At 37.3% G+C, this 72,089-nt stretch overlaps 2 protein-coding genes and 1 long non-coding RNA gene across 6 annotated transcripts; 1 reads left to right on the forward strand and 2 right to left on the reverse strand.

The window, feature by feature from the left end:
- Positions 1-6,471: 6,471 nt before the first annotated feature.
- Positions 6,472-9,937, reverse strand: POLR1F (RNA polymerase I subunit F). Its single transcript, XM_010712798.4, has 4 exons — positions 9,714-9,937; positions 9,496-9,637; positions 8,314-8,522; positions 6,472-6,950 (listed from the first exon to the last, which is right to left on the reverse strand). Exons 1-4 carry the CDS (start codon positions 9,935-9,937, stop codon positions 6,548-6,550), a joined length of 978 nt encoding a protein of 325 aa, XP_010711100.2. The 3' UTR covers positions 6,472-6,547.
- A 4-nt stretch (positions 9,938-9,941) lies between these two features.
- Positions 9,942-35,896, forward strand: LOC104911478 (uncharacterized). Of its 2 annotated transcripts, XR_002116031.3 has the most exons (5): positions 9,942-10,075; positions 18,195-18,283; positions 19,549-19,812; positions 22,486-22,579; positions 27,173-35,896. It is a non-coding gene; the product is annotated as an uncharacterized LOC104911478 (long non-coding RNA). The 2 variants fall into 2 exon arrangements; XR_004160129.2 differs by lacking the exon at positions 27,173-35,896 and having other exon boundaries at positions 22,486-26,784.
- Positions 29,357-46,127, reverse strand: TMEM196 (transmembrane protein 196). Of its 3 annotated transcripts, XM_085226162.1 has the most exons (5): positions 45,225-46,127; positions 35,728-35,784; positions 33,666-33,920; positions 31,762-31,835; positions 29,357-29,500 (listed from the first exon to the last, which is right to left on the reverse strand). In XM_085226162.1, exons 1-5 carry the CDS (start codon positions 45,369-45,371, stop codon positions 29,494-29,496), a joined length of 540 nt encoding a protein of 179 aa, XP_085082288.1. In that variant the 5' UTR covers positions 45,372-46,127; the 3' UTR covers positions 29,357-29,493. The 3 variants fall into 3 exon arrangements, with proteins under 3 accessions (XP_085082288.1, XP_085082289.1, XP_085082287.1); XM_085226163.1 differs by lacking the exon at positions 31,762-31,835 and having other exon boundaries at positions 29,364-29,500; XM_085226161.1 differs by lacking the exon at positions 29,357-29,500 and having other exon boundaries at positions 31,746-31,835.
- Positions 46,128-72,089: the final 25,962 nt, after the last annotated feature.

A 72,089-nucleotide genomic window follows, 5' to 3' on the forward strand; every position in this document is an offset into this window, starting at 1 on the left:
AACTAGGCATTGATGTGTAATGGAAATAACCACAATACAAAATATTACAGAACTAGTCTACTGACATCTGCACATTTTGGTAAGTACTTCATAAAGACGAACTGAGTAAATGCACTTGAATCTTCACACACACACACACACACACACACACAATTTTTGCTACTTTAGAAATCTTACAGTTTTTCATAACATTCTCTTGGCCTAAGGAAGATAGGAGTTGAGTTTAAATAATGCCTATTCTAAATGAAAAGACAAACTGTGAAATTACACACATGAAACAGGAATTATCCTCTTTCCCCTAAAATTAGTAAAATGTGAGATTTGGCAACAACACATCTACAATGCATATTCTAAATTCAGCTTAACATAGAGAAAATCATATTAAAACAAGTTATCAGCATACCCTATTTATCAACTGTGCAGACAGCTCTGCGTATTTATTTTTTGCCATCTTGTATGGAACTTATTTGAAAAGCAAAAGTCCTTACCTATTTATCTGCCTTCTGCACAGAGAACACCAGAAGCAAAACTCCCAATTCACAAAGTCACTACATATCATTAATAGGCTTAATAAAGAAACATTAAATGCCTAAACACTGTCTGTGCACTTCTGGTGGATTTTTTTTGTTGTTGTTTTTTTCTCCCCTCCAAACTTTCTTTTTTGCTTCCCCAGTAGAGAAATAAACTGTTGTCCTGAATGCTTTCAGGAAGTTGTTTGAGTTCATAGAGAACTGGCCAAAACATTAGAGAAAAAGAGTCTTCAATCACATAAACTGGCATTATTCTGAAAGATGGACAGACATCTGAAATAAATAAGGAGCTGACAAAAATGTAACAGTGCTCCAAAACTATACCTGATTGCTTCTAAAGGTGTTTGTAATGATTACCAATGCAGCATAAATTTGGTCTGTCTTTTTAACCTGGCTTTTAAATGGTGGTTTGAGAGATCTGTGGAGAATTTTTAATTTGTCCATACATTCCCACTTCAGTTTGGAGAAAACAAAAGCACAGATTGTATCTTTGCACAGTAACTAACAAGCCAAACCAATTGACTTTACCAAGACCAGTGGTAGTCTAGTCCAAGCCTCTTTGAAAGAAAGGTAAGAAAGGTGACTCTGACTTCAGCCATGAAATGGCAGGACTTATTTTACAATACTTTTACAAAATATTTCAGTGAATTCCAAGATCATACTTGTACCATTTATCTTGCTATATGTTCCTGAGTCTTCAGCACAATTTGTGTGTGCTATACACACATATGTATCACAGTGAACTCATGTCCACTGATCATGGCTCTGCAGATAGAGCTGCAATAGTATTTCCAAATGCAATCTTATTTGCAACTCAAAGATTTGACAAATATTTGCTTCTTTTAGCATCCAAAATTCCAGTGAATCATACATGCCAAACAGGAGCTTCTAAACAACAGTTGCTGAAAGCCTGGCTCCTGTAGAACAGTAGTACAGTAGAAATCCTAGTCTTGCATGACACCAGGTTTCAGATGTAATAAGACTATTCCTAGACAATTCCTCATCCACCAGAGAAAGGAAGCACAAAGGAAGAAGCAGCACAGGGGATAAGGGGCAAGAGAACTTCCCCGCAACTGTCCGTCAAGCGGTTAAGACACCTGCATAGTTCAAAAGGACTATATGGCTTTAGAGACAAAGGTCACAGCTCAGCCTTCTAGTTATACGAAAATCACTAAAATTGCCCATAGAAAAGGTATTGACAATGAGACTTATACCAAAACTGTTATATCTATTCAAAAGGTTTCTTTGCTGCGTACTAAGAACTGTTGCAGTTCAGTTCATTAACTGCCTATGCAAAAAGGTTGCTTTAGCTGTTTCTGTAGAATGATTCCTCAAAAAAATCTTTATGGTGTTGAATTGTGTCTTTGGCCAAAATAAAAGCATTTCTATAACAGCAGATGTGTTATTTTGGGAGACGGCAGGAGACCATCTATTCATTTCTTTGAAGTCCCTCAAAAACTCTTGAGAACACGCAAAGTGGGAAAATTAAAGCTCATTGCTTCTTACCTATCTTCACTCTTTACCTGGGACAGATGGCTTTGAGAAATCTTGAAGTCCTTGCCAGGCTGCAATTGTTCCCAATTGCTTAACAGCAGGGCAATTCAGTGGCTTCCTACTGGACGTGCAGTTAAAGTTAGCCTAGCTCTAATGTAGCTATACATAAAGTCAAGATAAAAGACACAAAAATTATGATTCGTGTCCACAAATAACTTCTTACTGAAGATATTGAGAACAAAGCTTGATTTTCTGAGTCTTATTTTTGTTCACATGAATCTGAAAGACAAAGCATCTTCTTGTAAACAGTCTACTGGATATTGAAGTCCTTCTGGCTTCATCAAAATTATAGAATTTCTGAAATCTAAATAACAGAATAGAATCAACATTATTGTAAGAGAAATATGCCTTCAGGAGCTATTAACATGAAATTATTATGGTCCTTTCCTAGCCAAGACTAATCATCCTGAGAGCAACAGATCATACAACCTCTCCTTCAATACATGGAAAAAGTACAACTCCAACAATTTGGTATGTAAAAAGCATGGGGGTTGCTACAACAAAGGGTGCATGTCTGAGGGCTGTCAAAGGCTGGGATGTTTCCAAAGGCAAACTGCTTATGCAGAGGCAGATTTGATCAAGGCTCATGTTTTCCAAAAGGCAGCTAGCTTATTTTGGCCCTTTTCAAAATCCTTTCACAAGAGCTCCTCCACTCTGCTGTTACTGCTGCATATTTTAAGAAAAAGAAAACCTAGCGTAGCCAAAAGCACAGAACTTGTTTCTAAGAGAGGTGAGGAGAAGAGCAAAAGTTAACAATGCAGTTCACTGAAAGCTTCAGAGAATACAAAGCAATTGTTTTAAAGACAGCTAAAAATACTTTCTTCTATAAGTGTTTCCTCTTCTGCCAAACACATGCAATACACTGAGGAATGTAAGTCTTCAGAATGAAATATTTGTAATAGCATGAAGAAGCAGTCCCACTTCAGAAACATTTGTTATAGCTGGTTAAGCTGGAACTGCATTTTGCATAATGCAGACAAAAGATGATCAACCACAGACAGAAGCAAACACTGGTTTCTTTGCCAACTTACAACTAAAATATGGAAAAAAAGCAACACATACACCAATATTTCAGGTGACCTGGAGAAAATGTAACTGCAAATATATGTAGTTATAGGACAAAATATAGTCTTGCTTTCTAATCTTCTCTTTTATATGTGCCAGAAGTGAATTATATGAGAATGTGCTCTGGGAAAAAAATAAAAAAATGAACAGAAGACCGTACAAACAAATACAAAGTCACCTGCCTTCAATGGAAGCTTTGCAAATGTTCGCTCTCTATAACCAGAATTTTGTCTCAACTCAAAATTCAGTATAACTTTTCACTCACCATCCAGGGGAAAAAAGAAAGCTGAATATTTATAGTGATCAGATTTTAATGGAAAGTGTCTTAAATTTGGCTTCTTAATTTCAAGTATTGGAAAATCTTGCCTTTCTAAGGGGAAAAAAGAAAAAAGCTTATTCAAAGTCATGAAAAGAGTGACAATTCACTTCTGAAAATCCTTTTCTTCCCATATTTAGTTAAACTGAAACAGTGTCCACAGCAACATCAACAGCAGAGCTGCAAGGCTGCCAATACTGGCTCCAACCGGGAAAAGGTTTTGTTACATTTTCTTTTCTTTTTCAAGTTTTTTTTCTTCACTTTTTCCTTTCCAAAGACAAAAGAAGTCAATTGCTTCATATAAGTGTCGGGAAAAGGAATCTACACATTTATTTTATTGCACAGTTACTATTTGCAATACTAACATAACAAGAAATTCATGTGACTGTTATGGTATTTGCAATACCAGAGCAACTTTTTCAGCAATTGTGAATTGCCAGCTCCTGCACTTAATTTATTTGTAATTGCCCTTTTCTACAGTAAGCCAAGAAAGAAAAGCAAAACTTGATACAAGAGAAAGCAGGCCACACTTATTTGACAAAAAATAAAATAACAATAATAAATAATTTTAAAAGATTGACTTTAAATAAGGCCCCAAATTGAGACAGATTGTATTAGACTTTCAGAAAAGCCGCTTAATACACTCAAAAAAAAAAATCAATTTGCATAGTTTGTTAAACGACAGTATGTAATTTTCTTTCACTAAAAGGATATTAAGACAGCAGTAGCGGACAATTCAAAGTGCTGAAAGCATTTATATTGTATCTGCAACTTGTTTTGTTAGTTGCAATGACTGCTACAGCTCCATCTGTTTGTGCTGATGAAAAGCTGAAACAAAGCAAGACAATCTCTCAGTGCTTCAAGATGCTTCTACAAACTGGCTTGGCTTGATTCACGCCTCACTCACCAAAAGCTTGTCTACTGAAGATGTTTCCCTTCTCTAAAATAGAAAGTGACCTGTAATGATTATTAAAAACTAACTTTGGTGCCTTTGCAGCAGTAACAGTTTCCAAGTTTCCTTTCCCTTCCCAGAGGCTTCAGCAAATATTCCTCACTTGCCACCTTCCTTCCTGATATAGACTCTATACCTATTTATCTAACTTCTTCCTTCTACATCAATATCCATTAAAAAAATGGACATTAGAACATTTCTAACTGTAAATTATGTCTCAACCTGTGATCTTTCCTGTACTGTTCAGTCAGATTTTTTCTTGCTTTCTTTAGCAAGACTTAAGATGTCAGAATATTGCCCCGTCAACCTTGCAGTACTCTATAAGAAATACATTTAATTTTGTCACAGAAGAGGAAGAATGGACAATCCAAGGAGATAGTATCAATGAAAGTTCACGTAGTTCAAATGTCCACATTGTCATATGCAAAAACACAAGGACAATTTGTGTGTATCTTGTGACTATCTTACATATCAGAAACGGGCTTCAAGATCATCTGGCTTTAAGATAAAGCACACTAAAGATCAAGAGAGAAAACAAAAGAGAATATATTGAAGTTTCTGCTCTCCTTAAAAATCTATGCAAGCTCATCTTGTAAGGTCACAAAAAACTCTTAACTTGGTTCTTCATATTAATTTTAAAATGCCTATGATGGGCTGTCATGCAACCAAATCTTTAAAATAGAAATTTAGGTCTTTGTCTTGCAAGTTTAGAAATTTCAAGGTTGTTTTTTTTTTATAAAGTATTTTTACTATAGCACAAAGTCATACCTAGAAGAAGTCCTTTAAATCTAGAACACATTCTATGGATATTTGCTTATGCCATTGTATGTAAGTCTATAAAAATCAGCTAATAGCATCAGCATAACCACCACAGCAGCATTTAGTCTGAGAACACCTAGAGATCAGGCAAATGAACAGCAAGTTCTCACAGATGTGCTGATTACTGACACAGTTTCAGAAGAGATGGTGATGTCTTCTTGTAACAGGTAGTAGTACTGAAGTAATCACTGCTTCCTACCTCAGTTAAAAAAACTAGCACATCACATTACAGCTCTCTCCAAAACTCCTCACAGGAGAAAAGAGCTGTAACAAAAAGTATCAATACTCAAAAAAATTATAATGCATCTACACCAGAAATAGTTCTTAATAGAAGTACATTAATTAGCATTTGACTGTCATTTTTCAATTGTCGTTGCTTTATTAAACAGTCTGGGAAATACTGATAATATGCACCTACTGATATAGAGATCAACATTTTAAAGTTACAGCAGGTATAAAAGGTTAAAGCTGTCTTTTAGTTCTTTTTAATGAAAACTGTTGCAAGTTTAATGTATAGGAGCTTTCTCACAACTTTCTAACATCGCATACGCAACAGTTTTAATCAGTCTGCATATTGGTATTAGACTCTTAACCAGTGGGCACATGCTGTTTTACTACATTAAACTGCAGCCATTCTCTCTATTCCCTGCTCACTCTTAATTAAGTTATCCAACTGTTGGTCTTCTTTGCATCATTTTTTTTTTTTTTCCTTTCCAAAACAGAGTACTGCAAAAGCTTTGTTCTGAAAGAACCAGGACAATGGCAGTTTTGGGGTTTTTTTAACCTTTCAGATAGATAGGCTGCACATTTTCATTCAAAAGGTATTGATGGCCCATTACTACTCCCCTGTCTTCCACCAATTTAAAAAAAAGATAAAAAGATAAAAAGAAAAAGATCTTTACTCAGGCCCTGGGAATTCAGGAGTGTCTCCCAGAACTCCAGCACTAAGATTCCTCTGAAACAAATCAAGCAGTGGTGGAATTAGATTAGCAAAGATCATAACCAGCTGCCTCTTACTGGGAAGAACTGGGAAGCAGACAAAAGAAGTGATACAAATGACCCTGACATTGCATTCCACAGCTCTTTGCCACTTGTTCTTTGCACCACTTTCTGGTCAAAGAAATGCATGTATAGCCACTACTTTCTTGCAACGCTTTGCAAACGATTGGTGTACACAGCAAACAAACATAATCCCACCTAACAGTTCGCACAGTTTAGCAAAAAATATACATGTATATTTTGAAAACAGGGTTTTATTGGAAGTTTATAAAAAAAAGTCTGAAATCATCAGTAAGAAAGGCACGTCAGACTTCAGTCCCTTTTCTTTTTTGCTTTAAGTTCTTGCGACAGCTCCAGCAATTCACTTTCTTCAATTTCACAATGCTTTCTTTTCTTTTTCTTTGACTTTTTAAGGTCACTTTGGTAACCACTAGAGTCACTGGCAGGCAATACATGTTCCTGTTCTTCCTGCTTATGCTTTTTCTTTTTCTTCTTCTTCTTCTTATCATCACATATTTCATTCTCAACACCAATACTTTGCTCTTCTGTATTTCCCCCCACAGAATTATCTGCCTCACCTGGAGGATCTTCTGTGACATTATCTCCCCCAGAGTCATTTAAGTCATTTTTCTCATTATCAAAGTCTTGAATTTGCTCTCCATTTGTGCCATCAGTCACTGCATCAGTAATAGGATCAGACTGCTTGGGCTGCATACTGCAAGAAAACATACGAGGTAAGTCAAAGCAGAAACATCTAAAGACACAAAGTGAAATGTTAAAATTTGCTAAAACACAATATTTACAAGTCAATAAAGACAAGCATTTGTCATCAACTCTAGATACAGAAAAATATAAACCCAGTTGACACTTTCAGCTTAATCTATACTGCCTGACTAGCTTCTTGTTTTCATGGAATTAATGTTCTCCCTCAAAAATTAGCCAAAATTTATTCTCTAAAATCCTATACACAGCATTAAGTATTGCATTTTCTCTTTTATTCCTTCATCCATAATTATCTACTGTGCAGTGGACCTTTTTAGGTTCATTAGTTATTCGCAAACACAGTGTCCTATTCAATCATGCCAACCATTTGTCATACTGAAATCTGTACAGTTAAACAATTATTCCAGAGGAACAAAAAAAAACAAACCAACAAACTCACAACAGCAATAACAGAAAAAAAAAACAAAACAAAACACATCCAGTCAACCAACGAAAAAAACCACTAAAAACAAAAATCTAGTAGGTACCACCCTGCAAATGAGAGCTGTGGAGAAAACATCTAGAATGATTCATATTGAAAGAATGCAGTTAAAATTATGGAGGAGTAGATGGCACTGAGAACAAGACAGCTAATTCTGAACGCATGAAAACAATCCAGAGTACTCTTCCAGATTAAACAGACCTCCAAAAACACTGATTTCATCAACAGTATCTACAGTGTGCATTTTAAAATAAGAAATTAATCACATTGGTAGAAGAAAATTGCTGAGCAAATGACTACTAAAAAAACCCTCTGAACATGCTTTTTAAAAGATAACACTATTAAGATTTTTTAGCAAGCTGCTGTGCAAATCTCCAGAGGTACAAGGATGACCGTCATGTATTTTCTCATGTCATCTTTGAGCTCAGGCTTATTCTTACGCTTCAGCAAGCATTTAAGTAATGTGCATGTGACTATTTATGATTGTGCAACTGCTGGTAAGTGTAGAAATACCAGCATAAATAAACACCGTGTTCAGAAACTGGAATTTTTTTAAATTGAAAAGCCTGGACATATTCATGAACAAATCCACTCTAGATGTTATTTTGAACATGCACTATTTGCCAGATCAATAGCTCAAGAGTTAGTTTTTTAAGCTCAAGAAAACTATTTTTATTAATAAAATTAATTTTAAAATAGTTAATTATTTCTATTAACTTTAAAAAGTTTAGTTTTGCTAACACAAATTATTTTTATACAAAGGTTTGTGTGAAAACAAGGAAGCTTAAGGAGTAAGATGTTGAATCAAATGATTCACCTCGTAACTGATCCATTTAAACAGTTAAGAAAAACATTTTTTCCTATGGCACAGTACCTGGTTTTAGTCAATTGTCCTCGAATGAAGAACACTCCTGCTGCATCAGAATCTAAGTGCACCACTTGAAATTTCAGTTCATCTCCTATTTTAAACCCCAACTCTTGCCACTCTGCAGCTGACATGTGTTCAGGCTTAGGGATAGAAGCATTGAAGCACCCATGTATCAGACAGCCAATATGACTGGGGGCCACTTTGTTAATTACACCCTGTAAAAGAAAGGAATATCATATGGAGTTCAATCAAAGACTACCTCTTTAAATGCAGACATAATGTATATTTAGTTTCTTATATTGACACTCTCAGCCAAGACTTTGCATGCAAAGGTTACAAAGTAAGCTCATCTAGCAAATAAGCAAACTATTCTATACTAAAATAGAAACTACTCCTAAATACTTTTCATGAAGGTCTACAAAAAATAGAATCCTGTAAGCAAAAAAGAACAAAGTCAAAGCATGGAATGTAACCACAGTAAGTACATGCATCAAACTGTTATTTCTTTCCTCACAGCCATCAACTGTGCTTTACAGCACTAGATACTTTTCTACCAAAACTTTAATGCTGGAACCAAACTATTTTGCAGCTAAAGATACAGACGACACATAAAAAAAGCATCAAATACTGCATTCCATGGGTTTCTGACACACGTGCACTTCATCTCATCCACTTTTGCGCTTCTTGAAGATGAATGGAAGACACAGTGCAGGTGTTTCTATCTTCTTTCTACTAAATGAACATATTCACTTCTTACATTTATAGAGGCAGAAGTTATGTTGCAAAACTGTGGCACAGAAATGAATATGGGAAAACAAAACTGAGAGTTGGCATACGTGTACCAACAGAAAGGTTCCTCGTGCCATATATTTTCTTCTATTGAAAAATAGGTTTAAACTCGATGCACTGCCTTTGTACTTAATGAAAAGAAACTCATCAGTGTATCCTGATATGAACACATGAACAAATACACTCACATAAGAATCATTTACTCTCTAGAAAGAAAAATTTTCTAAATTTTTTTTCTATTTAGAAAATTTAGAGATAGATGCATGAAAATGTAGAAATAAAAATATTCTAAAGAATTACTAATGTGAACTAGAATACAATTCTACCTAAGCCTCAAACCGTTGTTTCTGACGGCGATAAGCCAAGTTTTGTTAAGGTTATGTCGACGCATTTACATACCACCATTTTCTTCCCTTTCTTAGGACTGAAGATGACGAAGTCCGCCTCCACGTCCAGGTGGATGAAGCCCTGGTCGTCGTGGATGTCCCCGAGCTCTCCCACCACCTTGACGTTGTCGTACGCCACCGGGACGCCCTGCAGGCTAGGGATAAGCACAGTTAGCTGCGGGACCACCCCCACCAAGGCGAACCGAGGGCTGCCGGACCCCAGGGCCTCACCTCTCCGAGTAGCGCAGCAGCTCAGCATCCAGCTGGGCGCAGATACCCGTGCGCTTCCGGCCCAGGAAGCGCGGCGGCAGCGCGACGTGCCGGCGGTGCGGCGCCACGACCAGGCACGAGTAGCGCCGGCTCACCAGCGCGCAGGCCGCGGCGAAGGACGGCAGCTCGGCGGCGGGCAGCGGGCGGGCGGCGGGCGGCGGCGGCAGTTCCCCCGCCACGGCCATGCTGCGGGGCCACGCCGCGGCGCGGCAAGATGGCGTCACCCATCGCCGCGGAAAGTGACGGAGTTCCGGGTGCGCTGCGCTGGTGTAGAGGTCGCTGATGTACGAATTGGGCGGCTGTCATGCTGTAAGCGGTGGAAGGTGTGGCTCTTTCGTTGGTAAAAGCAAGTTTTGTCCATAAATAGTTGGCCAGAGTCTATAAAAGCACAGGGTTGCACAGTGTTGCCTTAAGGTTTGATTTTAAATTGATTTGCTGCAAAACCTTGAAAAGGCGTTCTTTCTTTGATTTAAATCCAGTTTGTGTCCGCTTAACATGTATTAGTAATTGTATGCTTTTAAACTGATTGATTCTACTTGGGGATTTTTGCTATATCAGTTCCATTAAAGGCATTGGATTTTCTTCATGACATGGAGGCTTTAGAAACTGGTTCTATAAGAACAAGTCTTGCTTCATCTATCAGAAGTCCCCAGATTCTGTATAAAATGTTCAGTGAGGCAAAAGCCTTCTGAAACTATTTAAATACTACACCAGAAATTTTTCTTTGACGATGTATACAGTAAAAAGAAGATACTATTATTTTTCACAGTTAAAACAAATGATACTTTACTGTACTTTGCTGCAAGTGAAGTTGGATTAATGTGGAGGAACTGACATAAAAATGGCTTTTAGATCACTGAAATCACAGGACTGAAAATATCTTGAATTACCATAATCTATATCTTCTCGTGGCTTTAATCCTCCAGAGCATTTAATGTCTATCAAAATCAATTGTAAGTTATGCTCTCAGCTTTCTGGAGTAATACCTTAATTTTATGTTTTCATATATTCAGGTCATGTTTAATCCTTGCAATGTGTTTTCAATCTCAGTAAAAGACCTTATACAATAATGGCATACACTTTTATTCCTAAATGAAATATACATTTTATAACTCTTATTTATGAGCAGATTAAGTTTGCAATGAGGAATATAACCCTCTAAGCTCTACACTCCATTTTATCCAAGATAATAAAAAGCTAGCTCGGCTCATGAAATGAAAACTCAGAATAAGATGCAAAGACAACATGAACAAAAACATGGACTTGTGTGCTTCTCCCTACAGGCAGCTTGGACAAGTGGGTGCCAGGAGGATTCCCTACCTCTCTGCCTTCTGGCGCAAACTGTTGCTAACCCTGCAGGGTGACTGTCCTCAGAAAACTTACTGTCACTGGCCATGCCCGGAGCACGCTGCACACACCCTTTCTGTCAGGCTACAAAATGCATTTTGCTGTATTTCATACAGTATAAACTGAAAACCTACAACAAAATAATGTCTTCAGGCCTATACATACTGTGTGGAGCCTACAGAGGGATAGGCTAAGCCTAAACAACATGGACAAGGCTTTTAAAGAGTTCTCTTTTAGCTGTGCAGTCACGTGGTCTTCTCCCCAAGGCAGATGAACGTAGCAGTGGTGGTGTGGCCAAGCAGAGGTATTTTAGTTCAGATCAGGTCTGCACTATCTAATTTGAATCTCCATTTATACTTGCTTCTGTGCTTTGGTTTTGATTGCAAAGTCCTTTGGAACTTCCAGAATTCCTTTCACATTAAAGTAAACTGACACATTGAATCTTAACAGTCATTAAGTTCTACAGTTGGCTAGTTCAGAATAGCCTCCTTTAAAGTCTTGTAGTGTAGATATCTACTCCCAGCACCAACTGTTATAGTCATCAAGTCCACATCTGCCAAGTCACATGGCTTGCTGATGCAACATAACCTATCTAGACCAAAAGCAGAGTTGTTTTCTGTCCTTTAGGGACTACAGAGTTATCACAGGACTTGGGTCTTCATTACTTGGTTATGAAAAATGTCCTGACCAAACGGAGGAGTCTTAGTGGTACTTCTATCTTCTCCAGTCACAGTTCTGAAAACCACAATAACACATTTTTATTGTTCTTTTTTTTGTTTTTCTTCCATTGTTGTCTATCTTCTTTTCACTCCCTGATGTTAGCTTTCAGTTTAAAAACAGACTATCTTAGCTAACCTTTGTTTCTGCGGTGAGCCTGTGTCTAAAAAGGCAGCAAAAATAGATGTCTTAAATAGCACAGTGCTGGTATATTTGCTCACAGTGCACAGTGGCTGCTAAAACTCTTCTGAACCTGTTTTTCTCTAGCAGTGAGGTTGCCAGTAACAATCAGGACCAAAACCAAAAGCTGTGTTTTCAATCACTGCTGTTCTTTTCCTTTCTATTTTATCTGGGTTACTCTAGTTTTCTTTTTATGGAAACATGGCCAGCCTCCAACAAGAACATTAATTATCAACCACATATCTAGCACCTCTCAGCTGGTCTTTTTTTTTATTCCAAAATAGTCATTGCTATCTTCAGTCCAGCATCATGATTAGAATCATATGTTGGTTTGGAGCCTCATACAACTGCCCATTCATGTTCTTTTGTGGCAACTGCAGCTCATTCATTCAGCAGACAGCCTTCATCCAGCACTAAAATCCTGGAAGTATCAGTTGTGTTTGAATATACTGCGTCTTGTGCAGAGTGGAAGAATAGCTGTGGCACTGTGCTGAAGTAGAACATATATTTCCTCTTAGGCTATGCACTCACAGGACCTTTTATGTTCTGAAACTGAATCCATCCCAGGTTTTTCATCAAACAACCATGCTCTATAAAAAAGAGAAATAGAGAAATGATTTACAGTGATAAGACTGTAAAGATGTAGCTGAAAACTCATACTCAAAATTTATTTTCAAATATCTGAGGTAGTTTTGCATTTTTCATGTGGTATCAAAAATGCACACTATTTTTAATGTGTTGTTAATTGGTATGTAATAAACTGAAGAATGTGTACACAAACTCAGTTTTATTTGAAGTTCTATGGCAACAGATTTTTTTCAGAATCTTTGATCATCATCCATGGTAGAGACTGATGAGGCACTAAAGGATGTAGTAGAGTGATGGGACTTGATAGGTTAGATTGATGGCTGAACTTGATGATCACAGAATCTGAGAATTGTAAGGGTTGGAAGGAAGATCTGGAGATCATCTACTCCCCCTTCCCTGCTAGAGCAGGTTGCCTACAGTAGGTTGCACAAGAAAGTATCCAGACGGGTTTTGAATATCTCAAGAGGAGGAGATTCCACATCCTCTCTTGTTCCAGTAGTCTGCCGCCTTCGAAATAAAGTTTTTTTCTCATATTCATGTGTAACCTCCTATGTTCCAATCTGTGCCCATTGCCTCTTCTCTTGTCTCTGGGCACCACCAGAAGTAGCCTGGCCCCAACCACTTGACACCCATCCTTCAGATATTTGTAAGTATTGATAAGATCCCCTCTCAGTCTTCTCCAGGCATGTTCTTGAAGGCCTTTTGGTCTTTTCCAGCCTCATTGATTCTGATTCTATGATCCTATTCTATCATTCTGTGTGTAGTCAGTGAGGATTAGGCGTTTAAATGTCATTGAGGGAATCAATATTTAGAACTTGCTTAGGCTGGTTTTCTGGACTTCTTTGTTGAGAGAGAGACAGTTTCTTTACATATCAAATTTATCAGTGTAAGAAGTTAGCTAAATATCCAGTACTTATAGTGCTAAAAACTCACTTAACTGGAAATGTGAGTAGAATTAAGCTTGGGAGGCAATGTCACCTTTAAAAAAAAAAAAAAAAAAAAAAAAAGAAAAGGAAAGAAAAGAAAAAAAGAGAAAGAAAAAAAGAATGTAGTTCTACCACCCATTTGTTCTCAAAGACATAATTTCAGCAAAATCCACCAGATGGCACACTAAAGCCTTGATACCGAAGAATGCAGTCATCCAGGAGAATGATAGTAACTGCACAGCAGGCTAAAAATGTAATCTGTAATACAATATGCAGACTGTGCTTTGTCAGTGATTACTATGTCAATCCTTACTAAGAAAGAAATGGCTTAGAGAAACATTAAGGAAAAGAAATGGAATAAGGTAGCAATTATGTTAATTTATTTCAGTTAATAATTTGTCTTAATTTGTAATGACGTTTATGATGTCTGGGATGGACATTTCCTAACAACTGGGTCTGGCTAGATTTGCCTTTGGTTCTTGGTTGTCGAGGTAGGGTGTTGTATGCCAGGAAATGTGGCTGGCCATAAGTATTGCCTAAACTGTGAATCGTCCTTCAGGAGCAAAAACATCTTGTCTCTAAATATCTTGCTGAAAGACCTGTAGCCAAGTACTTGCCTGTCCTTGTCCACATCAGAAGAGCTGGTTGCTGCGGTGCCCCTCTCCAGCTCTGCTGGTATTTGAAGGCAATGTTTTTCAAAACACAGTTTCAATGATATAGTGCCATTGTGATCTGTGGAGATCTAGCTGTTGATATGATGCTGAATCTCTCCTCCATTCTTCTCCATCTTTCTCAGGCAGCATATGCTACTTCAGAAACCCTTTGGTGTCGTTGATTTTCTTAGATGAGCGAAGAGCTTTTCTACATTTGACTATCAATAACAGCATTATATACCTTCGGACAAATAAGGGATAGGGGTCATTATTATGAATACTGAGGAGCTTCATGTAACCATTTTCATTTGAGCACAGTATCTTTAGGCACTGAGACAAATGTATCTGCTGTAGTTAAGGCAATCTCCAATGTATTGCAGCAATAGCAGCTCTTATCTAGTAAATTATTTGAGTATCGCTGCCTCTGGGTGGTTCAGTGCTAGGTACCAATTCATACCTGAATTATATCTCTGAGTGACAAGTAATAAGATCAGCAGTTGCCAGGTTGTCTTTGGTTTAATGAAAAAAAGATTCTGTTCTCCCTTGACTTTCTGCAGAATCCGTGGTTTAGTTTGGCAGTGCACAGGGTTCTCACTGACCTGTCTCAGCCTTTTACCATCACATCCATCCACCCACATGCAAAAAAATCCCTAGATAATAGAAGTCATAGTTATAGTAAAAACAAAAACAAAACTATATATATATATATAATTGCAACAACAGCAACAGAAAAACAGCAACCAAATCAAAACAAAACAGGAGAATGAGACACTCTTCTATGAGTGCCATGACAAAAGTAGAAATGTTCTCTGGACTGGTAAAAGTATTAAAAAAAATACACTGTGGGCAAAATCTTGCTCTCATTTTAGATTCTCTTTTACTTCCCCAAATCACTTAAAAGCATGAGAGATTTCTGAAGTGCAGCGTTGTTCTTTATGTAGATTTAAATGTGATATTAATCACATTAATCTCGTCATTATTTGTACCATTACCCCCTCCTGGAAGCAAATGAGGTGCAACAGTCAAATCCCAAGGTATGTGTTAGCCTTCAATCAAGCAAAATTTCACAGAGGCCAAAGGAATTTGTCTCAATAAAGACCAGCATGGCATATTTGTCCCATCAGATGTTTACCCCAGTGTGGCCCTCAACATTGCATCTGCTCTCCAAGGGAAAGATATCTGCTTAATGTAAGTTTCGGCCTTGTCTGCCATCTGAACAATATATTGCTCTGAGTTTTAACTCCTGTGGATATATAGTGCTGTGCACATGTGCAGAATATAAACATAATGGCTATAAAATGAAGAAGCAGGAAGAGCTGGAGAGGGCCAAGGGGAACTACTTTGGCTATCTTTGACAACCTGGTCATTAGCTGTGTGGAAGATGGATCCATAGTCTTCTTGAAAGAATGAGAGGCATCAGTAAGGAAAATTCTTATTAGATAGAAATAATTATTTACAGCTAGAGTGATCAAATTCTAGAACAGGTTGTCCAGAGAGGCTATGGGATTCCTATTGTTGTAGTAATAAAAAATGCTTTGGACCAGACAGCCTCCACACATCCCATCTATTTTCAGTTCTTACAATTCTAGATTAAGAAAAATAAACATTTGGCAGTGATACAGACAAGAGTAGTCTTTTAAATCCAAGTTCATACTAATAAAAGCTGAAAAATACAAAGCAGTTATGACTGTGCCCCAGAGCAGCCCTCAATCTGTCCTTTGTTTTGAGAAGCTCTTTCTATACCTACATGGCAGCCATCAGCAGAAGCTCAGAGAGTTCTCACTGATTGCAAGACTGGGAACAAATGCAGGACAAATACAGGCTTCTCTGTGTCCATTTGCCATGGACAGATGGTCCAGAGACCCCATTTTCTGTGTGCTGTGAGTCGAGTTTGCAGTCTTTAAGTATGCCTCTTGCACAGCTGTTAACTTCTTGTACCTACAACCTTTTCTATGCACCTCACTTAACCACAATCTGGGCTAATCTGTAATCATTTATAATCTTTAATTTAACCCACATGAGGGTATTTTTTAGACTCAGCAGTAATGCCGTCATTCAGTTGCTCTTAGAAATAACCAACTTCCTTTCACCAAAAATTACTGCACTGTGGTTGCTGAGTTCTGCAGTGTTCATCTCAACCCAAATCAGGAAATAGATGTTCTAGATGTGACAGTGTGGTTTCTGTTGATTCACTGATATCGTAATGTTTGTGGTAACTTCTGCTCAGCTGATATTTCAGATTGCATAGTATGTGCTAGATGAGACAAAGCATAAAATGTTTACTCAGCACAACTGCAGCATGTTGCATCAGCATGCTTTGAAAATTGAAATAGGCTCCCCAATTGCAGCTGTCAGCACTGCTCAGCCTGGTGACATTGCTGGTATTTGCTACCAATCAAGATATGCTGGTGCTGAAAGAAATTCAGAGATGTCACACTGCCAGTCTCTAGTTGCAAAATATTTTAAGTCCCAGCTCTTCAGCACTTAGGCACATATATAGTTTTATGCTGAGGCCTTACTTGCTTCCAAAAGCAAGTGTGCATGTTGTTCTTCCAGTGTCTGGCAGCCTTTCCATTACATGATTACTGTGGAGCATGAGGAGAGGAGTGTAAACTAGGACTGCAGAGCACAGAGCAATCATGCAACACGATGACCTTGCATATACTCCACATACAGACTTGCACATATTCCACTTGATATTCTCATCAGTGTTGTAAGGCATGTGAATGAGAACTTATAGTGAAAGCAGTACAACTTCCTGCCAGGTTTTTCTTCATTGCACACATTTCTTCAAGGATAAGGACTGTTTATATCAGCTACATGAGAGAGATGAGAGATGAGTGAGAAATTTAAATGCTAAGCGTATTTCTTTATATAGCATTATATTTGAAGTTTAATGAGCTAATAATGATATAATTTAAATAATACATACATTTTAAGAAGAAATTTGAATCTACAGACAGCTTTATGGCTTTGTGCAATTAGAATAATTTGCATTTACCACATAGACCATAGATTTTTTACATTGTAAATATATATATTAGCATGTTTTGCATGGCTTTAAAAATATTTGGTTTTGTTTTATTTAATCAAATGAATTTCTTGAAAACATCTTCAGCCATATGTAATAATTGCAAGTGCTTCCATCAGTAAAGGAACTAATACAAAATGATCTGGTTTCTTGAAATGCTAAATATGCAGCTTAGCTGTCTAAGTATTCTGTAAAAAAGTCTTCTTCTTGGGTCTGGCTACCATTATGGCACTGTGTTAGATCAGCAAGAGGTTCATGATATGTGATTTTTTTTATTACTGCTGGTTAATGAGTAGCTAAAGGCCGTAATAATCCATTGAACTGATGAGGCAAAGCACACCAAAGGTTCTTACTGGTAGTGATAAGAAGCTATATGTTACTGCTGTTAAAACTCTTTTACTATTTCCATAAAATAGTTTCTCAGACACCTAGCAGTCTGAAAATCAATCAATTCTGTTGAAAATTATGAATATATAATTGGCATATTGCTTTTGTAAGCCTAGCTTTGTGTTTATGTTGACATGCGTCTTTAAGGCGTTGCCTAAATGGGAAAGGTAAAATTATACATTTGGTTCTTGCAGTACAGTGCAGGAGGGAGAGACTGCATTTGAAGTCCTACCAGGGATGGAGGTGGAACAATTTCTTCTCAGAAAGAATAGTAATGCATTGGAACAGGCTGCCAAGGGAGGTGGTGGAGTCACTGTCCCTGGTGGTATTTGAGAACCATATAGATGTGGCATTGAGGGACATGGTTTAGTGGGCATGGTGGACATGAGTTGATGGTTGGATGAGATGATCTTAGTGGTCTTTTCTAACCTTAGTGATTATTTGATTCTGTGACTCTTTGAAACCTGAGTTGTTTTGGTGACCAACAGCTTTGTACAAAAGCTTTGGCGTAGTGATGGTGTAATCTCATCAGATTTATTGCAATAAATTATTGTAATTCAGTTTTCTTTCATGTAAAGTATTTTATCTGTTTTTTGCTTTGTTTTTGTCACAGGTAGAAGAAACAACTATTTGTCATCTTTAAAATAAATCAAATGAAGTATGGTTTGCAGCACAGTAGAATCCCTCATCTGATAAACTGTGGTAAGTTATAATCATTTATTTCCTATCTTCACAGAATCACAGAATCACAGAATTGCAGGGGTTGGAAGGAATCTCAAGAGATCATTGAGTCCAACACCTCTGCTAAAGCAATACAATAGCTCACACAGGTGAGCATCCAGACAGATCTTGAATATCTACATAGAAGGAGACTCCACGCCCTCTTTGGGAAGCCTGTTCCAGTGCTCCCTCACCCTTGCCGTAAAGAAGTTCTTCCTCCTATTTGTATGGAACTTCTGTTCAAGTTTTAGGCCATGGTTCAAGTTTTAGGCCATCTTCCTCAGAAACAGTTGAAAGAAGTAATCTGGAAAACACTGATGCACAAATTATTTCAGTTGCATTTTATGCATCTCAGTTCATAATTTTCAATTTCATACACAAACTGTAGGTTTGCAGGGCTTTTAAAAGGTCTCCTTATTGGGCAGTCAGAATTGATTCTTCTGCCATGTCTAATTTTAACCTTACTGACTTAAATAGGAATAATTTCAACCAGAGTAAGAAAGAGGAGATAACAGGCATCAGTGGTTTAGTTTGAATTTTTGCTAGTAGTTAAATCTGAAATTGAATTTTCAACTAAAGTTTCAACATTGCTAGTGGCAAAGACAAAGAATCAGTGACATTCTACAGGTTCATGCCTGGATATACCGCTGTGAGAACAGTTGCTAGGCTGCATTGCAGTGATGAAACAAAGGTCTGAACCGTCTTATACAGAAAGAATCAGATCCTATAAAGATTAAAATGGCTAAAATAGGGCTGGGATGGACTTCAGGTGCCAGTTCAGAAACCTCGTGTCAATCCTGAGACAAAAGTCCATCTGAGCTGTTCTCTGATCCAGCTCCATCCAGCATGTTGCTGGGATGCAGGCTTTAAGCAGAACAGGTCTTAAGAGGCCCTAATCTGTGATGTGTGATGAGAAAACTAGTTGAGTACATGCATAGAATCAGCTGCTTGACCTCCTGCCTTCCCCCCCAACGTATCTGTAGTATTTTGAAAATGCAGGTGAGTGACAAGCCCTTGTTCGATACAGGGGCCAGAAGAGTGAGCCAGGAAGTGGGGAGCACTGCTTCACTTCCCTTCTCAGCAGAAGATGCAAACCTGCAGCACAAAAGTGTGTAACAACCCATCTGCATGCCTGGAAGAGGGCAGGAAAAAAAAGAGCAGGGCTGAAACAGCTGTCCTAAAGATGCGGGAGAGGGAGGTGCCGCTGGGCTAGTGCTGATTTGTCAGTAATCTGCTTCTGCTTTCAGGTTTGCTTCAGCAAACACTGAGCAAAGAGGCAGCTCAGCCACCGGCCCTGCACCCAGCGCTGACAGGAACACTGCGGCAAGTGACGTCAGAGCAGCTGCGTGTCCTCATCTGCAGGGCACGGCCTGCTGACGTGCAGCTCTCCTGTGCTGTCAGTCACGCGTGCTACATTCCGACAGAAGAGGGCTTCCCAGCTTCACCTTCAGCGAGGCGGGTCCTGAGACGTGGGAGTAGGAGCTCCAATGTGTTCTGATCAAGCAAAGCAGGTCTGGCTGATGAGATATGTATAGGTCACTCCGAAAGTAATGCCTCCTGTTTTTTTTCCTCCCATGGAAACGACAAGATACAGAGGGCACAAGAATGCTATTTGACAGAGCAAATTTTCAGTTACAAAATGCTATTTTTCAATATAAGCACAACCACTAGCTATGTATTTTCTTCAGCAGTGAACAAGAGCTTGCATGCTGTGTTCGTTACAATCTGCACCAGTGCAGGTGATCCACTGTCGGTGTCACCACTGCTGAAACGAACCACCCACCACCTCACTGTGCTCACATCCACTGTTCAATATCCATAAATGTTCAGCAAGTGTCAATGAATGGCAGTGAGCACCAAGGAATGCAGAGACATCCCTTTGTATCATACACGCTTCCATGTTAGACGCCGTCTTGTCAGGCTTCCCCTCTGCTGCTATCTGTCCCACAGCAGCAACACGTAGTGGGATATTGCTGGGAAGATTCAACCTCTACTGCCATACCATCAATGTTCACCATGGGCCAACATTAAAAAAAAAAAAAGGAGGCATTACTTTTGGAGCATCTCTTGTAGTTCAGAAAGCAGAACCAGGAGTTCCTCTCAAGGCTGCTGGGTTTTTATGTGCCCAGCTCTTGAACAGATTCATGATTTAAGGGGCAGAATCTGAGTTCTGTATCCCAAGAGCAGGAAATACTTCCTCTGGAGAAGCAAAGCTCATCTCCTTCTTTCAGGCCAGTATAATACTCAGCACTTCACCTTCTTAATGTTTTCTCCTGATGATACATGAAGCCAGACACCAAAACAGAATTTGAAGATTCTTCTTTGAGAGCTAGGCATAGAAGACATCAGGCTTGCAAAGCCTAGCTTGTAGCTACCCATAGCTTCTGTACCAGAAACATAAGTGGGATTTAATTTTGCATGATCTGAAGTTACGCTTAGAGCCAGTTAGAATCTATGTCGTATTATTTTCATTAGAGAAAGAATAGAAGAAACTGTGAGGCTGCTATTGAGTTCAGATTCAGCTGCACAGCTGAGCTGAAGCCAAGTGCAAGATAGAAGCAGAGTGAGGACATGCCATGCATTAGCATTCTCCTAGCAATGTGAAGAGACCTCTTGCAATAGTATGTGCCAGAACAAAACAGTATGAGGACACCCCATGCGTGAGCATTCTCCCAACTTCTTCATGGCCAGATGAGTTGGAGTATAAGGGCATGCAGCCCAGGCCACTCACAATGAGCCAACGGTTGGATCTTCCGAAGCAATGTGGCTGCAGCAGCCAGGCTAATTTTAAACTAGGCAGAGAACAGTGGACACTTAGGAGGAAAATGTCTCCTGACATTTCTTACTGCAGTGACTTCCAATAAGTCTTCATAATATTCTAATAGACAATATTACTTTTCTGGAAAGTTACTGTCATTTCATACTTAGGTGGTATTTATTTATTTGCATTTCCTAAACATGTATATTTATAATTATGCTTGGATTGATCCTTTATTTTGGATGAGCTGTCTTGCACTGATTTAGAGATTGAGAATAACTGAACTTTTTGACTGTCACACACTTTTGCTAGGAAATATTGCACATGTTTATATGGAAAAGGATTTAAAGTTCTTATATTTATAAAGTGAGATCAGCCTGCCAAGTTATGAAACTTTATTTGGAAATAAAGTTTTTCCTCAAGTGTTCTTTAGACACTGGTATAAACATTGGAAATTTAAATGCCAAAGATATGAGTGTCACCAAAGGAGATTTAAAATTAGAATCTTCATTACACATAAATATGCTGTTTTGACAGACCATCTTCTCTTTGCCAGAAAGCTAGTGGGCATCTGTTTTGCTTCCATTCCTTGACAAGGCCAGTGAATAGTCTGGAAGTCCCCAGAATGATTTCTTTGAAATCAGAAGTAAATCCTTCACAGCAAACTTTCACAGTTCAAGCATGAACTTTTTATTTGGTTTATAGTACATTTGAGGGAGCCATTAAAAGAAGTCATCCTAAAGATTTACATATACTGCAAACTATAAACATGGGTACTGCAAAGGTTGAAGGAATGTCCCATCTACCCTGGGAGGATTGCACTATTTTGTAGTGTTCAGGGTGATGCAGGTTAGGGGTCTGATTCTCACTTTTAAATCACTGCAAAACAAGAGTAATTATCAAAGTCATTGGACTCATCTCAGTATTAGATGGCCATTCAAGAAAGAATTCTTGTTTGAGACAGTTGTCTGGGTTTAACTTGGATTATAAGTCTCAGTGGGTGCTTAAGCATTTCCTTAAGTACCTCTTTATACATAACCTTCAAAATGGACGTTAATTTAGTGTTTTAAAGGTTGGGTCCCAAGATACATGTACCTGTTATCCTCTTTTCACAAAGTACAAACAAATAACTAAATATTTTTCATTATTTTATATGTATGAGATTTTCAAACCACATATTGAATATAGCAATACTCTACAGCATGGAGAGGTCCCAACATATGAAATAAAAGAGTAAACTGAACACATAAGATGTTAAAATCAAAGAATTTAGTAACACATTGAGTAGGCCTACGTTGTTTATATCTTTTTGCCTTTTTTTTTTTTTCCTTTGTTGCCATTAGATATATGATCTGACAATACTTTGCAAGACTGCTAGATTTTGCTTTTTTCTGAGGATTTTTTTTTTTTTCTTTAAATTTTTCAGCTTTGCAGCTGGGTATTGTTGAGCCTACACAAGCTGGTCCGGTCAGTGACAGAGTCGCTACATAGTTAAGAATGTTGCAACACTGACTTGAATGGTAAGTTGCTACAAGTTAGTATCTATTCATCAGAGGAGCCGTTTTTTTGAATGTGCTTTGTGTCTGCATTACTTGCCAAAAGGCTCTTATGACCCAAGTCCCAAGCAGGGATTCTGAAAAAGCTGTGTATGATGTTGGAGGGGGAAAGAAGCATTCCCTCTTGAGAACACCATTTAACATAAGGCAAACATCTTTCTTTTGACAGATGGGAATGTAATCTCTATGTAGTCTTTCAGCTTTGTTTGACAGTTAGCTTTGAAAGCTGGAGAGAGCTGAGCTGTCTCTGATCAGAGTTAAGCATGCGTCTGAAGTGCTAGGTATGTCTGTGACACACAATGCGCTTTTAAGATCCTTGGTCTGTAGGCATCAGTGTCAAAGCAAACTTACCAGCCTGAAACAAACTCAGATAAAAGATCTGTCCAATGGAAATCAGGGAGTGAGATGGATTCTAAAATATAAAGAATTTGTTTTCCTCATTACCCTGAATTGTAAAAAAAGCCAGTTGTCTGCAAAGAAGCAGAGAGAAGAGAATTGAGAGGATATGAAATTTTATTCAATTTCAAAATCCTTGCAGTATAAAGATTAATTCCACTCAGGGTAAGAGACAAAACGAGAACTCTTAGCCTGCTGGCTGTCAGTCCAGTGTAGCTTTGGTAAATCAGGGATAAATGGGATAAGTAGTTAAAGTCATAATTTGTGAGCTCAGAAAAAGAAGAATAATGTTACATGGAAAAATTGGGAATGGTTTAGCAAAGAACTAAAAAAAAAAAAAAAAAATGATGCCTGGAAATCTGCCCCACAGTTAGGGAATTATAGAAGCTCATCCAAGAAAAGGTTAAGGTATGACTTGACCCCAGTTTCTGCAAGGATCCTTAATTTAGCAGACAATAGCATAATGAGAGCTGGTGCCTGGAAAAAAAAGCCAAATAATTCTGCATAGAAACTCATCACTTTAAAATGGGAAAAATTCAGCTCACTGGAATAAGGGAGGTGATAGATTCCATCTTCTGAAGTCTTTAAATGAAGAGCAGATTTCATTCTAAAAATAACTATAGCTCACACAGATGTTATGTGATTGATATAAGGAATATCAGATGAAGTATTATTTCTTGGGCTATACAAAAGGAAAACTAGTTGGTCGTAAGGTGGCTTACAGTCTTAAAATCTGTTCTGGTATTTCTTCATGTTTGAATGCTTTACTTTACAACCTTAACAGCGTTATTCATCTTTTATACACTATTTTTAGCAATTCTAAAATACAGTACCTTTTGTGGGGTTTAGATCCGGAGCTCCTAGGACATTTCAAGATCATTCTGCTGCGACCACAGTATTGGTATCAATATTAGCTTACTGTGTAAAGGTTACCAGCGGAATTCTGACACACATACTTTGCCAGAGTGCTACAGAGCTAATAAAGAGTCCTCAGAAAAATGTTAGCTGCCAGCATTCCTGGAGTTTATGCCTAGATTTCGCACAGTAAGACAGCAATGGTGTTCGTATGTGTAGCAAACCACTGGAATTCAATATTGTTTGTCTGAGTGTTTGGGATTCATGGTTTACCTATAGACTCACTTCAATCATTGCCTGTTAAATGAATGCATTGATCTGTGTTTGCCTTCTTTGGGTGAAAGAGGTAAGAATTTATTCAGTACTAAATGCTTTAAAGGATATAGCTGTATTTTAATAGAAGCGGAGAAATAAGAGAAGGTACGAATATGACCTCTTGCACAGGAATGAAATGGAAGAGAGAGAATAAAGGGTTCACCTAACAAAGTGTGGGAGAAGCTGCACGAGCTTGTGGTCTCAGTTACATCATTTGATGTGTCTCACACTAGCTACTAGTAATTGGATGTGAGAAGGAAATCTTCATGCTTCTTAGATATTTTAAATTCATACCTGCTTTCTTAGGCATGCAAAGAGAGGTTGTGTTGACTCATGAACCTGTTTCTTGTCAGTGGAATTACATGTAGCACTGCAGTGATGCTTTACAGCTCAGGACTTTTCCAGTGCGTGCCGTGTTCTCACTGTACATCATGCCAGTTTGTCAAAAAATGGATCTTCATGGATGCAGAGTAATTTTAAATTTGTATACAGTCAACTCATTCAGCATATTATAAAAACTGAATGTATTTTTAGAAGGACTCATAGAAGGACTGCAGCTTATGGCAGGATTAAAACTGGATTTCAGAATCTCTGGGAAGCAAAAAACAAAAAACAATTTTCCACTTGATTACAAAGCAAAATTTCCCTGATGTTAAAGTCATTAAAGCAACCTGCTGTGAGTCAGCAGTTAAAGGACATAAAAGATACCTTATAGGAAATCAGATGTAATGCAAGGGAAAAAACAAATTGGCAATTTGTTCTGTGCTCAGGTCTCATGTGAGGGAATCAGAAAGCAACTGGGAGGCTGCTCTGCACAGCTTATGCAGTTGACAGAATATCTATCCTGTAGCTTAGGCATTTCTTCAACTACTTCATTGAGCTATGACAAGAGAGACTTTGGTGCAGCCCTCTAGACATTTTGCTCCAAATCAAAGTTGGTTCCTTCTGAAGTGGAACTATGCTTCTACAGCAAAAGAAGTCTCTCCAGGCACATAACTTTCTGCTGAAATTCCAGCTACTGATTCATGCCACCCAGTTCGCTGTTTTCTGTCCAAACACGGAACTGTATTTCTACAACTTCACACTTGGAAAGAAAAAAGGCCTTCCTGAGCAAGATTCCCGTGTTCACTCAGAGTTCTTCATGCTAATAATATTAAACTAGGTGGGTTTCACGTCTTCAAGCCAATCAAATTTTGTTTTACAAAAATCTGGAGATTGTGAGTCTATCTGGATAGCTCTTGTTTAAATTCTAAAAATATTCAGAATCTGTCTCCGGATGCAAGTACAGGAACCTCATGGAAATTGGAGATTTACAGTGGAGCTAAAGATGTCCCTTTGATACAGGAAGCGAAAACTAGTTAGAATAATTTTAGGCAGAAGGGTTACATCTATAATGATACTGTAGTGTGATAGCAATCTGCTGTTAGATATCCTTAGGCTTTCAAATTATAGAAATCCCCTTTTTAATTCTTAACCTGTCTGGGGCCTTAAATGATTAAAGATGGCTTAACTCATTTTAATCTCCTTTATGATCTATCTTCAAATCATGATCTCAAGGAAAAAAATTATATAAATGTCACTACTTGCGATAGAGATCTACTGCATTTAAATTTCATATTGGACTTGAGCTGCCCCAATTTTTTTTTATACTTCGCCAGATCATCCAAAGGGAAATTCATATGTGCTAATACAACAAATAAATATAGTCCCAGGGAAGGACTTTTAACATATGTGCTCTGATATTCAAGACCTACCCAGATGCTTCCCTGTGCAATCTACTGTAGGGAACTTGATTTAGCAGGGGGTTGGAATCAAGGATCCCAGAGCTCCCTTCTAACACCTATGATTCCGTGATTCTATGCTTATTTTCTTTACAGTTTGGAATAAAATCAGTTGACTGTTCTAAATTTAAAACATCTGTGTGCGTCTCATAATCTGAAGTTCTCTGAAATGACAAGCATAACCTAAAACATAGCCTAAGATACATGTTAAGGATTTACCAGCTAAGTCTTATGCACAAAGTAACTCCATTCAGGAGGGGTGTTACATTATTTGACCAGTTAAATGGCTGAGTATCTCTGACAGAATCTGAGCCAGTATCTGTTTTCACAGCAGCATTAATCTGAAATAATTGCATCAAAGCCAACACATGCTTCCTAATTTTAGAATTAAATGAATTTTGGTGCTCAACATTGAAATTGTTGTAAATATGTTTGTTTGTCACATTCTGTAAACTAAAATCTTTGTTGTTCTTATAGTTGGATGAGTGTCCTTTCAACTGCACCAGTGATGAGAAAATTTAGAAAATGCTTCCATTACAGTTGAACACAGTATGCAGCTATAGATCTGAACTTCATTAAATGAAATGAAATATTTCTTAGAATTCCCTTATCACATTCATATATTATAGTAATTTACATTGATTTTAAGAATTCCAATAATCTTTTTATGTCCAGAGTAGGACCAGCCTTTTTTTGTTAACAGGTCTCTTGTATTCCAGCTTTGCATTTTCATTTAATGTAGGGACGAGCCTACATTAACAAAAGCCTTTTCTGCATTCTATAGACTAGGCTGCAAAAGAAAAATAAAAAGAAATAATAAAATGAAGTTGAATCTTTTGTTTCCACTTCCCCCCCCCCAAAAAAAAAAAAGAAGCAGAAGTGATGCAGTTGTATTTCTTACACTACAGAGAGGCTTCAGACACTGTGAACCTGTGGACTATATCCTCTTTTCCTTTACAAAGTGTGAGAAAGTGGTTGTTGCACTGAAATATGCTATGTTGGATATAGAAGAATCACCTGTTCCCCTGCACTATTGAATACTCTTACTACTGTGCTTGGAAAATGAGTTGTTTGTGATAAGCAAACAGGAGATATTGTGACACTTCATGTTATTCCTGAGCAGACTCCAAACTGAACTTCTATCCCACTCTCTAGCTCTGAAGCTACTGTTCTTTTACTTCTTTTTACTTCTCTTATTGTTCTTTTACAGATCTAAAGGTGAACTTCAGCCAGAGAGTTCTGAAATGGATTTCTGAGTCGTTTTTGTTTTGCTCTCTCTCTTCCTTTGATAAGGGCCTTTTGCACTTTTTACGCTAATACAATGAAAAATGCTGTCCTACAGAACCATCTACTCCGGTTACATGCTTGTTATGAACTTCTTTAATCTGTATGAAACTCCACAGCCCATTTAGGCAGTAGTTCAGTCTTGATACATTGTGGCTGTAACTGCAGCAGAAATGCTTGCAAAAGTGGCAGATGCTGGGGACAGATAAATCCCATGTTTCTTGCTGCTGACGAAGAAGAGAATTAAGCTGAGGAGGAAAAGTCATTGATAAAGAGTCCAGTGTGAAATACAGAAAAGGAAACAGCCTAGGCTTGTGGGACCTCAGAAAGGGAGTACTTTCCCTGAGCAGAGATGTCTTACTATCAAATTCACTTGCTGTGACAGTATTCTGCTCTTTATGAACTCGAACAATCTCTTTAGCAATTAGTGATATATATTGATAAATATTAATATGTACTGATAATGTATTTAGTAATTATTGACATAATACTTATATCAGGGCATAGAGAATACTCATAAGCCCTATCAGAGGGTAGATAAGTGCAGGAAAGCCTTATGAAATGGACAAGCTTTTGACTACTTAGCTAATCAGGTTATTTTCATGAAGTGAGAACTTAAATCACAGTGAAGAAGTTTCTTATGTTGTAATGGAATGGGAAACTCTCCTATAGATGTAGAATAAGGTGATTGAATTGAAGATTATTTTATACTATGTAAATTCACAAACAATTTCGTATAATTTCTACATGTTTTTATGGCAAGACTTTTATGGCAAGACCTAACCCTAACCCTGGACAGCCTAGGTAGAGTAATACAGAAGTTTGTTTTACAGCTAAAAATACCACTTGAATATTGAATATTCCGTAATGGCTCTGTCTGGACAACATGGTATCCATCTGGACAACATGGTATCCATCTACCAAATAAATAGACTAGTGGGAGGTAAAATTCTATTCACACTTGTCTAGGTACATCAGATGTTGCCAGTCAGCATTAATGGTTGCATCTCAAATACATGCCTAAGTGCTGGGCTTTACAGCACTGTGTAACTTACAGATGATTTTATAGGAATATTTTATATGTATATTATGCTGCATATATTCTGTTAGTGATGGCATCTTCCGTTTTTTTTTTGTGACTGTAAGAGATTGTAGGTCTCACAATAGAGTCTGAGGTCAGTTAAAGTTGCTGCTTTAATATATTCATTGCTTTAACAGACTCCTAAGTTGGTTAACAGCTGTTCAGAAAAGCCAGTATATCCTGCCCGTGGTAAACCTTGCTTCAACGTTCGTTTTTATCTTTTCAGAACTTGCTTTGTTTCTTTAAGAACCTTCCAACGAGTTGTGCAATACTGCAAGCCTGATGGTAAGGCCTTGCTGATCATTCTAGCAAGAAAAAAAATCTCTAAAATAAATGTTTTGGATTTCATTTTATTTGTCATCTTTTATGAACAAATTAAGAAATATACTTCATTCACAAATTGGAAATATTTACAATTTCTTTACAACAAGGCATTGTTGAGGTTTTGATTTATGGCATCCTTAGAGCATTCTGTCTTTCAAAACAAAGACATTGGCGTTGTTTTCAGCACACTGTTCACTTGCACTCTGCATGTGAAATGGAAGCGTTTTGGAAGAGTAATTTGCACTCTCTTTTTGATACAATCTACTGGGCAAACAGGCTGGATGCATTTGCAGTGTGAAAAGGAGGCTTGTGCAGATGCGTTGCTGGTACCATGCCACATGATCTGAAGCCACCATATTACACCAGATGCTGCTGACTGCAGAGGACAAAAAAGATTCTCCAGAGCTATCCTTCCTCTGCCCTTTTCCATTCTCTTCAGGAATCGTGTGGTTGGGTTAGGTGTGGTATAGTTACATTATTTGTTCTGGTTTTTGAGTCTTCATAAGAAGAGTCTTGAGAAGTCTATTTCAAATACTATCACAATTCTGAAAAGTTTTTCAGACAGAGTATCCAGGAAGTGAATAAATACTTTATATCCGCAAAATGTTTAGGAGATAAATTTTGAACATGTTTCTAAAAGGGAAATGCAACTGTGCTGTTCTGCAGTTGTGACACTTGAGCCATAAAAGCTAAGATAATTCCATTTTCTCAATTCCTGGAAGTCATTTTTATTTTCCTGAAGAAAATTCTAAAACCATTTCATTCCACGGAACTTTAAAAAATCTCTTAGTATACGCTTCCGTTATAAATCAGATGTGGGCCACCATTGCTTAGGTTGTCTGTCATTTCCTACAATAAGAAAAGAAGACATTGATACAAATTACAATTAGCTCACAGTGTTTGGAATTTAGTTAGCTAAGGTTGGAATAAATACTTAAATTCTGAATGCCAAACATTCTGAAAAACTACATTTTTTATTTAGCTTTGTAAATTTTACTGTAAAGGAAAAATAATCTTCATATGTAAATTAAATACATTGGAAAGCTTCTTGACTCGTTGATACTGATTGAGTTGTACATTATTCTCAGACCATGTATAAAGCACTGATGGCATCCCTGCAAGTTTTGTGACATTGTTCTTTGAAAGTGCATCAACTCAAACTTGTGCAGTGATCTACAAAGGAACGAGACAGTAATCAAGTTTTCATTTCCATTCAAACCTTTTTCCTGTGGTGACATACTACAAACAGATGCCATTTGATGCCAGCTGGGATAGACATTTTGTCATGTAAATCTAGATCCAAAGAAGATCCAAAAGGCTTTGATGCCTGAGTGGAGACAACTTGTCTTGGGATAGGACTGATTTTGATTTTCCCTTAATTTGCCAGGCTACAATTTTAGCAATTCAGCAGTTGCTCTTCAAGTGGCAGATGAGTCATCCCAAAGAAAGGTGACCTGCTCATGAGTCAGAATCCTAAGGCACCTAAACCAGGATTTGTTTGGAGTTAGATTTTCTAACTCTCAAATAGTGGTTCAAACCATACCTACTTAGCAGCTGTCTAAGCCCTCAGATGACTATATTCATTAAGCATTTCTATAATCTTCAAGGCTGCTAATCCTCATGGAATTTATGCCCAGAAATGCCTGATTTTGAGCAGTCTTAAGCCTATTTCACACCAAATTGAATTAAGATGCGGAAATAAATTGATCTGTTGCTTACAACCAGTGACAGATCCCAGAGAACATCCAACAGTGCCAATGAGTGCACATAAATATACAGTTTGGGCTATTCTTTTTAAACTTAGACAGGTAAGGTGGAGGTAATACTGTTATGCTAGTTTTAAAATATTTGCTTGAGAACCAGTAGCTTTTCTCTGCATGGAAATATTGTAATTCACCTCTTATTCCTCCAAGGTATAGTTGGAGGAAATGTTGAAGAAAATAGTTGTATTTTTTGCCCTTCCTGTGGAGGTTTCTGTCTAGAAAACAAAGCAAGATTCACTGGGCTAAAAAAAGAGAAGGGGAAGGATAGAAGAAAAAGCCCTGACTCTATAGAATGGTAGCTGGTAAATTTGGTAAAGATAAGGCAATTATAGGACCTGGTCTTTATTCCCAGTTGGCCCCTTTCTCTTTCTCCTTTTAATCCACTTATTGCATTTATATACAGTATGGGAAGCACAGACCTCAAAGTTTCACATAAAGCTACAGTTTAAAATAGATCACAAAACTTAATTGTTTCCTTTATGTTTTCTGAAAGAAGAGGCATACTATTATCTACATAGTAAACTTAGGGCCATGAAACCAAGTGAACAAACCAATCAATAGTTTCAGGCTTCAAATAAGAGAAGGCATATAAACTTTCCAAATTTTGAGCATTTTCTATCACCCAGATCTCAATTTGGATACTGATGCTAGGTGTTTTTATATGGTGCCTTATTCTCCTTAAAAGCCAAAGAAACATCTAGAAAACATTGTTTTCTAGAAGGGAAACAAGGCAGTACAGCTGCCAGCTTGTAGGTGCCTAAACCTTTGTTATAAACTGAAGTTATTGGTCAGCTGGGAAAGCGAGCAAGAACACCAGTGTAATTTAATATTAACTATCAGCCGCAAGTAAAAAGTAATGCTTTGTCAGAAGGCTACCCATGAGTGAGTGACAAAACGTATGTTTCCTTTTGTCTGTTTTACCACTTGAATTCTTTGTAGACATTAGCTATTCAGATATCAGCAGAACTTCAGAAAAAATTCAGAACCATTTATTTTCCCCAATACTTCTATCCTTAAAAATAAAAGTACTAATAAATTAAAAGATGTTGCTGAATTCAAGAAATGAAGGAGCACACAGATTAGAAGCAAAGTGAATCAATGGTGGCAACATCCAAATAAGAGCATTTGGATGTCTGTAACTAGGGTGAATATTTTAAATACTCAACTTACTTCCAGATTGTAGCATTCACCACGTAGAATTATGTCACCACCTGGAAGCACCATTCCTGACCCAGAGTGACGTCACAGCATCAGCCAACTTTGATTAGCTAAAACTGTGACTTCTCTTAGAGATGGCACTTCCTGAGGTGACATAACAACGTGGTAGCTCCCTAGTGGTCAGCGTACCTTGGAGGTAACTCTGGTGTCGGGGGAACCACCGGGCAGCTGGGCAGGTCGGTTATTTCAATACCCCTCAATCTCTAATATAAATATAACAATTATACAATAAATACAGCACAAACAAATACACATGCAGTACATGTCCATATTACTGTATATCAGTATAAATATACAAAAAAAAGTTTTGTATATAAAACACTAAAACTATTTTTTAAATTAAAGTCTAATTTAATATGACTTTTTAAGTTGTTTTCATTCTTTTTTAAGGGCATGCCTTGAGCTAATGTACTCGGACCTGACAGCAGCAGACAGTCTGCAGTCTGTAGGTCTGAAAGTCCCAGATCACGTCAACTACGCATGCATACTTGGATTCTACACACATGCAGCAAGTCCACCACTGGTGGAGCTCTTTTCACATTCACTGAGCATGTGCTATAGAGTTGCTCTGCTCGTGCATCATGGCCCTTTACCCAAGGTAAGTGGGCATCTGGCAGTCCTCACAGCTACTTGTCTAAAATCTCAGTAGATCAACAGGCAAGCAAACGGGGCAGAGAACTACTGCTATACTTGGTCATCTCCAGCCCAAATTGATAGGGTTAGCGGTTGCTTGCTTTTTGAAAGATGTTTTGCCAAGCCATTTCTTTTGTTATACCTTTCTCTTTTTGTCTCAGATGGGCTTCATCTTTGTGCTTAGTGACGTAAGAGCCTCCTTGAAAGGGAGGATCTAGCCTACCATCTGCAAGACCATGATAATATTTGCCTACGTAGCTTATCAGAATTACGCTTCATTTTAAAATGAGAAGGAGAAATGTATTTTCTCCCTAGATATTATTGTCCTGTTTTATGTTGCTGTTGTAACCTATACTAAATAATTTTAAAAACTTGTTTCAAACATTTTTAAGGTGAATTAATCTGAATTTCTGCTTGGATTCTCATTGCAGATAAAAAAAAAATCTAAGAATAGTGACAAGTAATGCTTACTTAATAGACAATTAGTTGCTACATTGTGGTCAGGGGATCTGAAAACATTCTACAGTCTGAATGAATTTATCCTCTCACTAGTATTCAGAGATCTCAGTGGTTGAACTTAGCTGTAATGTGAACTGGCATGTGGCAGCTTAGATAGGCAATCCACATGACTGCTGTTCATTTCTCTAGTCATTTCTCAAATGAAAGTCATTCAGTACTAACCCAAAACATGAAGAAGAGGACGTCTGTAAACATGCTACTCCTTGAAAATGAATCAGATCCTTAATTTCAATTGCTTATTTCAAGAATTACATTAAATTTACTTATTTATTTTTGTCCTTTTATACTCAACTTTACACTGTGGTAAGCTTCCTTCGAGCAGAGAAATGCAATAAACGCTTGGTGCTGCCGCAAATCAGACCAGTTTCATTTAGGTGTCTAAATATGCCCTTAGGTACTTAGGTTTAGTCTTCTAGATTTGTGAGCTATGGCTTTTGTGTTTAAATAACCTACATTATGATCTGAGTACTTGAGAGAGGAAGAAATTTATTAAACCTGGAAGCATGCAATGATGTGGTTACAGAAAGCATTCCGTGCTTTTTCACGGTACGGTACATGATAATCCATATTAATAAGGCTTCCAATTATTTATGATGTGCTATATTTAGCAGCTGAGCCCCTGGATAGCTATACAATGGAATTGTGTTGAAAATGGATGTACTTCATTGAAATGGATGTACTGCAAATATACAGTACCTAAAAATAGCTCCATATAACGCAACATAATAAAGCATACGCAGAATGGCAGCATTTCATTTCCCAGAAGCTCTGTCTCATATGAAACTAAAAATTGAATACACTTATTGCCAATTATATATGTTAACACATATTGTAGTTTTTTTAGGGGAAGCAGAACAAATAAAGAAAAACACACAACTCACTTTTTCTGCCATTTCATGGGAGTGATGCAATGAATGTTCTCTTTCTGAGAACATTCGCCTTTGTTCATAGCTGGCTAGCCGACAAGTGAGCCATGAAGAAAGGGTGCAACCACCAATTCCAATGCATGCAAGAGACATGGAGGCAAGATGCAAAGAATAGAGAGCAGACGACTTCTTTGTGAGAGCACGAAGAAATTGAAAATTTAAAATTCCTCCGATTAGTCCACAGATGCAACAGGCAGAAAAAAGTATCATCTGTCAGGAAAGACGAGAGGTTATGTCACAGTAATATTTCTCAGAGACAGGTTCATTCATATAAAAAATGAGACCAGCTCACTAAGATTCAGTTTGTAACTCCCACAACTCCCACAGAACTCCTAGGGAATACAGTACTCTTATGTACAACAGTTAAGACTGATACTGCATATAAGTTAAAGTTTGCTAGTTGCCCATGCTAAAAAAATAATAAATGAAATGACTACTAGGATACAAATCTTCTGATTTCCAGTCTTCTATTCAGGACAGTAATGTAACAGAATATATCATAATTTTCTATTGTGCAGTTTCTCACCAATCCTCACAAGAGAATGCATCATGTATTTGTGCAATTCTCTCTTGTTTGTGTATCAACTGTCTGTGCCTCTTTGATTCTAATTTGTTCAGTCTAACACCAACTTGCAGACTTTCTACAGTTTTTTTTGTGGGGGCTCCAGATGTGTTTAATGTGACTGTGCTGGACGAAGAAACAACAGAAATTAAAAAATTTAGGCATCTCTACTGCAGTACAGAGTGGACTACATTTTGTATTTTATTTTATTTTATTTTTGTTAATGTAGTTAAAGTGCTTTTGGGAAGTGAAACAGGCTGCAATTATGGAAACATATTTAAAGACCTCATTACTATAATCACAAAGATACCACCTCTGATTCAGGATGTCTTTCAGCCACAAATCACTTGAGGTCAAAAGACCTTATTATGGGCCTATTGCTAAATGATTGCCTTATTCACTTTCCCAGATGTTGATCTAGATGGGCCTTTGATATGACTCAGTATGGTTTTATGTATCTACTTATTTAATATTAAATAAACAGTTTAATGGAGCTTTGCAGACTACTTCTGTGCCCAACTGAGATGAGAATTTTGTCAGGGAGGTGACAATTAGACTCTATTCTGCAGTCCACTGGGAAGTGACTACTGCTTGAGACCACGAGAACAGACAGCTTTTGGGAAATGAGTATGGTCAACATGTTTTAAAAAAATGACACTGTAATTGGAACAGACTTTGGAGTAATTCATTGCTATTCAAAAATAGTAAGAGAGAGATTGATTCCCTTCATACTTATACTTGTTTTACAAGACTTCTACGTGTGCACAGCAGGACATCCAAACTGACTGAGAATTAAAGCCAGACATTATCACTTATAATAGGGTTGGGTCTTTAACATAAAGACAAAAGATGTACAGTGACAAAAGGCCTGTTTCAATCACATCATTTTGCTGCACTCAGAAAAATGACTGTATTTCTGATTCTTAGTAGAAATAAAATGTCATCATCTTAAAACTGGCTTTTTCACAATTCTGATTTAAAAAAAAAAAAAAGTTATTAAAACCACGAACAGTGAAAAATACCTGAAATTAAACTTAGTCAGCAATTTCACTGAAGTGGTAGCCTAGTCATACTTTACAAAAGTGAGTTATCATTCCTTCTTTACAAAAGAAGGAACTATTGTAAAAAAGGAATGAAAATTCAATAATTCAATCCAATGTTCAATCTTCTTTCTTGATCTGTCATAGGTTTCTGTCAAGAGTTTTTCCATCCACACAGGGAGAATTAGGGATGTATAGCTTAAATAGGCATGACATAAATATGCCATTTCAGAACTGCTGTGTACTGCTTGATGAATTTAAGGTACTGATTGCTTTCTTTGGACTGCTGGCTTGCAGTGTTAACTGATTTTTTACCAGAAACACTTGGAAACAGTAACTCTCAAGTAGAAAGTTCAAGTTAAATAAGTATGACTTTCAAATACTTATGTGTTATATATGTACTGGAAAAACTTACGATAAGTCCAGATTTTTTTTTGGCACACAATATTCCACATATGCCACAAAGCAGAAACTGAAAAGAAAAAAAGGAAAAAAACAACACAATTATTTCATCATTAAGGTCTCAAATTTGAATTTTTCTGTGTTGCTATAGTGGTGACCACAACAGCAGGTTAGGCAATGATCATAGCTGTCAGCATTTTCGTTACAAACCTTGTATTTCAGGAAGATGTAACTCAGCTTTAAACACACTTATCCAAGCAGAAACTAGATTGAGAAGGCAGATTGAGGATGATTAAACATAAAAATAAAAAATAAAAAAAAGCTTCATAAGGTTGTAATTGGTGATCCAAATCCTACTTCATCTACTTTCAAATCTACCTACTGCCCTAATCCTTAGGTGTGAACTACTGAGGGATCGTGTATGGATTCTTGTACTCAAGACAGTGGAACTCTGGGCAAGAGTACAGGTCAGTCAACTTGGCAGGTGCAAATGTAAATACTGAGGAAATAGGATGAAGGTATCTGTCCTTTTTCGTGCAGTTCCCTTTTACAAACAGATCTGACAGTTACAATGTCAAGCATTAGGCAAAATTTGATTAACAAAACCGAAGGCACCCCCACACCAGCTGATATGATATGAATAAATTTTAATGTGTTTTAATGACCTCTGCTGAAGACCAATAACATTCTCTAATGTCTCTTTCTCCTCCTACAGAAAAGTTTAAGAATAGTCCCTGAAGGCATAGTCATGACAGAAACGCCACTAGTTATATGAAAGCAAGAAGAACTTCTCTAGGTGTTTGTAATTCTGTCAAAAGTTCCTTCAATACCTCATAAATTCTGTGGTTAAGAAGTCCATACTACTTATTTTCAGTAAAACTACCCCTACGTCCTTACCAGGAAGTAGTTTTGTAGTTTTAAGATTGGATTTTTCCAAATCCTTTTTACTCTGGGGTTGTATTTCTAGCAAAAAGCTTCAGTTGACCTTGTCAATTGAACAGGCCCGGCTATTACATAAGCAGTTTAAAAAAAAAAAAAAAAAAAAAAAAAAAGTTGCTTCTATACAGCATATATATATATTGCATATATATTTTATTTACCCTCCAAAATTTTGCAGTTTCAGTATCTCAGTTGAGGAGCTGCTTTAATATATGGTTTATCTCCCTTTCAAATAAAGTTGTTCATGCATAGGTAGGTGTAAGCCTTGAGATGCATTTGCTCTGAGTTTTTTGCTCTGAGTTAGGCCCATTTAATTGGTTTCCCACAGTTAATATAGTTAAATGCTGCGTGTTATTTACCAGTCTGCTATGAATGATGTGTGGTGTATGGACATAATACCAATCTGATCATAGAGAAGGCTGGGTCATGCACACCATGGCACTGGGTGGCTCAGGACACACACAGCTGATAGTTGCTGCTAAGGCTGGAATAATAATAAGAAGAACAAAAGCAACAAAAAACTAATATGAACAACTCCCACAGGCAGAAGATCTCTTAACTAACACACTTGCTTTGTACATTTTTACTCAAGCTTTCTGTAAAGTTTTAAAATTTCACTCCCAATTCACTCCAAATCAGCTTTAAGCAGTGCTGTATACTTACATTACCTAGAATATTTCCCTGTTGAAATCCAAAGAATATTGAAAAAGGTGATCTGCAGGATGTAAGATGCCGGCGTCAGAAAAATGAGTGATTATGTTATTCCATAGATATTGAAGTATTTGAAGGGACTACCTGGAGTAAGGTTTTATTGTGTCAGTCTCTATTTTCTGTATTCATTTTCTTTCTCTGTACATCTACTATATATACACAAGAAAAAATAAATGTAAATAAGAAATGCAACAATATAAGAAACAAGATATTCTGCATTGAAAGAATGGTTGGACTAGATGATCTTACAGGTCCTTTCCACCCTTGTGATTCTATGATAACCTGCAGAGAACTCAAAGGAGTTGGTTATCCCTGGTTCTCTAATATTCTTCTCTGTAAGCCTGTAAAAGTCATGCCTAAATTTTAGAATTCATATGACTACAAGACAAGCAAGTTGTAAAACTGAATGAACTAGTGAGCATGAACGTACTAAAAACCATTGATGAAAAACATTTGGGGAGTAGCAAAGGATAACTATTATCTATTGTTGTTTTGTGGTTCTGTATATTTTTATTTTTACTTTTTGGATAATAGTGGTCAGGCATGGAAACAGACTGCCCAAGGAAGTCACCATCCCTGGAGGTTTTCAAGAAACATGTGGATGTGGCATTGTGGGAGGTGGCTTTGTGGACACGAGATGAGTTGACAGTTGAACTAGGTAATCTTAGTGGTCTTTTCCAATCTTATTAATTCTATGATGCCCAGAGAAAAGTTTTGTTCAAAAAACAATATAATTATTTATTTATAAAAGTAGTTATTTTTCTATTAAAACCAATGGATGAATTTGAACTACATCAGGCAATTAAACTTCATGCAAAGCTTTGAAAATGCTTATCCCTCTCTTTGGAGTCTGTAGAGAATTCTGATCTACTAGGAAAAAAATGGAATCTTGCTTTACAGAAAGAAAATTAGTGACACATGGAGTGCAAGAGCACTGCTCAGAGTTTCCTTAGCCAGGCTTCTCAGTGCAAAGACTTTTAGAAAAGTTAGGAAGTCAGACAATATTTTGTGATTGACTGTGTTAACTTCTTTTTGACAGACCAACTAGCAACTCTGGAATTTTCTTCTTGGTGCTACAGTAATTTTCTGTAACATTCTTGAGGTCCTAGAGCTATAGTCAGTAGTAGTGAAAAGTAGATGGGAAAAACTATTCTGACTGTACCACAAAAATACTGGGTACACATCAGTCTCAAAAGGAATTTCCTGTGTTTGTTCTGGTTTATCTTTTAGTTTTGAGTTCTTCTCTTTTATAATACTGCCAGCTGGAATACAGCTATCAGGCGCTCTGCTGTATTGCCACTCCCTATCTATTCTTGGTAATCTTGAAATGTTTCATCTTCACGTTGATATGTCATAGCGCTTAAACTTGACTTGTAACTGTTGACTGTGGTTTATGCATGCCTAACTAATACTGTCATGTTGAGGAATTGCTCCCTTCTACATGAGTATTGATTATATTCAGGCAATTTACCAACCTCTTGGACTCTTTAATGTAGTTACATTTTCTAACTATGTCAAACCTGAAGTAAGTTAAGGCAAAAAGACTTGTGTCTAAAATACAGTAAATCAAGAGTGGAAAAGAAATATATCATTGAAGATAAGCTCCTTATAAAGACTGATCAATTGTTCAAGTGTTCACAACTCATACTGCAAATAAACCTAAAACATTTCATAAAGGATAAGCCAAATGAATAAACCCTCCAAGAAGCCCTGGAAACTAGAGAGAAATGTTGAAGCATGTTTCACAGTTGTACCTTATTTTAAATTTTATTTTGCTATTATAATTCATCAGAAAATTCATAAGTGAAAAGATCAAAACCTCACTTAAAAAAAATGACATATCTCACTATTTGCAAGCAATTCCCATTATTTCTGGGGTTACTTTTGCTTGCAGATTTAGTCATACCTGCCATAATACATGATATTTCAGGTTAAGATTATCAGAAGGAGGCAGGGACTGAATGTGTAATAGATAAGAGCAGAATCTCTCTCAGATGATTGGTAAAAATCCAGGGGAAGATATCACAAAATGCAAAAACTTCTTAGACTTCTTTTGAATCTCAGTAGGCTGTGAGAGCTTCACTCCCACTTCCAATGAAAATGTTCTAGGAACCTAGCAGAGTCAGAGTTCTCCTGTTAGCACAAGTGTGATTGCAAGGTGATGCACTGTCTATGTGCCTGTGGAGACTTTGCCACTTACCTTACAGCTGTGCCTGCTTCTGTTTAATATGCACACTTGAAAATCTCTCTTTTGGCCTGTTGAATCTTGGAATAAAGAAATAAAGACCACCCAGAAAAGGAGAATATATATTTTAAGCTTGGTTTAATATATTTTATATTAAATTGGGCTTGAAACAGAAGCTCATATCCAAACACCCAAAAAATGTTGGTAAGGAGGCTGAAATCTCAATTTAGATTCAAGTTTTGTGGCTTGGATCAATCCCTATTTCATATTCTCTGAAACAAAAGACTTGGCCTCATTCATTTTTTCCTGCAAAAAAGAGCTTTTCTTACTTGCATTCTGGAAAAAAAGATTCAGTTTTAGTTATACTTGCAGAAAGCAAAAGATTTGATGATTTCCATTGTGCAGAAGAAAATGAACTGCTTTTACACTTCATGTTGAACTTCATTGGAGGAGGAGGCAAAAGTAGTGGTGAATAAAATTCCTCTGAAAAAATAAACTGTCCACGGAAACTTTCTGGAGAGATAAAGAAAAGAGTGAAGAAAACCTGCTGAACATAAGGACTGCTTGATCACCAGTTATTGCTCGTGACAAAGAAGAACAGACTACATTCACTGAGTGGAGAGCCCTCTGGCATTTTAGGTCATCCATATGTATCTGATGAAATAGAGGAAATTATTTCAAATCTGTTTTGGATTAGTGTTTCCTTTCATCTGGTTCTAGGCCTTCAGAGATGCTTTAAAATTGGGAAATGGTTTTTAGAAGAACTCGGGGAAATTTAAAGATGAGTCTCTGAAGCTGAATGTCTTCCTGCCATCAGTGATTCACAAAATATCTCACTGTCTGGAAAAACACCCAACTTTTTGGCACAAAAGAATATTTATTTACTTGTTTAGAACTTGTTTTAGAGTAACAGATATTAAATGATTTTTAATTATGTTGTTTTCTATCAAACACTTAGAGTATGACTGCTTCATTCTCAGAAACTAATAAATTAAGAATTATTCCCTGCAGGTTAATAAAAGCCTTAGCAAAAGATTTCAGCTTATACTTAAGTCAATCTATATTCAGCAGATACTCTTAAATACAAGCCAGGCAGTAGAAGTTTCTGTGAACAGATCATCTTGCAGATTGGTGTGTGCTTCAGGGAGGTCTGAATGATAAAGAAAATCTGCTGAAAGACTCCTCGGCGGGAGTGAATTGTTCTGTGTCCATGCAAGGCAAGAAGCTTCTACACTTGGTACACCCTCCCTCATCTGCAGATACAGAAGTCTCTCCAGTTCTACTGAGTTCACTGACAGTGCTGCAATTCATTTCATCCGGATAAGGAGCCAGCCAGAAATAGGGTCAGTTTGATGAAAATTCAGTGCACATGTTGAAATAAAGTAGGATCACATCTGCATTTGGTCTGCATGATAAACAATAGTGTGATTTTTCTGTGTTCTTTAAAAACAAAACAAAAAAAATTACTAGATGTTCTTTTCCAAAAGAAACTTGGCAACAGTAAAAGCTAAATGCAAAAATGAATGTTTTAAAATTTTAGACCACTGACATTATTTAATAGTCCAAAATGATACTCCTGCTCTGGGAAAGTTTCCTACTGACTGAACCTTTGTCTTTTCCTTCAAATCCTGGATTAAAAAAAAAAGTCATTGAAATGAGTTCTTTAAGTGCCAACTTGGAGCAAATTTCTAAAGCTAAACTGTAAATGCACATTTTTAATGGATGGAGAATTCTACATTGCTACAATCAAGAATTATTGAGTATCTGGTGCTACAGACAAACATCCAGAGATTGCATATTGATTAAATGCATTTAGGTATTTATCTCTATAAGCGAAGAAGCTGTCTCTCTGAGGGGCATAACCAGAAGTGAAACATCAAGTATCTCTTTTGTAAGTGAATATAGATGGCACATTTGGCTGAAGATGTGGCTTTTGTCTCATTCTCTCTCAGGAAGAGTCTTGTCTGTAGCAAGAATTTGTTCATCATTGCAGAATAAAAGAGAATTAGAGCCATATATGTATATGTGTGTGAGTATATAAATAGTGATAGTGATGCAACTACTATGTTCCAACTATAAATGGGTGAGTATATGACCATTTAAAAATATATATGAATTTGTTTTGAACTATTATCTTCTTTTCTTCTTCTTCTATTTACTTATTTACTTAGTACAAAAGTCTTTGCAATGGCTTCTGTCATTCTTGCTATGTTATTGGTAGTGGCTCAGCATGTTCCTTGGATGGATCCTTTCTGTGGTACACCATATAACTGAATTGGAATAGTAGATTTCAGAACTGTGCCTCAGTCCCTAGTAGCAGAAATTTGGGAGGCACCAAGTACAGCCTGTGGAGCTTGTAGAGTAGATTATATCAAGGCAATCATTAAAAGCAACCAAACAAAAAAACCCACCAGAAGGAACATCCAGAAATCAAGAACATGTCCATCTTAAGAGATTTTGGACTGTATGTTATTTTGGTAATTTATCACAGAATCACAGAATGGCTTGGGTTGGAAGGTACCGCAAGGATCATCAAGCTCCAACCCCCCTGCTGCATGCAGAGCCACCAACCAAATTTAGCAACCATGGCCAATTTTTAAAAGAACAGATTGCATATAATGTAAAAGAAATTAGATATTCGTCTACACATGCTTTGGATAATTTTCTTCAGCTGTTTTATTTTGGCTTCTTTTTAAACAACTCTTAGCATCTTAATCCAGCTCAACTTAAATGAGAACAACAAATTTAGAATCTATTTTCCCATTTCCATGCATTTTTTATGTAGACATTCTCTAGGCTTTCCATTTCTTCATTATTGTCTACTCCATTTTCTCAGGCTTCCTCATAAATAATGCAGAGCATGCAATGATCACAGCATTTCAATCCAAGCTTAACTTCACTTGTATCTAATCTCATGGGCGAGATTCACGTGTTTAAAGTAAGGTGTGTTAGTAAATTATCTGGCTGAATGAAGATGATGAACAAAAGGAACAACTCTTTAAAAAAAAAGCTAATGTATGTCAAATAAAAGACATCAGAGGGAGGCAAGTATAACAGATAGAATGTGTATGATTTTAAGATTCCCAAATTTTAGGAACGCAGGCTAAGGTTTCCATGGTGATGCTATCTTCATCTGTTTCATTATGAACTTGGGCGTCTGCTGAGTTCCACCCACATCAGTAAAGAGCAGAACAGGGTCAAAAGTTTTCAGTATATTTTCAGGTAAATTACTAGAGCACACTGTTCCACTTAAGTGTTGGTCTGCATCCGAACATATCAAAGTGTCAGTTTTTCCTCTAATGTCACTTTCTTTTTTTTTTTCTCATTGTTCATTTCTCCAAGGAAAACCCTGATTCAAGAATGTTAAGCAGAAAAAAAATAAAATAATAATAATCATAATAATAAAATTACATGCTTTATGCAATACATATTCCTTAACACAGCCAACATGTGATCAGTGTGAGACCCAGTGAATAGAACAGTGAGTTATGCCATTTCTGCAGCATCACAGTTCTGGGGATTGTGTAAACAAACCTTTCTCCAGTTCTTTTGATTTGTACCTAAGCATCCCTGGAGAGCAGTAGGTCTCTGACTCTCTTCTTGTCCCATCTGAACTGCCAGTCCTCTAGTCAGGACACAGTCTTACAGACATTTGAACCACTGGAGTGATACAAAGAGGATGCAACCATGTGACAATTTAGACAAAGATCTTTAGCTCAATGCAAAGTTAGTAAGCCTTTATGATGTGTAATCCCAATCTGCATATTGCTGATTTATCATTTTCTTTACTACACACAACATAAGCTACTTGCTTTTGCTGTACAGTTTCTTTGTGGCCTCTTCCTGTCTTCCCATCCTGCTGACAATGGTCAAACAGTTGATGCCTGTCTCTACTGCCTCTGACTGTGGGCATCCTTCACCCATGTGTTACATGTTCAAACAAATCCCACATTCACATATGGGCAGAATTTTCTATAATCACCTGGAAAATCACTTCATTGTCCTCTATGTTACTTCTCTCTAAATCTCTACCTACAAACAGCTTGAAATCAGCCAGGCTGCTGATGTGCTAACGCAACCACCTGTTATGCCAATCAATTTTGATTTGTCCTTTAATTCTACATCTGTCTCTTTCTTTGTTTGTAAGGTTCTTGGAGCCAACATCTCATACAACAGAATCTTAATCTGTGTCTAGTACAAACTGTGGGATAACAGAAACCATAAAAATGAATTAAGCAGTGGTGCAGGAAATGTGCATTGTCATGGAATGGTATCAGCTGTGATTGCATTCTCACAAAATGCAATCATTGCATAAAATTCTGATCTCACTGACTGGTCAGAATTCTCAGAAGCCAGGATGTCACCTCATTAGATCCTCAGATAGACACGTTTTTGAGTAATCTTTTTTCTTTATCAACAGTGATCAGAAGCCTTCCTTTTTGAACTGATTTCGATAATAACATTACCTGCTGGCTGGTGTCCTACATCACTGTGTCTTCATTCTCATATCTCACCTACCTGTTCTGCAGTTCAGAATTATGTGTTTATGTACTGCCATAGATATTTATGACTGTTGTCAATAATTAATAAGTATTGACAGTGAGAATATTACATGAAGCACTCTGTCAGTATTAATCTATAAATCACAGGAGGTTACACTGTTGAATAACCCAGAATTTGTTGCACTTAACATCTCATCTCAAGCAATGCAAACAATGCTTTTAGAAATACTGCTGTTCAATCCAGGCTGGCAAAACAAACAAACAAAGAAAGAAACAAAACCGCAACAAAACAAAAACAAAAACACAACAAACAAAAGAACAGCTTTGGAGTTCAAAAATGCCCACTCATGTTTAGGATGAATTTTCAATATTACCTACTCTTTTCTCCCTAAAGATACATAACAATTTGGAGGAAAATACTTCCTAGAAGCATATTAATCTCAAACTGGAGAATTCAGAAAGGTTTTTGAGAAGTGAGAAATGCTTATGTTAAGGACGTGGTTCTTCTCTGTTATGAACATGCTTCTACTATTAACCCATTCTTGCTGCTTGATATTTATGGTTATTTCATGAGAAGCTCAGGGTGCCCAAATCATGAGAACATCTTTCATTTTCCTTCCAATTTCCACTTTCTCTTTTCCTTCCAGAAGCTCAAAACTCAAAACTTGACATTATTTTAAAGGACTTTTTGACAGTCTTGCTATAAGGGACAGAGCTGCTCTTTTTAAAAAACAAAGCTCTTAATTTGAAGATTACAAGCTATGGCCCAGGCTCCTTAATGCTGGAAGCTCTTGAGGCATCTGCCAAGTGTGAGAATGGGTTCAGAGAAAGTTCAGTTGTTTACAGCAAAATAATAATAATAATAATAATAATAATAATAATAAAAGGGAGAAAAAATAAATGAAAAAAAAAAGAAAAAAAGCGAGAAAAAAAATGTTCCCATGCCCCGACACAGACACATCTCCTCCCGCCGTGCCGTTCCACCGCCCCGCGAGAGTGCAGACTATACCCCATGCACATCGGAAATGGACCCGGCGCGGCTCCCGGAGCAGCATGCACACGCGGAAGGGAAGGGAAGGGAGGGGACGGGGGTGCCTGCGCACGGTCTGATCATCACCGTAAAGAGTTAAAGAGAGAGTGAAATGGCTAACGTACACACACCCCGCTCCATACCGGAGAAGAGTCTCCCAGTTGAGGTTTATGCTCTGTGAGGACCAGGCTGAAACTGACCGCCCCCACGGCCACGCTGGACACCCCTAACCCTATCTCCAGCACGGAGAGCACCAGGAGGCTCCCGATGATCTGGCTGCTGGTGCACATCCTCCCTCGGTCATCCTTCCTTCCCGATCAGCCGGGGAAACCGCGCCTCCGCCTTCTCCTCCGCCGCTCCCGCGGCCCTAAGTCGCCCCCAAACTTTTCTTCCTTCGGCGGCAGCCGGGGCGGAGCGGAGCATCCGCGACCGCCGAGCGCTGCCGAGGGGCGGCGGGGCGGCCCCGGCGCCGCCGGGCCCCGCGTAGAGCCGCGTAGAGCCGCGCAGCGCCGCGCAGCGCCCGACCGGTAGAGAGTGCGGCGGCGGCGGCGGCGCGGAGCTCTCCAAGGTGCCGGGCCGGCGGCGGGGACAGGGCGCCGCTGGCGGCCGGCCGGGCAGCGCGGCGGTATGCAGCACCACGCTCCTCAGGGGCTGCGCCTCCTCCGGAAAAGTCGACCTTGTCTGATCGCCTCCTGCGCTCACATTGAAATGACCTCACTGGGATTTTTTTTTTTTTTTTAATTTCTTCCCCTCTTTCTCTTCTTGGGTTGGGGGTGGAGGGGAAAGGAGCGTGGCGAGCCCACCGCAGCTATATTTATGTATGAATCTAGATCCAATGCACGGGCGAGGCGCTTCGACAGCCCCGCCCCAGGGCCACAAGACACGGCACCTTCCTCTCGTCCTCCCCCCGGCACCGGATTCGCACGCGTCCTCCGTCCCGCAATACTTGCACAAAAAGTGAGCCCCCTGGATGGAGTGCACGTAGGCCTCTCTCATCCCAGGGGCTTCTATAAAAAAGCAGGAGGAAGTCCATCTTCCCTTTGTATGAGTAAAAGGACTGGAGTCTATCACATCTTACCACTGCAAAACTCTCAGATCTCTTCCAAATTGCTGCTGCCAAAATAGGCAACTGCTGTAGACAGTCCTGTCACTCTGACAATGGCCAGAACTGTCTCAGTCCTAAAGTAAATGACCAGCAAAGCAAAATACAATAAGAGATCGACAGCCATTTATTGAACCATCCTGAATTACTTGGTACCAATCTCTATTTCTGGTGCTCTTCTACAGGGAAGGCTTTGCGACTCTTACTGCATTTTTACAACTGAGATTTACCATGCAACATGGAGACATATAAACACTCAGTCTAGAACATGTGCTCTCATAAATATAGATAATCAGCTTGTGAATTTTTTACCTTAATAGGGCAGAAAGACTACATGAACAATTCTAACCCCATCATGCTTCAAAAATATCAACATTCTGCAGGATATAGATTTTTTTTTCTCTATGCATTATTTTATTATATTTAATATTATTATTAACACAATACATATGGAGCTATTCTCTGTAGGCAAAAATGGAAAATTCTTAACCTGTATGGAAACCCTGTATTCAGGCATAAGAATACAGAATAGTAGTCTAGACATGCCCCCCATTTTGATGGTACAGTTTGGAGGCTAGAGTATAAAAGCAGCAGGATCCTGATATCTTTGGCCTCCAAAGATTCTGTCTTGTGCCTTGAAAAGACATCCATTCAATCACTCTTGTAAGAGGAGAATAAGCAGTACACGTACATTATACACACTTGAGAAGGTGAGATTCACCAATACAATCCAGAGTTCAGATCTCATTTGTAGAAATCTTGCATACTTAATTGCTGTGAGTGGAATGGGCTGACATCAGTCTGTCACCCTGTCAATTGTTAATGTTCTCTACATTTCTAAGGTGGAAAGAAAAGTCTCCTTTCATTAACGTCTCAATGTTTTCTACTTTAAAACTTTAGCTTTTTCATATTTTCTCATGCTTTTCCCAAATCACAGAAGAAAGGTAAGTGATTACTTCTGTATCTGTATTGTAGTTAAAGCTGGATTATCCCCTTTTCATTTCTTGTGTTTTAAATGGTACCTGACATCTCCTATCATTAAAAAATCAAGGCACAGCATAAAAGTTCCTAAACTACTATATTTATGTGGGAGGATGGAGAAAGCACAGATTTTCAAGTACCCACATGGGTGTAGGAAGGTGTTTCTGCAATGACAGTATCCTTATTATGTCAAATTGTTATAAATGTTAAAGTGTCCTAAGGTGCAATGGTTTTACTGCTCAGAGTATGTTTTACCAGGACTATAAAAACCATTGGTGATAAGAGAGGAATTGCATAATGACAGATATAATTAATATATTTAATACTTCCAGCCAGAGAGTACCAGAGTAAAACTCGTGTGACAGAAATAAGATTTCCATAAACAGCTTGTTTTATGTAACATTTCCACTTCAGTCATAATAAGCTGTCAGAAAGATGGGGGAAAGAGACCTTGTGAAAAGTGTGTCCTAGATGGCAATCACTTCATGTGACAGTTGTTACAACAGGGATATAAAACTAGAGTCCAGTGACAGGAGAGGAAGAGCTGTGGGTGCTTGCTTTCTAATCTGCAGACTGCAGGGAAGTGAAGACCTGAGCGAGACCTCAGTCAGAGTTAATAAGACTGACCAAGAGGAGCTGTGTGAGTTATCTCTGTTTTGCACCTTTCAAATAAAGGCAGGAAGGAAATGTAATATTCTAATCATTATCTTTTTAAAATGAAAAGATACAGCCTTTGTCCATGTAATCATTTTAGTTTATTTGTACTATGGTGTTGCATTGTCATTATGTGCTGATCTAGGCAATTAACTTTACACATGGGACTATTCATGCATACATTTTAGCACATGCTTACATCTTTACAGCATTAAGGAGTTCTTTTCCAGGGTTATTTAACAGCTTACTGTCTCAGCTGACTCATTTCAAAATGTTTCCTTTATTTCTGTTTCCCATAACAAAATGGTTATGATGAAATAATAAAATAAAATAAATCATTCAATGTGCAGAGAAGTTTTCATTACAACTGTTGATAGTTAAACATTGAAATCTCATCTTCAAAGAAAAATTAGCTACAGTCAGAAGGACTCTGGATATTTTTTTACTTTAAACTGTTGGATTCAAGAACAAAAGTCATCAATCTTATTCTTCTTGACTTCTTTGAAGGAAAACTTTTTCCAATTTTTTATCATTGGAGGTTTTAAAAATAGTAGATGACAAAAAAAAAAATCTAGTCACACAATGGAATGAAGAGTAATTGGACAGTGTTGTAATGAAGAAATAGAAATCAAAGTATGAAGTTTCAATTTTTGTGGCTGTGATGGCTGAAAGGTGGAATACTAAGAAGGTTATAAGCTCTCCACTGCAGACAACCATTTCTTGAGCATGTGATAGAGCTGCTTTGCATAGCTGAATTTACCCTGTAGAAGCAGTTGAGTTTATTTACTCTGTTATTTCATGTGTCTCTAAAACAAAGATCATTATTGTGAATAAGAACAGGACCCATATCATTGAATCCGATTTCTGGCCTTTAATCCAATTCAGCTTCAGTAAATTGAGAATAAAATTGTAACTCTATAGCCATCTCATGACTGCGTAGTGCATACAGTTCCAAGAGGGGAGGTACTCACCCCCTAAACATTAGAGTCTAATATTTGAGTGTTATATAGCAATATTGGGTAAATAAACAGAAATGTGAGTGGCTTTTGAAGCTGTGTTACTCTTTTAGCTTTTTGATGTTCTTTTCTAGCCCATCCTAAGGAATATCAGTTGAGCTATCTTGCAATAAATGACATTGACTAAATGACTGCTACCAAGATAGCATTTACAAAATGTAAAAATTCAGCCTCAGGGACAGCTTGCAAATCCTCTTCTTTGACAAACACTTTCTGCTTTCCTCTGGCTTATAAGATTCCATCTCTTTACATTGATTTGTCACCTGGATCCCTTCAATTAAGTTTTACAGAAGCAAAAGCAGTGAAAATCCGTACTCTAATGGTTTTCAAGTGTTTGGGGCAATACACTGCTTTGTATTCTACAAAGAGATAGCCATTGATTTCATTCTAAAACCAGTTCTATCAATTGAATCCTGTCTATAGGAATGTGTACAAAACAGCCTTTAGAGCATTCCTCCTTGTTTTCATGAGAAATTAACTCTTAGTTTATTTTATACCTTAACTTGTTCATACTCAAAACAAGCACAACTGATGTTCTAAAACAGGAAGCAAAATTCCATCAGAATCTTATACAGGAGAAGATAAGAAGGGACCGTCATTGATTTTTTCTGTTTAAAATTCAATATTGAGATAAATTTCCTGCTGGATAGGTAGCTTTACCCCTGCAAAGCTAGGATCTTTGGTGCTTACATGGCTTCTAAGTTTGTTGGGTCACAATTGCTTTTCTTGAGTCACACACACACACACAAAATCTGATGACATATCCTAAAACTACTAATTACATGTTTTTGGTCAAAAGGAATTAGAGGAATTGTGATCATTGATGTTAGGTGGAAAAAAAATCACCTGTTTTCAGGTCTGGATTGGATAGTGAAACTTGGATGGGCTCTCTAGTCCATCTCTAGTCCAAAGCAGGCATGAATTAATTTTTCCCTGACTTAGTCTTACCTACCCCCTGTGGTCTGCAATTAAGAGAATGTCTGCTTCCTGAAGACCTTTTTCTAGTTTGATTAGGAAGGGTCGTCCTTCATCAGAAGAGATAAAAAATCTGTGCACAGATTTTAAGTCTCCTGCAACTCCTCGAAGGAGTAATCAAGTGCATGTGAAATTATTTACACCCATGTTAAGTGTCAGTATATGAATCACAGGATCTTTAAAATGATTTACCTAACAACATGCTTAAAGTCTGCGGCTAAGCTGAGAAATTCTCTTTCGTACGGCATCAGTATCCTGTTAAATAGATGCCACATTAATATGGTTTCTGTGGAAACAGTGAGAAATTATGATAATCAGAAAAGACTACTGTTTCCCAAGAACTGTGTTTTCTTGTCTCCACAGCAGATAATGCTCTGCCAGAGGAGCCCCCTGGATGCATCTACAAGCAGCAAAACCATGTTCTCCCAAAATCTCTGAATGTTAATATGATATGCAGGACAGAAATTTCTGATTGAACAAGTACTCTGTTACTAACACAGATTTGTTAATTGTAAAACTAACCCTATCAATTTCTTCAGTAGCACCATGTTAAACAGGCTTTCATAGGGAACTGGGCAACATAAAGTAGATTAAATCATACTATGTAATGACAATAGGCTGAACTTTATAGACCCTTCATTTCTGTTACACTTAAGAAGATGTGACTAACTTTGCAATCTGGAGCAGAATGGAAGCCTAGTTGCCTGGGAACTGTTTTGAATTGTGCAATCCAGCACTGGGTACACAAAGTTGCTAAGTATTTATGAGGTAATTAATAATACATTTACCATCTGAGGAAGGTCAGATAAGCTTTTGAATAGGGACACGGGGAAGTCCGTCTGTGCCCACTTTCCAGTGGTGGTCTCGTAGCACAGTTTCCTTTGACAAAGAGCACTCTCTACTTAGTAGGAAGAATTCATTTAAGCTGTTGGTAGACGGTTTTCTGCAGCTAGTATCCATCTAGGATAGTATCCTATTGAATAACATCTGGATGTATGAAAAAATGGTCATGCTATACAATTACCACAGGATTAAAAATTAAAGAAGAATGAAAAAAAAATTCTCTCAGCTGTGGAGAACAAAAATTTCTAGCTATCTGCTTTTGGGGGACAGAAGTAGAGAGGACTGAGAACTGACAAGGCTGGAGGCCAGTAACTTCTAATTTGGAGCTGAACTGTTATTTTATGCTAGTAACCAGAAGTAAAGAACATTCTAATGGAATGTCTTGTGTATGTTTCCACGAGGAAGGAGGGAAAACAGAATCAATACTCATCTTCTTAATAATGTTGGCAAGCATTGCATTTCTCCACCCACTTTTGTCCTTATTTTGAGCATAACAAATGCAATTTTGTGATGATGACAACAAATCTTGTTGAAAAAGGGTGAGAAGAAGGCCAGAGAGGGATTTCCAGAAACTGACAAAGATGTGAAGCATCACCAGTGTTCATAGGGGTAGAGTGTAGGAAGAGTTGATGTTTATTTTTGTTGTCTGGAGCTGTGGGAGAGAAAATGGGACAGTTCAGTAGAGCATGAAGGGAAAATGAGAGTGTCTGGACAGTAATGCAGGTTCTCCTTGTCTCTTGCTTATCTTTGCAAGGATGCGCAGACTTGCCACAATGCCAAGTCCTTACACATTAATGGTTTTAATATGTGAGGAGAAAAAAAAGTGATACTGCTCTTTCCACAGGAAGGGAAAAGAAGAAATAATATGGAATTAGAATGGAATAGAGAACTTAGAAATGCTTTGTTGAGGACTATTCATTTTGACGTCAAAGGCTTACAAGTTAAAATGTGTTGGGGCAAATACTGCCTTGCACAATCTTATCTGTTTATCAGCAGGAACAGAGATTCATGTTGATACATTTAGTTCCTGTTTCATCTGGCATATGTCTGACTAAGTAATCTGCTCCTCAGCAAGTTGATGACTTACACTATTACGTGTGCTGTTCCTGAGAAACCAAGGCAGGAACAGGGTCTCAAAGCAAAGGAGTGAGTCCTTGCTGAACTCTCCATATTTTCTCTGTCTAACATGTATATTTGCAATTCACATCTTTAAGGTTTCTTAGAAGGATAGGATGCTCTGAAAAAGTCAGGATGGGAAAAGAGGATATTTACACCATGTCCAATCTACATTAGAAAGAGATCTCCTATCTAGGACCTTTGCCTAGGAGATTGCTGCGAAACTGTAGAGAGGTGTTATGGAAGCACATAGCAACTCCACAAAGAAGGAAGCCATTGACAAGCAATGCCTTCTTATACACTGCCCAGTAGTCATTAAATATGTTGATATAGTCTTGAAGTTATTGTACCCTATGTAATACAGTATTGTACTGAATATGAGCATACAGAAGTCACCAGCTACAGCTCCTAGCCAGGCCACAAGAATGTCACTGACATCTTCTGAACACATCTTATATTCATCTTGTCATCTGTGAATGATGACAAGAATGAGCAGTTTTTAAATGACATTTATGCTGATTCTGATTGCTAAAAGTCTCCACAGATTTGTTCTGTTGATTGGGATAAGCACTGAATGTGCTGATCCAAAATAAAAATGGAACACAAACCTTTATCCCAAATAATTAATTCCATGTAATGTCCAGGAAAATCCTTACATAGTAATCTTATTTTTTTTTTAATACATTAACCTTGGGTGTTCAAAACAAAGCAGAAGTGAGATACCATCATTACTGTCTTGCTGTATAAACAGAATTTATAAACAGTCTATGCAGGATAGTAAATTAAAGTGCTCTTTGAATTGAAATATGACTCACATAACCCATCTGATATTCTGCCATTTTTCAGTTGCTGGTCTTCACTTTGTGGGGTAAGTCTCATGTCCCACAGAAGCCATTAAAATAAGATTTAATTAAACTCTCCCAATCTGAATACAGTGAAGACATTTTCTTACTGTAATAAAGCATTCTCAAATCTAAAATGTCAAGAAGTGAATGTTGAACAAGAAGCTCAGTAAAGTATACAACTCCCATCATTTTTTAGAATCTTGCAGTGCATTCAAGTAATAAAGGTCAGAAACTGTCTGACTAATATCAGCCCTAATACAGTACAGTGCTCAAGTGTGTGTTCAGAATTCACCTTATGAATAACAGTTTCCTGAATGAGGATGTATCTAACACATGTACAACTAGATGTGCACTCAAGGGCTTTGCAGAATTAGTTTTAACAGCCTCCGTCATCTAGATTCACAAAGCTCATATTTGCTGAAATGGGAGCAGGTCCTGTATGAAGGCTAGAGCAATCTTGCACATGTTAAGTGTCCTAATTGACTGCACAATAGGGGTTTACGCTGCAGTAATTAGGAATAGTGCCAATCCAGAAAGTTGCACTTCAGTATCTCAGGCCCAGTATCTGTTCCCATTTTTTGGCATCTGTTAGAGTGTAGAAATAGGCAGAGTCCAGGCTCCAGTTTTTGCCTGCTCATATTCTTTGGATGAGTCATGAAAGAGATAACAGCTGGGAAGAACCTTGTTAAGAGCTTTAACCTGTAGCCTGTTAGGATGGTTTTGCAGATGAATAAGGAGAGTGGTTATTTCCCCTATGCCAATTCTCTTAATTAGATCAGAATATATCTTCTGCTGAGTAATTTTTTTTAACTGCTGATGCATTGTACTGAGCAAAGTCATTCAGCATGGGGGATCTAGACTGTTATTTGAGGAGATTTGGAACTGGATTTTCTTTCATTGCATTACACTTTTGCAAAACAGCTGTAAAATTTTGTGACCAAGGTAGAGTAAGAAAAAAAATTCTAAAAAATACAAATTAAAATTGAAAGTATTTAGTGACTAAAATTCAATTTTTTCAATGTTGGGCAAAAGTAAGAATGAGTAGTTAACAAAAAAGTTTTCCTTCAACCATACATGCCTATAGGGTGCTCTTTTCTCTTCCAAACTGTAATGATCATTTCTACAAGAAACATAGCTTGGAGAAAGTGAGAAAGTAGTCAAAAATGGTAATCTCAGGGGTCAGTGAGTCGAAGGAGTGATTTGTTAACATGCTTGAAAATCAGTTTTTCTTGGACTACACCCAGCATATTGTTAGTTTCTGTAACATCTGATTGTATTTAAGAGCAATAGATCTGATCCAATTTCTTGTCTAGTTGATAAAAATCTTTCTACTGCAGAAAATACAAGTTGAATTGAGCATAGCTGTTTATTCTCACTTGATCAATATATGGAAATAGCTTTTAAAGATGAAATAACAGAAGGTATCTTGCTAAACTAAAATCCCACTGAATCTATCTGTAAAACTGAGCCCATTACGGTGAGTAATTTATAATTATGACATTTTACCAGCAGCAGATAGATAGAGTTTAGGTGCCACAATATAGGAAGGACATAACGTTATTAGAGAGCTAGGAGGGCTACAAATGTGGTGAAGAGTCTAGAGGGCAAGGTGTATGAGAAGCTGCTGAGGTCCCTGAGTTTGCCCAGCCGAGAGCAGAGGAGCTGAGGGGAGGTCCCATGATGGCTGCAGCTCTCACAAGGAGCAGAGGGGAAGCACTGAGCTCTGCTATCTGTGACAATGACAGGACTCAAGGGAACAGCATGGAGCTGTGTCAGAGGAGGGGCAGGTTGGTTATCAGGAAAAGGTTCTTCATCAAAGGGTGGTGGGCATGGAACAGGCTGCCTAGGACTGTGGTCACAGCCTCAATTCTGACAGTTAAAGAAGACAGTGCTCTCAGACATAGGATTTGAATTGTAATTCTGTGTGGAGCCAGGAGTTGGACTCCATGGTCCTTGTGATCTCCTTCCAAATTGGGATATTTTGTGATTCTATGGTATCTGAGACACTCATCGCTAGAAACACAACTTAAGTCCTCTGGACTGTTGGTTAGTCCTTCATGCATTTGTCTCCCATGGCTTTTGATCAGATCAATTCACACACATCAAAGAAACCAGGTCTTACAATCAGAATTTCCCCTCACTTGGATGCTGCTGCTCTTTGTTTGAGGATAGCTCTGCTTACAGAGCTAAATCACCACCTGAACATAGTGGAAAAAGATTAATTTAGGTTCTGCATCTGAATCTGAATGATCTCTACAATTATTCTGCATTCGTAGTCAGCTTTCTGACTTTCTGACTCTTTCTAATTAAATGTTAAAAATAACCACACATCAACAAAGGAAGTGCGATATTCCTTAGCTAAATTCAGTGATTACTTTAGTAGCATTTTAACCTGTGTGAGCAAGAAAAGAATACAGCTCAGCAAGAAGTGCTGAGCAACATCTTAATTGCAATTGTTTCAAGACAAAATACTGAGGGCACAGGAAGGATTACAAACAATGATCTTAAAACTACGTCCATCTGGCAGCAATTACTAAAGTTGAGAAATACAAAAAAACTCACCTTTTCAACTAGCAGAACAATGACCAGTAGCTAATAGTAAAGACTGATTTTATAATACAGTAATATTGTAAAACAGTCATATTAACAATATAATTTTCACTTCTGCTTAATGTTTTATGTCTTGAAAAGGCAATCACAGATCTGAGTTTTGGTTTCTGATTCAAAGCTCATTCCTTAACACGTGTTCCTGATAGGTTTTTTGACACTGTATTATTTCAGTGTGATAATTACAATAAACTATTTTAAAAACTGCATGTTAATGTATGAGTATTTTTGAGATTTTTTTTTAATAACATCATAAAATGATTTTGGTTGGAAGAGACTTTAAAGCCCACCTAATTACAACCTACCTGCCATGAGCGGGGACATCTTCCACTGGATCAGGCTGCCTCATCCAATGTGGCCTTGTACACTTCCAGGAAGGGACATCAACAGCTTCTCTGAGCAGCTTGTTCCAGACTTCACTACTGTCTGAGTAAAGAATTTCTTCCTAATTTCTAATCTAAATCTATCTTCTTTTAAAGTCCTATCACTATTAAAGAGTCTCTCTCCATCTTTCCTATGGGTCCCTTTCATGTCCTGGAAGGCCACTATAAAGTCTCTCTGGAGCCTTCTTTTCTCAAGGCTGAAACTCGACTCCCTTATTCTGTCTTCATAGGAGTGGCTCTCTAGCCCTTGTATCATTTTAGTGACCCTCCTCTGGACTTGCTCCAACAGCTCCACTCTCTCTCATGCTGGGGCTGATAGAACTGGGAGCCTCAGGGCTTTTTGTGCAGAGAGAAAACCAAAATGTCTTAAAATAAAACACTACTCCAAGTAAATTGGGAACCTTCCTAGAATATACCATGTCTTTAATGCGCTTCTGTGAGCACTGGAGCCCCTGATGGAACTGAGCATGTTCCCTTCATAGAAATGACATTTTCTTTTAAAACTGTGCCTGGGCTGCTCAGAGAGAGTGCTTTTATCAGATGTTTGTCAGGGGAGAAAGAGCACTCACTGCCTTGAACTGAATGCTCTCAGCCTTCTCTAGGAGAATAATTTCCCCTTAACTTTTTACATTTTTTTTTCACTGGGCCTGAAAGGAGAGTTTCTTAGAAAAGTGTGATTTCCTTCAACATTGTTCTGAATGGTCTCAGTTTAAACAATGCACACAGAAGACAGTGACTGTGCTTTGTATCTTTTGACTGTGGAAACTTTTTTTATGACATGCCTACCATGTTGGGTTTTTTCCCTTTCAGCACATTAAATGTGAGCCTTTTTTAATAGCCACAGGTGTATTAGAAATAGTTTCTAATAGAGTTGAAATGAAGGTCTGTCTGAAATTTTAGTTGTTAATCTAAACTGAATAAAGTAAATATATCCACATCATATTTCCCTACTGAAAATAAATTCTAAATGTACACAGTGTTAAAAATATGATCTGAATTTATTTCTAAAATGAAATTAAAACGTAATGCAAATACTAACATAGATACCTAATGAAAAAATATTGATATTTTAGAAATATATACTTTAAAAAAAGTTATTTGTATGCGTGTGTGTGAAAAAAAAAAAAAAGAAAGAGGCCACCTAAAAATATTTAACCAAAAATACCATTTCCTACTTGCCATGGTACCTCTTCCTTCATTAGAATTCTAGAAATAACTGCATAGATTTCTGATTATTCTTCCATGGTATTTGGAAATTGTAAAGAACAGACAATACATCACTGAAATAAGTGTATTTTAATTGGTTTCTATCTAATGTCTTCAAATCAAATTCAATATAGATCAAACAAATATATTGCTGTCACGTACAGAATTAAGTAGACTTGAGTACTGAGTATATTAATCTATTTTAAATCTGATGAGGCTGAACCAATGAATATTACCCAAGAATTTAACCTGTGGGAATAGATATGAATAAAAGCTATCCATGCCCTTATTTTAACTAGAGAATAATTATGGTTTTTAACTTTACCTACTGCATCACATACATCTCTTTATTCCTCAACTGCTTCTTTGAGTTGGAGTATCTTAGGGAAGAACATCACTCCCATCGTCATTCATTCTTCATTCATGATTCCTCTTATGGTATGTATAGATTACAAAGAGCAGTAAGGAATTTACAGATTACAGAATAAAAACCATGTTATTGTTTGCAGGAGGCTGTATTTTATGTTAAATCTGTTTTAACACTGCTTTAAATTATTTAATATTTCTCTTTCTGGCTACTGATTTAGAAAGATTTCCACTTACAGAGAATGCTATTGCTTCATTTAGCAACATATATGTCAACCAAATATATTCTTAATTATTTAGAACCTAAAAAAAGACTTTTCTAAAACCCTCCTAGTATGCAAAGTCAGATAAGCTCTTTGCTCTATATGCATAAAATTGATAACGAAGAAAACAGTGCATCACAACTTGGAAACAAAACAAAAACCAAACAACTCAGAAAACATTCACCAAAGTAAAGCCTGGAAATCTACTGAAATACAAATGTTTACTAAAACAAATTCATAATCACATTTAAAATTATACAAAGATCCATGTAGATGTACTTTGTACTCACTTATATTACTATGAACAAAGAATATGCAACTCAAATTAGTCTGACAACAGCAGATAGAAAAGAGTAAAAGAAAGAGAACACTTCTGTGAAAAGGCAATTTTTTTGGTCTATTATATGATCATATATAGCCCCTGCCTTTCTAGAGCAGGATAAAGATTTCTTAGCACTTATATATAGGAATCAGAATTTTTGCTTCTTGTTAGGTCACTGAGTCTATTAAAAAGAACCTCTTTTCCCATAACGTAAAAATTATTCCACAGATAGTATAAGCTCAGTGACACAGGGAAAAGGGTTTCCTGTGCCATTGCATCAAGGGCAAGGGATGACAGCTTTGCATTCCAGATTTACTTATGAGACAGAATCCCAGAACCCCATCACAGCTGAAGTGACAGGGACATCTGAAGGTCACTTTATCCAACCCCAGCAGGGCCACCCAGAATAGGCCCAGAACCAAGTCCAGGTGAATTCTGAAGATCTCCAGGCAGAAGACTCCACAACTCATAGGGCAGCCTATGCTAGTGCTCAGGCTCCCACACAGCACAGAAGTGCTTCCTTATGGTCAGAGGAAACCTCCTGTGTTTCAGTTTGTGTCCATTGCCTCCTGTCCTGATACTGGGCAACACAGAAAAGTGAGCAAGTTATTTTTGGATTTCATTGCCCACTTGTAAAATCTAAGTAATCTTTGCTTTTCTCCTCGTCTGATTCAATTTAGAAAGCAAACCCTTCTCAGAGGCTGGTTCTTGTTATGTGTCAGTACTCTGCCTACTGTAGTGCACTTTGTTGACACAGAGGCAGTGAATGTTGCTCCTTCAGATCTGAATCAGTGAGGGTGTGCTGTGATGCCAGTTCAAGGTATAATATTCTGTGTTTATGGACAGACATGATGATGCTCCAGCATGTCAGCAAGAGAGTATATCCTCCTTAAAAGGGAAGTCCCGAAGTGTTTATTGAATCTAAGCAAGGTTTCCTTATGAGAGGGTTCATGATAGCCATCCTGGCCTTTGAGGACAATGGTTCTGATTTCCACTCTCATTTCAGTCTCCTATTCAGGGCTCCTATTAACTGAAGTGTCACTAAGTGAGCCTTTCATTGTTTGGAAATAAATGAGTGCTTTTGGGTTTCAGCTTTTTTGCTTTCCATTTACAAATGTACATGAAAAAGGAACCACAGATTTTTTTTTTAATCATTGCTGCTAGGCAGAGAAAAAGCTGCATAATCTTAAGAATTCATAATATGCCTGGAGGCATACAATTTTCTTAATTTAAATAAAACAATCAGTAGCTTGACTGAAAAAAAAGGCTGAAATTATTTCTTGATGCTCATTTTCCAAAACAACCAACTATTATTCAGTATATTTAACTTCAGAACAGCATTTCTTCAAATTAAATTAATTCAAAGAGATCTTGGGATAATTCCTCAGGGTAAGGCAAATAAAGCATAATCTCTGACACTAGCTATTTTAATAGATGTCACTGGCTTCAATCCTTTGTGTTGCCATATGCATGAATCACAGTAAATTATGTAAGCAGTAATACAGAAAAAAAGAAAGAAGAAGCAGGACAAAATATATCTATTAAATAGATTGGGTCAAGCAATGTAAAAAAGAACAGCTCTTTCATGAAAATATGAATTACATGAGGATGTCTTGATTTCAATAGCATTTTCTTAATTAATAATGTGAAAGATTTGCTTTATATCCTCTTAGTCACTTTGTTTTCCTGTTTCTTTGGTTTTTTTTTTTTTTTTGATTGATTGATGCTAAATTATTCTACGTGTAACAATAACTATTAACTTGATGCTGACATCCCACGGCAAATGGAAACATTTGAACTTGACTTTGTTCTGATAGGATATAAATCAATTTGGAAGTGTTTCTCCTAAAAAGAGCAATTACTTTTCTGACCCCTTCTATGAGTTGTCATCTTCACTATCTACAGATGTTAACTTATGGGTAAACTAGTTTATCTGCTATGCAACTTGATACAACTTGAAAATTAATCTTTTCCGTGTATAAAGAAATTCACTAGATGAAACTCCTGAGAAGCCAGGAGCAAGGACATTTCCTGCTCCATTTGTCAGACTACAAAAGAAAAATAGTTTCTCTTTATACTCAGAATGTTGTTTCCTAGTCATCTCTCATCAACCTCTCTCACTGTTCAGCAGATGAAAGAGAAGTATCTCAGCTAACAGTGGTACTGTAGAAATGCTCATGTCTGTAAATATTTTTCTTTTACTTTGTGTGCTTCAAAGTATCATCTTTGGAAAAAAATATTTTAAACTATCTGTATACGTCTGCAGGTACTGCCTCAAGTATTGCAGTTAGTCCTGCTGTTTCTCAAGTCATTTGAAAAGCTTCCACAGAGATCAGGTACATTGGAATAGCAGCTGCAGCAAAACCATCTACAAGACTATAGAAATTAAATGATAGCAATATTATGGAGTATATTTATTTTCTACTAGGTGGGAGCACATCCCACTGATTTCCTTGGACTTCTGATCAGGCAGTGTGGATAGAGTTACATATCTTCTTATTGTTCCAACAGACCACACACACACACATAAAAACCAATTATATCAGCAACATTCAGCTAAAACAATTTTGAAAGAACAATCTGGATTTTCATCTGCTTTTTGTATCAGCAATGAATGCCAGCTAAACCCTGATTGTGGATTCTTTATGACAGGTAATAATAGAAGATGCAGAGAAGAGCATAGCCTTTTTTTCAGCTACCATGCTGAGCTAAAAGAGCTGGCAGCTTAACAAAACAAAACAACAACAGAAAAAAAACCAATTTTATTTGTAAAAAAAGCACATTTTATTTGGGTTTCACAACAAAAGGATACATGAGGAGCTATGCCGTACTAGGAAGATGACCCAGGAGTTACCAGTATGAATTTTCCCAGTGACTTTAGTGGAACCAGGACTTCATTCATTATCTATATTCTCAATATCCTGCAGCTTTCCAGGCTTATAATAAAAACAAACAGTACTTGTAAAGAATGCAATCTTAGAAAGATTTCTCTGCAGAGATACATCTTTGTTTCTTTTTGAAATTCTCGTCCTTGAAATGTAAGCGTCCAGTTCCCACTGACTTTGGCAGAAGTATGGCATACTCATGCAGTGCAAAATTTGACCCTTCAGTGTGGTGCCCACTAGTGATTTGATACACAACCACTTAGACCCTTTGGATAGAAGTCTTCTTCCTTCTAACTGTACACTGGTAAGAATTTAACATCAAATCCATAGGTCTTGATAAGTCTCCAAGCAAACCTCAGATCATAAATGAAATTAATTATTTTAAGCGCATACAACTTCCAGCTTACAGCAGGTAGTTTCTAAGTTAGCTTTGCTGTAATACTATGCAGGATAGATATTTTGTTTTCATTAATACAGTGTATTCCTCTACATAGCTAGTGCAGGAACTGGCTCAGTTAATTTCTCATTTAGAAATATACTGTAGTTGATGACTGAATTTGAAAATACATAGCAGGGCTTTTAAAATGGATCTCAGACAATTTTCCTGAAATATGAAGCCCGCTCAAATTAGCACTTTTAAATATAGTCTGGATGAGTACAACTTTTGCTCTCGCTGCCTTGTAGTTGTCAATTATTTAGACAGGCATGTGACATTCCCGAAGCTGGTGTCTCTTGTAAAGTCTGATGCCTGGCAGCAGAGAAGAGGTCTTTTATCTCATTCTTTAGTACTTTGCACTCATCAAGCTCATGCTCAGAAAAAGTGACTATAAAATGACACTGATTGGAATGAAGACCTCTCACCTCAATAATACATGTCATGGACAAACAAGCTGATTTGTTCGCTGTTCAAGTTTATATCCATGTAGCTTATGAAACTAATTCTTCATATGTGTATAATCTATGTACAGTTTATGGTAAATATCTTGTAGTTATAATTTCTGCCACATAATTGCAGTGACAGTTTTACTGTCAAAGGTGAATTCAGATTGCCTCTTAAAATCTTGCTTCTGGTGATAGACTTCAATTTCTTTAAAAATTCCTTTAAAAAATTTCCTCAGAAATTCCTACAGATAAATTCATTTACTTCTAAAATGCTTGGAAGTGGTCACTGAAATGGAAAAAAAAAAAAAAAAAACAAAAGAGAAAGAGAGATAAAAAACAAACTACCACAGAATACAGTATGTATTTACCCCAGCAAATTTGTGATTTTTTTTTCCCTAAAGTATCACTCAACAGTAATACTCAACAGTAGTAGTAGCTGAGAAAAAAACTGCAAGGATGGGTTTAAGATGCTTTTGCACTTTCACAAGTGGTAATAATTCTCCACTCTAGATTCCAGATCTCAAGGTACAAGAGGGCACTCTTGTAGCTGAAGCAGGGAAATATCCTCATCATGACAGCTCCTCATCAACTGTATGTTGTGTACGCAGAGGGAAGAGAAACCTTTCATTGTTTTTGTGACATCAAAGCACTGTTCCAAAGCCACCTTTCCCTCATTGTAATAAATGATTTAGATCAATATCCTTAATTTTTTTTCTTTCATAGTCTTCCTCTTTAATATTTCTCCAAAGACTTCCATTATGTTGAAAACAGTTATAAGTTAAAAATTTCAGTTAAGTCTGTGCAGAAATTGACACACATACAGACCCTGAGTTGGAAAGGACCCATAAGGATCATTGAATCCAACTCCTAATTCCACACAGGGCTACCAAAAATTGAATCTTATATCTGAGAGCACTGTCAATGAACTCCAGCAAGACTGGGGCTGTGATTGCTGCCCTGGGTAGCCTGTTCCATGCCCAACCACCCCCTGATTCCACCTGTCCCTCTCCTGATACAGCTCCATACTTTTCCCTTGAGACCTGTTGCTGTCATCAGAGTGAAGGGATCAGCATCTGCCCCACTCTGCTTCCCATTTATCAACAATCCACATTTATTATTATTATTAGCATTAGCATTGGAATTAGCATCGTTATTAGCATTATATCACTATATGCTGATTCTGCAAAGTACAGGATTTTTATTTATTTATTTTTTTGAAAGAGAACTTTTAGGTAGATAATCCATTGATCTAAAGCATAGCAGAAGAATAATAAAATTTCTAATCAGAGATTCAGTATCAGCTACTTAAAAATATGTATTTTAATGGAAATGGTTTTTTACTAAATGTTTTTAATAAGTCTTATTAATAAGCCTTTGTAAGGAAAATCTTTAAGACACACTGACCCTTTAATTTCACATTAGTGTTTTTTTGTGCCATTACAAAACTGCTTAATATAGGGAGATCCCTAGCTGGCAGTAGTTTCCTTTTTATCTGTTAGAATATAAAGCACCTTTGGAAAAAGAGAAGAGATTGCAGAGGACAGTTCTGGTCTCCATTACATCCATGCAGACAGGTGTGTCCTGTCTCTCTTGGCCCATGCAAACCTCACTTCAGTGACACTTTGCTGCTCCACAAACTCACTATTGCTGAGACCTCAGATCCTCCAGAAGACAGAGTGGCTGGGATGGGTGAATGAAATAAAGGTGAAAAAAACAGAACAACCTACAAGTTGTTTCCTTCTCACTGTTTTCATGAAAATCATTTCCTTAAATTTACCTACACTCAAGTTAATTATCCAGGGAGTACATTGACTTGTTGGATCTTTGAAGCTTGATTGAATCTTTGTAGTCTAAAATAGCTAACATTGCTAATTATTTCATTATTCTTGTGGAGACTTTGTCTCACTGCTTGTTGAAAAAAACATATCTTGGCCTTGTACTCAATTTTTGCACTTAACTTGTTTTGGCCAGTGGGAGATCCTTTGTGTCTGCAGGGGACCAATGAGTACCTGCTTGTAAGTTGGTTTTGACAGCATGTCTGTTTCAAAAATGCAGATCATTTGCACAAATATGTACATGCACACTGTAATGAGACTGGTTGCACCAGTTTGTCCTGTCTGTAACACTTCAGTCTCTGTCAATGACATAAGCATAGAATTTTGCAATCTTTGGATCAGTAGTATATTTAACGTTGCCAGACATTGTTTAACACTAAAGGGGAACAAAAGCCATCTACCGCTGGTGCAGTTAAGCCAGCTCTTGAGCTCTGCAGAGCTTCTCATTTCTCCAGCTTCATTAACCCAACTCCTCTGCTCAAGCTCAGCTTTCATGGACTACAGGGCCAATGGTTAAAATCAGTACTCTGCATAAGACCTTGTTAGATACCGAACCAGCCAGTACTAACATTCTGGCAAGATGTGCCCTCTAAGTTATGTTTTGTATGTGAGTAAAACATCAGTCAGACAATCAAACATTGTCATGCATTTTTTGTAAGTCCATCAATAGTATCTGTGGTTCCTCTGAACCAGTCAGAGGAGTTTGTGTTACCTCGGTGAAAATGTATATTGGATAGAAAATGCCTAGAGAAAAGGAAGAACAAAGCCAGATGCCCTACTCTGGACTGGAGGCACTGTTGCCATTGGAGGAAAAAAAGAATAAGGAACAGGGAACAGCAGAAAGTATCTGTTCCTCTATTTAGATAATGGGTATTTCAGGAGTACAAAGAAATATATTAAAAAATAAGGCCCTATATATATTTCAGATAATGTTCCATATGAGCAAGACCCCATAGAGATGAACTGCTGGGTGACAAATCTAAGGAAAGAGGGGAAGATGAATCCCACTATAAAAATCTCACTTGGAAATAATGATAAAGTCACAAAGTATGGGAGAAAATAAGAGGTTCAAAGATGATAAGAAAGTGCTTTGGTTTATCTTCATTAAACATAAATGTGAAATAGTGTAAACTTTTTGTTTGTTTGTTTTTCTTAATAACTAGTTCTTCCTTTCTACAATTTAATGTCTCAATACACATGAGCTTCAATCACCTAATTATGATAATTAAAAATTGTCTTGCTGTATGTGTAATGAAACACCTTGCACTGGTATTTCTCAATGTTAATTTTGGAAAATCTTAAATAAACTCTAAGTAAATTAGAAGCTGTGTACATTTCATAAGGTTAAAAACATGTTTAATTACTCTAGTAATTATTTTCTCATCAGTGTTTTAGGGCAGGTTGGTTCAGTTCAAAGCATCCAACATGTGTACAGAAAGAGAATTTGTGATGTTTGCTCCTTCTTCAGAGAGGGGTGCAACATGTTCAGTCTCGATCCCATCAAATAGTAATGTGATAGTTGTGCTAAGGTACAAGCACCTTCGTGCTCTTTTCCTGACCAAAGCTTAATCATTGCTCTTCTCTGGGTATTTGCTTGGCCTTCAAATCAGCTTAAGTATATTCCTACAGTTTATTTTGGTGAAATTTCCATACACCAACTTCTTATTATCTGCTTAACTTTTCTAGACAAGTGATCTATACCAATGACAGAATTCATTTTTCAAACAGGTGACAATATGAGAAGGAAACTATTTCCTCATAGTCATTTTTTAATTTAAATACAAGCCAACTTAAATAATCACATTTATTATCATCCTTCTCGAGCAGAAACTGTATAGTTTCAAATTTTGCACTGAGCATTGTTCTACAAAATGCACATTAAAAATTAATTAAATCAGCATGATTAACACAATAAATCACTTATTTGTTTGTCTAGCCACATACTTTTGTAGACTTTTCCTCTGTTTACTTTAATGCAAGAAGAAAAACTTTCACAATAGTAGTCCTAAAAGTCTATGGGGGAAGATGATTTCTCTTCAATTTAATGATAGAATTTTATTGCCAGTTCTTCATTCATTAAAACTCATAAACAATAGAGTCTAAGCACACTGTCAGAATATAAAAATAATTTGAAAAAAATTGCAATTCATAATACAGTTTGTCAACATAGACAGGCTTTTTATACATAGTGAGTAAATTTTCTACTGTTACAGCAGAAGATAACTCTTTGAAACAAGGGCTTAGTGGGAAATTCTGATGGTACTGAGCCAATGCCCAAAATGGAAAATAAGTCTTTAACCCTTACTTCATGGATGTACTGTACAGCTGGACATATTTTGGATGCTATTAGACTGCAAATTCTAAACTGATATAAATTGATATCTACCTAAAGTATCTGCTGTTATAGCCCAGAGCACTCAGATATTTAACAAGATATATGCTTTTTTCAGGAGCTCCTCCTTCAGAGGTTTAGTTTGATGTCATTGGCCTTAGTGGAAGAAACTGCTTGATCAATGCTGAGTGTTTTCACATCTCCATCTGAGGAAGCCATAAAGAGTTTTGGACAGCGCCTAACAGTGCAGAGGTTTAATTGAATAGGGAAAATAGGTCTTATTCTATATTATACAGCAGAATAAATATCTGCCTGGATAGCCAGACTGGTCTATAAACCACACTTGGACATCTTCTTGCCTGAGGAAAAAATCTGTCTAGATAATACTATAGATAAGTCAGATAGATTGGTTATTTTAGACCATCCTGAGAAACAATCAGTTCTCTGTGATGATTCACAGAAATCTAGTCAAATACATCATGTGAATCTTTCTGTCTTCTGAAGCATTAACTCTCTTGAATGCTAGGTAAATATAGCTACTTCATCAGAACTTCTTTACTAGCTTCTTGTTCTGTGGATCAGAGCAGTTATTGATATCCTGGTATTGACTATGCAAAAAAGAGGTGAACCTTAAACAAAACACAACGAAAAAACTACTGTGAGATTTGCCACAAATCCTCAATGATCTCAAAATAAATTGGAGGCCAAATTATTGGCCATCTGTTAGGAGCTCAAGTAGCACTGCAATACAGAAAGAATAATAAATGTAATCTCTTAAAAATTAATATTAAATTCCTACTGCAATCCAATCCTTTCAAAAAATATTTTAATTTTCTTTCCTAATATCCTGCCACATCAATCCAGCTGGGTGATTCCACCCACTACAGTAGACTTCAAAAGCACAGGTTTTGAATGAACTTTTTAACAATGTCATCTTATTGTATGAGGAAGTGAGAAAAAATTATGACTGCAGTCTTTCTTCAAATCCTGTCTCTCAAGCGCCATTCTGGTGAGCAAGATTCTATACGTGGTAGGAGCAAGGCCATACTGACCAAGCTGAACAACACATCAGCCTGGTTTTAAAGTTCTTTTCTTGAAAAGTCTTACTCACATTCAAGAATTGGAGAGGGAACATTTATTAGCAGCATAATCTCCCAAAGTGAAGGAGGAATATATCTAAGAAGAAAAAAGAATAAATCACAAGTGGTGAGAAATGTCTCGATTTCAAGAGCAATAAATGAAAAATAACTTGCAGAATTTACTTCTACATCACCTTCATTTTTACTTTTTATTTGGTATCACAAAAGTATCAATAGATAATCTAAGCACTTCATACTGGGTCTACAATATAAGCTGTGCCATCTTTTTCAAACTACAAAACAATTGTTGAAGTCCAAAAACTTGTAGCATTACTTTGATCACCGAGGACATTCCTCAGCTCAGCAAATCTGTCAATAAAACTAAAAAGCACAAGATTTTGCACTCTGAGAAAGAAAAATAAAAAAATGAAAGGCTTCTAATTATGAGAAAGGGAATGAAAAGAAGGAGGCTGTAGTCTCCACCAGAAGAATTCCTGATAGCTTAATTTATTGATGAATGCAAAAACCTGAGTATGAGAACAAATCTCTGAATAAAATATTATCTAATAAAATATCTAAATCCATCAATCCTGAGCTATAGTAGAGTGCACTTAAGAAATATTTGATAACATCACTCCAAAGGTCACAACCCCAAACCATCACATATATTTTTGTATGGTCTTTTGTGCATAGTAACTTCATCTGAAGTAAGGGTGAACTCCAGCTGAAGTAAGGTTTATAGTATAGCTTCACTGTGGGGACGTTTCCTGTAACATCCGAAGTGACACTATTGCATACATGACTTCACACATACATGCACAGGAAGTCTTTCACTGTAGCACAGGAAAATACTGGCAAGGGATTATGGATTTTATCTGAAACAATAAAATGAAGTAGAGGAAAAACATGCATCAAATTCACTGCTAACATAAATCCATTAGTGTCTATGTAATCACACCAGTTTGTGATACATATCTTAATTCAATTACAGCTGAGATTAGCGTAACCCAGCATCTGATTGCTGAGAGCTTATGAGATAAATGTGCATCTTAAATATGTAGTGTTTAATTAAAGCAGACTAAAAGGGAAAGATGCAACCAATATCCTATTAATGTTTATAATTAACAATGGATTGACAAATATTTTGAACTCATGCTTCAGCTAGCACAAATGTCAATATATACCAAATGCTGACCTGCATTTCAACAGGTTTATTTCTAATTTAAATCTATAAAATTGATTTTTCTCTAGCCTTTGTTAAATGCATGTCACAGAACTGAAATAAAATGTGTATCTTTGAATAGGAATGACTGGATTTTTGGATGAATGAAGAACACTGAATGTCAATTACCTCAGCTTAAGAGAGGCTTTGGCACTCAGATAATATTTTTGTATCCAAGTTGGGACACTACAATATAAATAAGTGAAAACTAAGTGAGTAAAAGACTGAGTGGACAGCTGAGTTCAAAGACATAAATGCAGTTTCAAGGCTATTTGTTCCAGCACTCATCAGACAGCACAAAACTGGGAGAAGTGACTGACTCTCCAGAAGGGCTGTGCAGTCATCCAGAGGATGACAGGCTGGAGAGGTAGGCTGACAAGAGTCTCATGAAGTTCAACAAGGAGAAGTGCAAAGCCTTTTGGCTGAGAAGGGAAAATCCCAGGCACTAGCACATTCTGGGATCCACCCATCTGAAAAAGCAGCTCTGCAGAAAAGGAAATAGAAGTCCTGGTAGACACCAAGTTGAACATGAGTTAGTGCTCTTGCCACTAAGAAGGCTGAGAGTATTCTTGGCTGTATGAGACAAAGTATTACCAGCAGGTTGAGAGAGGTTATCTTCCTCCTCTATTCAGGGTTGATGAGGCCATACCTGGAGTACTGGGTCTTGTTCTGAGTCCTCCAGTATGTTAGACTTGGACATACTGGAAGAAGTCCAGCAGAGGGCTTCTGAGATGATTGAGATCATCTCTCCTAAGTAAAGACGCAAGGAGAGTTGGAACTGTTCAGTATGGAGGAGTTTCAGGAGGGATCTTATTAATGTCTACCGTAAGAGTGAGCAAAAAGTGGGTGGAAACAGTCTCTTCTCAGTGGTGTTCAGTGACAAGATAAGAAGCAATGGACAACAACTGGAACACAAGAGGTTCCATCTCAATATCAGGAAGGATGTGAGTGATTCTTTCCCATGTGAGTGATGGAGCACTGAAATAGGTCACCCAGAGAAACTGAGGAGTTTCCCTCCTTGAAGATCTTCAAAAGTTGACTGGACATGGTCCAATACATCATGCTCTAGGTACACCTACAGCAGGATTGGGCCAGAAGGCATCTAGAGGTTTGTTCCAACTTTAACCATTGCTGATCAGGTTTGGAGCTGACACCAAGTGGGAGAGAGCAACTGACATACTGTAGGGAAAGACTGCCATCCAGAGGGACCCAGACAGGCTGGAGGAATAGGCCAACATAAAATACAAGACGGACAAACGCTAATAGTCTGCATCTTGGTTGAACTAATCTTTTGCAGCTCTGGGGACATGGACATACAATGAACATGAGCTAGGAATGCTTTATAGCTGCATGTAAGTTCAGAAGGTTTGTGGGCTTTACTTTCAAAAGTGGAGCCAGTGGGGGAAGGGAAGAGACTCTTCCCCTTCTCCAGGTAATCATTAGACCACATATAGATATTGTATCCAGTATTGTGATCCTGAGTAAAAGAAAGTTGTTGACCAAATGGAGTGAGATCAGTAGAGGTCAAGATGATGAGGAGTCAGGACATTTGTCCTGAGAGAAGTGTCTTTTTACAGCCTGGAGAAAAGATAGCTTCAAGAGTCCTGCCAGAACTCTGGCAGGACTTACGAGGCAGTTATTGAGAAGATGGAATCAGGCTCTTCATACTTGTGCATAGTGGAAGGCTGGGGTGCAACGTGCTTAAGATGACAGAATTCAGAGAGCAATTCAGACTAGATATAACATATGGAAAGAAAAAAAAAGAGGTTTACCAATTAAGAAAGACTCTGCTGAAAGACTATGCAAAGACCTGGAACAACATGATTTGATCTGTGGGCTGGCCCTACTTTGAGGCTGGACAAGAGATTTGAATCACCCTGTGATTCTAGGGCAATGTTCTCTATGTATTCATAAAAACATGAGTAGGAAAATATTTCTCATTACAGATTCTTGGTTATCTTGGTCCCTAATCCATCCCTAATCTGAAAAATATGTACTTTTCTAAGAAAAGTTCTTCATGTAGGAAGTAAACCACAGTAATCAAACCAACAAACTCAAACATAGAGGATAAGTTCCTCAAACTTCATTAGAAATGATTCACTTTGTTTTTTAAAACAACTGAGTCAGTATTTTATATAAATATACCAATATCCACCATAATAGTAATAATCAAATCTTAGGTGACTCAGCACGGAGTTCATATGTTATGATTCTGCTCCGTTGCTGGGTGAGTTTATTAATCATAATCAAGCATGGATATTTACTGTTATGAAGAGTAACTTCCCATTAAAATATTTTGTAATTATTTCTTGCAAGTCATTGTTCTGGTAAATTTAACAGAAATTGGATTCACTTATCAAAGCATTAGCACAAAAAGAGGCACAAATACAGTGTAAACTGCTGCTGGAAGTTTTTTTGAAGTCATATTGAAGACAAATTTTTCTGATTTCAACAGACTTAACTGTTATTCAGTTACTGCTAACGTGTTCACATGTAAATGTCAAGAGAAACAAGTCATGGTTCATCTAGATTGGAAAACTGTGGTACATACAAGAGAGAGCTATGAAGACAAATTTAGTAGTAGTCAGCTTTTATTTCCTTTATTATCAGTTGTATATACTTCACCAGAAGAAAAATGAACACAAAACTCTCTATGAATATAGTAGTCTCTTAATTATCATAACCTGTAAAGAAATCCCTGAATAAGATTAAATTAAAACAATTTTTGTAGAAAACCTCTATCAGTATTAACAATTCTTTTCAGGTTTCTTATATAGCCTTCCTTCCCTTTCAAATTATCCCAATCATTTTAAGCTATCAAGAGTATATGCTTATGTAATTTTCCTACAATCATTTCCTCTTAAGGTTATTGAATATCTAGAAACTGTTACCACTGGGAAATAAAAGCATTACTAATTTCAAAGTAGTATAATTTAAGTACAACTTGAAAACGTGAAGGGCTATTCAAGAGAATTTAACATGGAGGAAAGTAATCCATTGCAATGAATATTTTATTTTCAAAGAGGAAATGTAAAGCTACAGATATAAAAGATTCACATACCATTTAAAAAGCATTAGTTAGCCTAAACTACAAACGTCAAAGTCATTCTTTCATAAATTAAATCCACAGTTGTGTAAATTCTGGGGTTTGGAGGTATTCCTTTTGCCAGCTACAAGGTTGACATTATACTCTTGCCATAAATGATTTGAAAAGACAAGGAACGTGAAAACAGATGTTCCAACTTTAAAGTAAATGGGGGAGGGGAGGAAAAAGAGAGAATTAAAATACAACAGAAGTAAAACATACTGAGTTTAATAAGTATAAAAAAACGTATGTAAGGATCAGATGACCAAACTTGTCAGGGACAGGTCAGCATGATCTCTGCCAGAGTTATCATCAGCTAAATTTTACATATTCATAAACAGTTGATCCAGAAGTATCTTGGCAGATTCTTATAGAGTGGTGGGTCTGGTTAGAAGCTGATTACTGTCCAGAAATTAAAAGCAATAGTTCCTCATTTTTAAAACTAATGAAATGAGAGCAAGCTATTTGACTTCAAATTCAGAAGTATCAGAGTGAGGAAATCCAATCTACTGACATTGCAGCAATTCAGTATGAAAGTTAGTCATAAAAAATTCTATAGATAAAGGGCGTGAAGTACTGTACCTACACACAGCTGCCCCATAATGTGCAATACTCTGACTCATATTCTTTCCTCAGCCTATATTCTATTGTTGCAAAAGAAATTCATGACCTCTGACTGAGAACTGTTTCCATGATGCAGTGCCTGTAGTTTACTTTGCAGCTTACTGTTGGCCTCAACATAACTCTAGAGGTGCTCTAATTTAGAGTTATTTCTTTAAGATTGTGAATGAGAATGGATACTTGTAACTTAGAGCATTAGAGCTCCCTTTTGGTTCCCTTTTTTATCACGTGTAAATACAGTTTAACCACTTGTACCCAGCCAGAGGAAGAAAAAGCACCCTTTTTCCAGGCTTCTTTTCCAATCTTCATATAAACAGGGCCAGCCCTAATGGAACATTTTTTTGTTGGAAAGAAGTCATATAATCTGACCCAAGCAACTGAAAAACTT

This window comes from Meleagris gallopavo, chromosome 6 (assembly GCF_905368555.1).
Source record: "Meleagris gallopavo chromosome 6, MGAL_WU_HG_1.1, whole genome shotgun sequence".
NCBI lineage: Eukaryota > Metazoa > Chordata > Aves > Galliformes > Phasianidae > Meleagris > Meleagris gallopavo.

Coding starts and splice junctions, on each gene's coding strand:
- POLR1F (XM_010712798.4), bottom strand. CDS start 9,937: ATGGCCGTGGCGGGGGAACTGCCGCCGCCGCCCGCCGCCCGCCCGCTG. Junction 9,638..9,713: donor CTGCTGCGCTACTCGGAGAG/GTGAGGCCCTGG, acceptor GCTTATCCCTAG/CCTGCAGGGCGTCCCGGTGG. Junction 8,523..9,495: donor AGAAAGGGAAGAAAATGGTG/GTATGTAAATGC, acceptor TTTCTTTTACAG/GGTGTAATTAACAAAGTGGC.
- TMEM196 (XM_085226161.1), bottom strand. CDS start 45,371: ATGTGCACCAGCAGCCAGATCATCGGGAGCCTCCTGGTGCTCTCCGTG. Junction 35,785..45,224: donor AACTGGGAGACTCTTCTCCG/GTATGGAGCGGG, acceptor TTTTCTTTTCAG/TTTCTGCTTTGTGGCATATG. Junction 33,921..35,727: donor AAAAAAAATCTGGACTTATC/GTAAGTTTTTCC, acceptor CTTTCCTGACAG/ATGATACTTTTTTCTGCCTG.